Below are 72,089 nucleotides of genomic sequence, written 5' to 3'. Positions count from 1 at the left end.
ACAACACACAGGTCACCAGGCAACTCAATTTTCCTTTTGAAGTGATAAGCAGCGATACAGTATTACTGATTCAAGCAGCTCCATGAAACAGTTTTTTAGAAACAAAAGCAATTTTCACAAATGTTTCAAGCTTCTCCAGCTATAAGCTAAGCATGAAGATCATCCCATCACCCATTTTGTGCTGTCTCTTGACCTTCAAGCTATTCATACATTGTCTCGCTCTGACTCATAACACGGTGTACTGTGCCATATCCTGCTATAAATTTAATCTCTGTATTTACGTTTGAATGGGAGACACTTAGCTGTCCACCAACGCAGTGATATACATGCTCTTGTTTTGAGATCGCCTTGAAGTCATTAAATGGAAAAAGTTGGTCACAAAGTACAACCATTTTCATATAGTTGTCATAGTTGACACGGCCTGATCTGCTGCAGACATGCCCAAGTGAATGCCATCACGTTTCTCATAACTGCAGGTAAGCATGCTTTCTGCATACTATCCACTGCCATGTTCTCTCTATACTGGCAAAGTTACCGAATCTTTTAAACAACTCTGAATTAATTTGAACCTGCCCATTTTTATGCAAATACCATATACAACTTCTGCCAACGATATTCAAAGAATGTTTGTTATGCTTTCCTAATGGAATTAGTTACATGTTTTAAAATATATCAATTCAGCATACAATACAAAGGAGATACACATTCAGCATCAATTTATCTGTCTTTTGCTGTTCTAGCAACCCCAAGGAAGATCAGCCTTTTCAGAAGTTGTTATCTATTTGGTAGTAGAAACTGTCAGATCTTTTTCTTCACAATTTTGGCAGCAAAAGCTTTGGTAGATCTTGGGCCACCCAAAACAGATTCACAGAATAACTGAGGCTGAAAGAGACTTCTGGAGACAACTAGTCCAGACTGTTCAAAGCAGAAAAAACTCTGAAGCTAAATAAGGTTGCTCAGGGTCTTGCCCAAATTATTTGGAGACCACAGACGCAAGACATCATCCCACGAGGGAAAGGATGAAAACAAAGGTGAAACTACACTACAGGACAAAAAGACAGATACTTCATTTTTTTACACATTCATTCCTAAAGGCTCATTCCTATTTACATCCCTGTCTAGCATATATTCATTGAAGAACTTCCACCTAATCCATCCCCTCACATGAGGCAGGATTGGTATGCAAATATCACCATAGACAGATGTTCATCTCACTGATACTTAAAAACCTCAGATTTCATAACCTCCCAAGGTAGCTCTTCTTCTAGTGCTGAGCTCTATGTGAATGTGAACTCATCACCTTCTTACCTTGTTAGATACTGAGACTATCTGGTTAGTATCTTCACTGCAGCTACCTGGCATATATTAATATATTTTAAATCATATTGTTTTCTTGTCCATCCAGTCCCTTTCATCTTTCTACATAGGTTGTATTTTCTAGAACTCTGATCTCTTTCCCATTTGTCTATCACTCTCAAAACATAGTGCCAAAACTGGATACTTTTGTATTTGTATATTTGATTTTTCCCTTTTCTAACCACTTGTCTTTACTGAATTTCATCTTATTGGATTTTATATAATTTCTTCAATTTACCAAGATCATTACGAATTCTAATTTTGTCCTTCAAAAGGCTGACAATCCTTTCTGGCTTGGTATTATCTGCAAATCTTATAAGCATGCTTGTCCTCCCATTGTCAAAATAACAAATGAAAATATTGAATAGTACTGGACCCAGGACAGATTTCTGATGACCACACTTGAGTGTTCTCTCAGCTGGACAAAGAACTATTGATAGATTACTCAGTCTAGTTTTTCCACTGGTTGTGCCAATCTTATGTGGATTTTGCTGCCTGAGTTTGTATACAAGAGTGCCATGCAGCACTGTGCTAAGCCTTACTTAAAATCAAGACACATCACTGCTGCCATGTCTACTTGTCCATTAGGCTGACAAAAGAAACACAGCTGGTTCAAACTTTGATACTAATTAAGAGATAACAGATATCAATTTGAATATCATGTTTAGAAGTTGATCAGAAATAGTTGTTCACACAGGTACACCTGGGTTCAGCTGCTAAACGTGGGACTTTACCAAGGCCTTTGACACCATGCAATGCTACAGGCTGGGGGAGGAGTGGCTGGAGAGCTGCCTGGCAGAAAAGGACCTGGGGGCATTGGTTGACAGCCGCCTGAACATGAGCCAGCAGTGTGCTCAGGTGGCCAAGAGGGCCAATGGCCTCCTGGCTTGTATCAGGAATAGTGTGGCCAGCAGGACCAGGGAGGTGATAGTGCCCCTGTACTCGGCACTGGTGAGGCCGCACTTGTGTTCAGTTTTGGGCCCCTCACTCCAAGAAGGACATCGAGGTGCTGGAGCATGTCCAAAGAAGGGCAACGGAGCTGGTGAAGGGTCTAGAGAACAAGACTTATGAGGAGTGGCTGAGGGAACTGGGGTTGTTTAGTCTGGAGAAAAGGAGGCTCAAGGGAGACCTTATTGCTCTCTGCAACTGCCTGAAAGGAGGTTGTAGTGAGGTGGGGGTCGGTCTCTTCTCCCAAGTAACAAGCAATAGGACTAGAGGAAACGGCCTCAAGTTGCACCAGGGGACGTTTAGGTTGGATATTAGGAAAAATTACTTCACTGAAAGGATTGTCAGGCACTGGACCAGGCTGCCCAGGGAAGTGGTGGAGTCCCCATCCCTGGAGGTATTTAAAAGATGGGTAGATGTGGTGCTTAGGGACAGGGTTTAGTGGTGGACTTGGCAGTGCTAGGTTAATGGTTGGACTTGATGATCTTAAAGGTCTTTTCCAATCTAAACGATTCTATGATTCTGTGATTTCTGCCAGAATTTCAGCTTGTGGCTAGCAGGAAGGAGTCCTGCATCAGACTCCTTTGCCTCCCTACTATGCTGGATACTCATCAGTTGTTGGGGAACCTCTGTGCTGCATCCCACATGCTCCAATTTGCTGGTAGTGGGCAAAGTCTAGACTCCCATTGCTTCCCACTTCAAAACATGGGAATTTGGAGTTAGGTGCCCATGAAGCTTGTTTAGCTGGCAAAATTATGAAGGGATTTTGTTATGTGTGCAGGTTTGTTTTTCTTAAAGGAATTCTATTGTGTTTCTCGTGTCTTCTGACTTCCCCTCTCTGACCTGTTGTACAAGTCTTTTATTATTCCCACACATACAAAAGCATGGGTTTGGTCCTTACTGCTATGACTGCTCTCTCCTCTTCTTTATATCTTGTTGCTCTTCCAGCAATGAGCTTATCCCTCAACCTCTTAGTCAAGTATCTCCTGCTTGTGCTGGCTCTGTCCCTTGCTCTGTTCTGCACAGCACCTTCCTGCTCCAAACCCCACCAAAACTCCTGTCCCCAGCACATCAGCTCACTCCCACTGCCTTCCAGTTCACTCTTTTTCCAGTGATCATCAGAAACACATGACATATCACAACAAGCACTGTCTATAGCTTTGGGACTTTAAGGATGACCTTCAGTGCAGAATACCTGATGCATCCTGAGATAGGGACTGAAAGATGCTGTGATTCAAATTCTTAAGTTCTCAGATATGTCCCATCTCCCTTTAAAGTTGCCACAGTGACTCCCACACGTTAACTGCAAGTGTGAACTCTCACATCTTAAGTTTAATTCTTTAGGGATATAGAACAGTGAAAGCAAACAGATACAAAGTTTTCTAATTCAGTTGTCATTTGCTTAAGGGACGAAGGAAGATAATGCAGAAAGTGAAAATAAAGTGATGTCACAGCAGTTCACCTTCCCGGAGTTTCTGTGTTCAGATAAGCAGAAGAGCCTTTACTTACCAGGCTCCCGCTAAGGAGTCCTCAGCCACTTCCACAGCGAAAGCTGAGGGAAAGGTAGAACAACTTCTGCCCCAGGTAACCACAGACCCAACCAGGCAACCTTGTGGCCCTTCCCCTGATACGCTAATTTGCCACAGGTGGAGCCAGACTATTATCTAGGATGGCCCAGTTTCAGTGGGAGAGTACCAAAATTCACCACCTCTGTTGTACATTGCCACTACTGTCTTGGATGTACAGACCAACAGAGAAAGAAAAAAGAATGAAAGAGAAGGCAAAGAAATCCAGTATTTAAATTGAGTCAGGTAGTCAACATGCACACAACAAAAAGAACCCAACACCAAGCAGAAGTAGACAGACAGCAGAAGTAAACAGATATAGGTGGATTCCCAAGCTGGTGCAAGCTGATACAGATGCTCTAATGTCAGTGAATATCTGCCATGCAAGTGTAATTTCAACAAAGATTCACAGCACTCCACAAAGAGGAGCGGCTGAAACCAAAGATATTTAGGAGGCTAACAAGCAAGAGTTTCCACAAATGCACACTCCCACCTAAAAAAAAAAAAAAAAAAGGAAAATTCCTTCCACTGTAGACCCTGCACTTCAGCATGGAATAACCTTAAATCTCACTTTAAATCTCACTTTTACATATACATTTCTATTCACCCACTTCACAGTCGTATGAGGCACCAAATACAGCTAAATAAAATTTCAGTGATTTCTAAATACAAGTCATATGCTCAACCTTTCTGACCTCTCTCAGATTCTGCCTGGGTTTTGCTTCAAAATTGTATGCGGATAGTATTTGCATGTAAATTGTGGTACAACATCCTAAAATAGGACAGCATTGAAAACTGGGTCTAGGGCTCTCCAGAGATGGCTTAAATTTAAGTGAACATTCAGATGCACTTTACAGATGGCCTGAAAAAATATCAAATGTCTTAAACATATCAAATAATATTTGCAGTTACACACTCTCAGTATCTGCTTTATTTGCACTATTTCCTATTGCAATTCTGCAAACACGGCTGTAACCTGACATTTTTGTACATAAAACTGACAAGTTTAAACTGGTAGGTAATTTGATTTGTAACAAAATACAAAGCCAGCGAAACTGGTTCTAGGTTCAAATTTCTCTGTAAATATTGCATGTGTCTGGTTACAGCTTAAATCGTGGTGCACAGGCAGTCACATGGCATCACCTGTTCATTGTCACCTGCACAAGTTCCCTGGGTGGAGCTGATGGGTGCGCTACATGCCTCGCTTTTGTATCTCATACTTGGTTCCTATGGAAACTGCTATAAAGCCATAAATTCTACATCAAAACTTAATTGTTTCCTCTGAAACTAACGGTCAGGTGCATCTCAAAACAGGAGAGAAAATGCAGAAAAATACAAGAAGACAGATTTACATTCAGGCCATTATGTATTTGAATATCTTTTTAACCTTAAATGTGGTAAACAACAGCAATAGCATAGTTTTGAAAGAAATCAAAGATCTAAAATAATAAATGGCTTAAGCTAGCTAGATCTTAACTGACAATCATTGCCCTAGGATATACTTTAGAAAAGTGATTTGCTGACCCTGTAAAATGACTAATCCTTGGAAGAACAAATTGTGGAGATCATGTATTCACACTCTTGTCTAAATGATTAAGTACTAAAGAACAGACAGGAACCAATTAAGACCATAATTGGTGTTGATGCACTAAGTAACGTTAAACTTTAAAATCATAGTCCTAATACTCACATTGGGACCAAAACCAAACACTAATCCAAAACCACCAGTACAGTGTTCTAAAATTATGCTTTTTAAATACAGGCATTAGTCAGGGGTGGGAAAGCCTCTCAGAAGAAAAATGTTAGGACATTAAAATGCACAGCAAAAGCATCCAAGACTGAAAGAAAGCAGCACATAGTGATGCCAGTGAATAGAGCTACCCTATTTCTCCCAAAAAGTGAGGTCACACTCCTGCCCTGATCCATCCAAACCTGTTCAGGAACCACCTTGCTCTCCAAGCATTGCACTGCCCCATGGGAGAACTCCTCCCATCCTGACTCTTCCCAAACTTCTTTCCTAAAATTCACTTTCACCCACCTCTTGCTCCCCTGCCTTTCCAAGCCCCCTTCCTAGAAAGCCCCCACCTCTTTAGCTGTCCCGCCCAGAGATCCCTCCTTCCTTTCACCTATTTGAACCTTCCAACGCATCCAAGCAAATGCTTCTCAAAACTGTCTCACATCTCGGTACTTTTCTACCCCTGTCCCTCATCAGCCTGTCCTCTTTTCACTCTGCATAAACAAGACTGCTACTCTCACTTCGGACCTAACCTTCTCCTCCTGGCAAAATCCTACCTGCCGCTGGCAGTCGATGTTGCTTTCCTCTGGCCACAGCAGCCAGTCAAGCTCTCCTTGTCCCCAGCTCTCCTGCAGGCTCCTACCTGGAAAAGGTTTCACTTTCCCATAGGGGTTGCACTCCTTGAAAACCCCCACACACACCTGACTGCCTCAAAAGGCAGGAAAACCAAAATTAATGGATAGACATAGGAAATTCTAAAAACAAGCCTTGAAAAGCTTTGCTGTATACATAAATAACAAAGCATCTATTAAATAAGGGGAAGGAGGGAAAGAAAGAATCCTCCAGCCTGGCTGGAGATGGGATGAGGACAGACCTTTTCCCCACGGGTAGACATGTGCAGCTTTTAAATCTTCTGCTGATTGCAGACCCAGCGAGACATTTTCACTCTCCATAAACTCCTGTGAAAATGTTTTCACTCAGCCTAATGAAGCTTGCCATGCTTCCTCTTCACCCTCGGTCTTCAGCTGCTGTCTTGTATAGGAACTAATGAGGTAACTGGCCACATTTCCTAGGCATGTTTGCATAGGAAAGCTTAAGCACCTAAAGCAATCGCATACAAATGCTCTACCAGAGCAGAGCATGTTTGAATGGCTCAGAGGCACCTGAGAGGAGTGTATTTACATAGGCTGGGATTGTATATCTTTGTCTCTGAGGGACCCAAATACTAGCTTGTATTTGTATTGAGATATGTGGGGAGGAGAACTGTGCGTTCTCTCTACTTTGTTTTGCTGCTCCCATTTGCCTTCCCAAGCCCTCCTCTCTAAACTTCCACAGGACAGAGTATAATAAAGGGCATGTTACTGTCAGAGAACTTCTCCCAAGCACACATCTAAAACACAGCACACTTAACAGCTTGTGGCAAGTCAGCTACACATTTGGTGAAATAAGGAGTCTTCATTTCTACAAGCCTTGCCTCTTTCTGGTGGGCAGGGACCAGGCAGGAAGGTGGGTGAAGCTTTGTGAAACTGCTGGGAAGGAGCCAGGCAAGAGCAGTAGAATTTTTGTGTTATTGCTCTAAATCTCCTTTTGCAGCTCCCGAGAGGCTCCTTGGGAGATTACTTCATGGACGTGACCGTGTTTGTTTGAAAACTCTCCCAGTACGAGATAATTGTTTCCACAGCCTGATAAAGGCAATGTAAATTAATCAGGCATATCACTACTTAATCCTTAATAGATGCTGGTACAGAGGAAAGAGAAGAAAAAAAAAAAACAAACTCTTAAATCACTGTACTCATGACACAAGATTACAGAAGTGCCCCATACTGCAGCTAATTAGATATTGCACTGGATCAGTGCTAATGAATTTAATTTATTCCTTCTTCCAAATGAAGATATGAAGAAAAAAAAAGTGTGTGGGGGGAAGATGTATTTCCAGCTACTGTTTATTCCTGTAGTGTATTCCTCCAACACCTGGATAACATTATTTATTATTCTTACTTATGATACTTTTCAGCAACCTCTTTAAGCTCTTCTAAATTCTTGAGGAAATGAGGAGGTTGTGTGTTCAACTTGAGGACACTGCAATTGAGCCAATATCTATTTCAAGCCCCAAATCCAATCTACTCGCACAGAAGAACAGGACCTCCATGGATCTGAAGTGACAGGCACATGGTCCTATACGAAACTCATCTACAAAAGTACTAACATGACTTGGACTCGTTACACTGGCAATTCTAACTGGAATTCCGATAGGAAACCTTTTGAACATGACCAGGAGGCTGATAAGATATTTAATCAATCAGGCCATTCAGGTGCTGTGCAGATACTCTTGAATGATCCATATAAATGGGGTACATTCAATAACAGAAGACAGAAGTGAATACTAAAACCACACCCCATATTATACCTACATATTACACCATTCGTTCAGATTGATGACACCATGCCAAAAGTAGATAGCTAATATTGAGTCACAGGCAGACTAAAAGCTTCCCTCACAATTAAATGAGAAAAGGAGTTTCTTTTAACTAAGCTAGACTTGGCACTGATCAATGTGAGCTTATAGTTTACACATGCCCTTTTTGTTCAATAATTGGGAGATGAGAAAAGCTGCTGCCAGGACAGACTGTTACATCCTATCAAATGACCTGTGCTTGGGATTCACCTTTTCCAATTGGTCTCCACCATGATCTCATGTTTGTTGCTGACCATCTGAATTCCTAATGAGGACTAGGAGCATTCCATCTTCTGGCATAAAAAGTTGGAGCTATAGCCCTGAAGAGACATGCCTACCAGAGCCATGTCTGAGACACAGTCAAACCTGGGGCAAAAGTGAAATGGAATAAAAGGGTAAAGTTAAAATTCTTTAAGATTCTTGACTTAGGTTACTTGGACACTACTGAGAACCCTTCCAAAATTATGTTCCCTTTCTCTCCTTCCTTTATTCCCCAGTGCTGACCTGTCCTGCGAGTGATGACCCTTTCCAAGGCATGGGTATATCATATTAATCTCTTTCCTTCCTCCATTCTTCTTCAGGGAAGTCTCAGTTCAAACACAACAAAGATAACTGATGTGTCAGAGCCTCATGAGGATAAGTGCCAGGAAACCCTGTTTTCCCCAGTGAAAAAGCAGGGCTTTTGTAAGCATCTGCACATGCCTTCAGATCAGGCTGCATAGGAAAACATAAACATAGGTTTACATTTGGGCAACCTTCATTTTCACTCCCCTCTACCACCATCAATTTGGAACAAGGGGGTTTTGTTTTGTTTTCTTTTCTTTTCCCTCCTTTTAGCGCAAATGGGTTAGTGAACTTCACAGCTTGAAACCTTGACAGAACCATCTGTTCTTCATTAAAAGCCATTAATGACAATGATAATGGCACTAATTAGGCTGCGTGCAAACATACACACGCTTCAACAGCTCCAGAGCTACAGGCAATCAATGGTCCAAATTGAACCAGCTGCTGTACGGAATCGATGAGCACTAACACCACCCCCCCTCCTCTGCCTCATCCCAAAGTACAGGGACACGCAATCAGCATCCAGCTGGACACGTAGAGCAGGTGCTTCTGGTACACACATGGGTCAGGGTCTTTTGCCTTTGTTTCCATTGTATCTTGCCACCATTTCCTCTTCATTGTGTGTTAAGAACCACAGCCTGTGAGCACGTGTACTCCACATCACCATCTGCCATTTTTAGTTCTCTTATGGGTAGAAGGGAGTGTGCAAGCAGGGCTTGAAGAAGCACATCACTGTGTTACACCTGAAAACTATTCCCAGCAAATGGCACTGACTTGCTACTTCCTCCAAACCTGACTTCTGGAATTCACTTTGTTATTCCCTGCCTTGGTTTCCTCGTCTCTAAAAGTAGACACAGTACTACTGCAAAGGTATCTGTCGGAGCTTCTTCAGAAAGGTTAGAGCTATGAAATCCTTGATGTGAACAACATCTGGAACTTGGAGCTATACTAATAAGAGTTTCCTTTTAATATAACAGCTAGATCACAATAATCAAATGATCAAGACCCCCAAGAAGACCGATCCATAAAAACACCATCCATTGCAGCAAGGCCTGCTGGATCAACTGGGGGACTTGCATGTGGAAAACTGGAAATCTAGACCTGCCTCTGATCTCAGTTTCCTCTGTAACCATAGGCAGGTCTCTTCCCTGCTCTTACTTTGAAAATAAACACCTGTAAAAGAGGGGTGATGAAACTGACCTCCTTTGTAAAATGTTTGAGATATATTTGAGCCCAGTATTTTATGAGAAGAGTCCAATAACAGTGCTCCAGGGAAGTATATCCAAGCACATTCTCCTGACAGACGTATAGTTTCGTTCCTGTATGTATACTTAAGGTATAATATTCAGGTATGCATAGTAGTAAATGAGGAACACACTAGTTGCAACATAACCATCCACTCAGCACATCCTGCATTCAGTGTCAGCGCAGTTGCTGAGACCCTTCAGACAACAGTTACTGCGGATGCAGAACTGGCAGAGAGAATAAGCCAGAGCAGCGCTACTATGCAACTGGTGGGAAACCTGCTATTTCAAACTGGGCTAAGCCGAGCAGTCACACCAGGTTTTAAAAGTAATTCAAAATGTGGAACAACCAAGTGCTTGATGAGGCTTTGAGCCAGAACTGAGAGAAGAGAGACCCGTTCACTCTCCTGTAGTGTCTTTCTCAGAGGTGACCATTTCAGACCAACCACACTAACTCTTTGCTAATACCAAAAGCTTGAGTGAGGTGCTAACCCTTATGGTCCACTGAGGCAAACCAGCTTCTGGCCACTTCCTCACCTTCCTGTCCTGGTTTGGCAAGGGAACAGCACATTGTTACCCTGTTCATAATGAACTAACAGCTCCAAAGTGAGGAATGGAAAGCAATGGCCAGGAGATTTTAACTCCAGTGAATCTTTAGCATAAAGGACAGGAACTTCTTGGAAAAATAAAGATTCTCAGAACAAATCCAATAATGTCCCAGCTATGAAGACAAGAACCACCTAGTCCCCTGGTTAGAAAGGTCCTCTGCTTCTTGTATTATCATTCTCCTTACACTCCAGGGATTATCATCTCACCTGAACCATCTTTCTCTGATACAGGCTGTTTCTTCAGCTTTTGCTGCTTAGTCTGTAGTCTCACAGCCTCCAGACAGGAACTCTTAAATAAACTAATCCATTCCTACCATTCTTTCTAGATCACCAACTCTCTTTTCAATTTCAAAGGATGAATAACTGGATCAGATGTGGTTTCTTGATATTATAGTATCTGATAAGCAACATTAGAAAGCCATAAAACATCACCTAGCTGATTTGCAGAAATATCTAGTAATGAGACACCTCTCCTGTATAACAGGCTGGTGTACAAAAAACACTAACTGTGGGACACGTGCGCTAGTGCAGCTATAAAAAAAAGTACCTAGGCAATTTCAAAAGCAATACACAGCTACATTCTTTCTGCTTTACAGAAAGTAAACTTTTGTTTTATTTTTACAGTGAACTTTCTGTTTCAAACACAAAGCACAGCATAAACCACATGAGAATTCACCATGTACAGACTAGCTGTGCTAGAGGACAGTACTGTATGATTTTTTCACACAGCTAAGTACAACATATATCAGCTAGAACCATGCCTGCTTAAATGTGAAGTGAATTAGAAAGCTCAAATAAAACTGATAGCTTGGTTTGAAAATTTTTGTGTTCTGACTTCGTGTTCTGACCTCCAGGCAATCCAAAATAAAAATAATTAAAAAAAACCCCAATCATTCTTTTAGAAGGCAAGAGCCAGGCAGTGTCACAGCACCTATGTTTTAACAGCCTGGGTTTCCCAAAATGTATCAGTGTCATTTATTCCAGTGGTAATTTTGTATGGCCTGTGCTTTTTTGAATGACACATCCATAAGCCTCCTGAACCCGTTTTCACCGTACACCATCGCCCCCGCCCCCTCTCAGCCCTGCCCCAACCCACAGCAATATTTCTTTATAGTCAGATGTTAATAAAATGGTGTCCCTCTCTAGAAGCAACTCATTACCCGAGCAAGTTGAAGGAGGTTATCAGAAAGGCGGTATTACTGCACAGTGACCTGTGAAGGTTACTACTCCAAGACAGGAGACTGTGAGGAGGGAGTACATGAGGAGATGCCTGTGGCAGAGCAGAGTCCTGTCACTATGCAGCCAACACCTGCTTTTAAACCGTTTCGTTCCTCAATTCCCTTTCTTCCCCAGAGGGTTGGAATGAAACTACCTGCCAGTCTGTAAGGGGTGCCTCCCAGCACGCGGCAGCAGGGTGTAAAAGGGCTAATTCCCCACTGGCAGCAAAAGGCGAGGTGCGTTGGCAGAGAGACTGGCAGCACCTTGCTGACAACATCCATTACGGGAGAGGCAGGGAACGCCTGTGTGCCGGGTCGGACGGGCTAAGCAAAGAGAGCTCTGCAACCAGACCACAAACCATCCCGATGCTTTGCGGTGAAAGGAAGTAACCCCGGTTCTGTCCCTGCGGGGCTGGCGTCCCAGTCGTGAAAGGGCCAGGGTGGCTTAGGAGGAAGTCCACGTGAGTTGGTACTGCTGAAGGCTGGTGAAGAGTGCATGGTTATTCTGGGCCAGTTGAGTTGTCATAAGGCAGGCTACGCACATATCGTAGCAATGAATTCTTCCCCAGGCCCTGCACTCCGGCATTGAGAGCACACACAGGAACAGATGGGAAACGGAACTTACTGCTCTCACGGCACAACCGAGATATGGGACAGAGAAGTGCTGAGGAGCAGAACCCTTGATCTCACCACTGTCAGTTATTCGTGAATTTGGGGCTTTCAAACAACAAATCTAGTCAAAACACATTGGTAAATTCAGACAAGCTGACTAATTATGATGTTATAAAGAAAATGCATTTTTTTTCCCAATAAATTAATTATTCACAAAAAGATTCCACACAGTTGAACTTAGGTCTCCGTTTATCAAATACCTCCTCTCTCCTGTTCCTTTTCTCTTTTGTTTTGCCTAGACCACAAGCTCTTCAGAACAAAAGCTGCCTCTTCCCAGCCTTTTCTGTAGTACTACATGCATTCACCACAATTAACCTGGAGGGCTCCTGATTCTGACAAGAGTCCCCAGGCACCTCTCTAATTGAAGTAACTTTGTTAAGCCACAGAAATTAAAAGGAAACAAAACAGCTCCCATTCCTGTTACAGAGGTTTGAACAGGCTGAAAGCATAGATCAGAAAGATCAGGTGTTAAAATTCCTGTGGCAGAATGGACTCAGTGATTGCCTCTTACAATTTATATGGTATATGTTTTCAAAACAACCCATATTCAAACTTCATGTTTAACAGGAGAAGTATGGATAGGAAGCACTGCGTAAGCATAGGGCACCTTTCAAGTGTATAGGAAAGGGACAGCCCTGTGACACTGGCCAGGGTTCCTCTAAGCTCAGGTGGCATTTGGGATCAGCTCACCCAGGGGATGCCTCCACTGAGTACAGCTTGCAGATGTTGAGCTCACTTTTACCTGTACCCTGAGACAACCCAAAAATCTGGTAAATGCATTAGCACAGCACTGATCTTGAATTAATTACCCCGGTTCTGGCTTTTAATTCAGGTTTTGGATGGCAATACAGGAAATCTGAATTTTTGATTGCTCATAGCAAGTTAGTAGTGGCACAACTGCATAATGCAAAATACTGAAGTGGTATGATATCACTCTGCTGGTTCACATTTTATACTGCTGAGACCCAGCAGGGTAGGAGGCATAGACTACTCAGTGGGGAACCACAGATTCAGGCTTATAGCTGGCTAACAGAGACATAATTCATTCAGCTTCAAGCACGGGCAACATGTACTCATTTTAGTCCGAACGCTGTACAGATATTCCCCAAAGTAGCAAAATGCCCATCCTGCTTGCACTGGAAATCTTTCCTCCTCCTGGCGGGACAGTGTAACCATCCTTACAGAGTTTAATGAAACTAAGAAGGGAAGGCTCCTGATGGGAGAAAGGATTGCAAAGTCTAATCTGCTGTAATGGATTAATGCTGTCCTGAAAAACATGCTGGGCTGAGCTTTCAGCCCCTTTCCTCTTAAATATCTAGGACAGTGTTGAAAAATGCATGTGCCACCATTGCTGAGAAATGGACAACTTCTTTCCATTCCTCTTCCATTCGCCGGGTAAACAGGCCAATCGCAGAGTCAGCAGCCATGGCAATTTCTGAGTCAATATTTATCAAGCCCTTCTCCAACTGCTATTTCATGCCTCATTGGTCAGAGAGCGTCCTCTACAAGTGAGCCAGAAAATCCTGACCTTGCAAATGACAGAGGAGCTGCTCGAGGATTGCAAAGTAGAGCAGCTCCTCTACCTTAAAAAAAAACAAAACAAAACACACCACACAACACAAACACACGATTCATGTGAGTGTCCTCATAGCATTACACATTCTTCTTCCACCCCTTTCCTTTCTCCCATCCCTTCTTTCAGTGACTACCCTTGAAGATAAAGCTTCATTTAAGAGCCCTAAACAAGCAGCTTGTTCATTAGTAAAAATCAAGCTACATGAAAAGGACATTAAAGCCATGGATACCCGCAAGGGAAGCTGTTTTGGGGCTTTTTTTTTTTTGTCAGTACTTTTAATGACATAGAAGATTGATTTCTTCCTGCCCCTCCTTCTCCCCTAGGCATAGTAAGGGAGTTACTATTATTCCATCAAACAAAAACAACTGCAACAGTTAGAGGGAACAGACTGACAGAAAGAAAGGTATTTGAGGGCACAAAGATGCTATCCTCCACCCTGGCACTCCACAGAGGAGACTACAGAGGGCACAGAAACCTGAGAGAGGCCAAGTGCTGTAAGATCACCTCCGGAAAACAGATTGTCAAAAATCAACCAACAGCTCAGGGACATTTGAAAGGAAAGAAAGCATTGCCCTTCTTAGTGAGGGAAAATAGCTTGTTATAGAAACAAATGTGTCTATGATTCTTTGAAGAGATGAACTGGTGTTACTTACCGGCACACCCTCTGATTGCCTCCAGGACCCATTCAGGCACATTAGTATTAACTGTGCACTTTAGTCCAGAAAGGATTCAGTGCCACACAATCCGATACCACAGCATGTCCCTCTGCTGCAGCTTGACATGCCTGAGGTTTTCTGGGAAAACACATGCCTACCTGAACACCCCATCAAAATATACACTGAAGGCTGAAGGTGAGGAATTGTTTCTGCCAGAAAGAGACTGACAACAAACACAGTCAAAATGCAAATGTGAAGGATCAGAGAGGAGTCATTGCTCATTTTTTTTTTCTCAAGCAGAAGAAGAGAACGCCTCCAAGCACACAAGGAAATCGTGTCTTTGAGTTTCTTCTGAGTCTGAAGCTAAGCAGTGAATTTCTGGATCTTTGACCACTGTAGCGTAGGTGTTCAAAACAAAACAACAAATAATAGAGATGATTTTCTGTGCACATTTTCCTCCCATTAATCCCCATTACTCTTCTGGGAACACTTCTCCCAAAACAGTTTCTCTCTTTACTAGTTCTCCCTTTCTTTTGCTTACAAGCTCATATAAAGCTGCTCTTTTTATTTTATTTTATTTTTTGTAGGGTCTAGCAATAACCTACTTTGTTCTTTTCAGCTTCCCTAAATGGGTCCTCCCCGTTCTTCAGTCTCTCCAACTCTTTTCCAAGCTCTGCTCAAAAGATCACATCACCACATTTCAAATATTACACTGCACTCTGCCTTCAAAATGCTCTCTACTCATTCAGCAGGTACTCTTGTTCAGGGGAGCTTTGCCATGGGACGTCACTTGGATGTCAGCTCCAAATTACATAAAGTGATACAGCTTATCACCACCTTGATCCCTGGGAAGAGGCTGCTGTCTGTGCACACCCAAACCCAACAACTCCAATTGGCGCTTTGTTCCTACGGAGCCCAAGCCTTCCTCTCTCAGCCTCTTTTGTACAGGTTTATTTCTCCAGTTAATCCATGTTTCATATAATTTCCCCTGTTTGAATTCTGCTCTGTTGACTTCTGTCCAGATTTCAAGACTTTTAGTTGCCTTTGTATTTATCTGGTACTCACAACACTTTCCACATTAGCAGCATCAGTGAACTAATAGGCTGTTTGTTATTTCCCAGAACATTAGTCAAGGCCCTGAACAGAACAAGCCCTTCAGCAATACCTATCTCTGCCCAGGACACTGCTCCTCAGCTTCATTGCTACCATTTACCATTTCCTTACATATGCAGCCCTCCTGCTCACTCACAGACCACGTGATAGCACCTTCGTGCATACCAATGCAAATGCATTTTTCATCGCTTTCGCTGCGTACAAAATGCTTTAACAGAATCCCAAGTGTCTGGGGTTCTTTCTTTCTGCATTTCTGCCAGCCAACCAGTTAGCATCATGTTTTTCCTGAGAGAGATATATATGCCACAGATATAGCAGTTACTGCAGTGGAAAAAATAATAATAAAAAATTCTTATTCCATAAACAGTGGGATGGAAGAAGCTCAGTTTCCTATGCATTATCTCCTGCTACATTCTCATCCACATCTCCTAAACCTGACTTGGTAGTTTCAGGCTCCTGTGCCTTTCCCTGTTTTACAGGGTGGCACACCAGAAGGGCAGGATGCTCCGTGGCCAGTCTGGACCCACAGAGCTACTGAATGGCCTGCCAGTAGGCGTGTGTTAACTGGCCAGCTGGCTCCTACCAGACTGAGCAGACATGGGCAGAAATAGCTGAGTTCTTCTCTCAGTAGAGGCACTAACAGATGCCTACTTCTCTTCTCCTCAGCCTCCAGTTCCCATGATACACACAGGGACTTCATACGCTCGCTTTCTGTTCTGTTACATTGGTTTCAAATTGCCCCGTGGGTTCAAATGTTATTAGAGAAGGACTGAAGGGTAGCAGGATTCCCCAGACCTCATTTCTGAAAGAACCAGCTTAAAAACATATTTGTGTTGGTCCGCACATGCGCGCACTTGCAGCAACAGTCATTTGGGAGTCAGTCATGGTGGCAGATGCACCTCATCAGGATCCTAAAGGCTCAGCAAGAGCAGTCCCTGCAGTCAAGCTACATGCAAGGTCAGGGACTAAAGTTTGAAGTTGCATTGGATAAACAATATATTTTAAAAGGTGAATGTTTGTTGAGATGAGGTGGTATCAAAAGACCTTATTCGAGCTTCCCAGCCTAACAGTCACTGACAAGTCCAAAAGCTGTGAAGGCTGAACCTCCACAAAAGCAGTGAGGGGGACTTGGGAACAGGAGAGGAAAAGAGGGAAAGACTTGCACAGGGATTACTCTCCCTCTGTCATGTACTTCCAGTGCGACCTTGGGCAACTACCTTAGTAGCCTGTGCTGTATTTTCCCACCTATCAAACAGGAGAGAGAAACAGACCATTTCAAGCAAGCATCACGCTGGTTAGTGCATTAGTGTTTATAGACTGCTTTGAGATATACTGACGGGAGGGGAAGAAAAAAAAAAAAAAACAAAAAAAAACAAACTGGGGGGGGGGGGAGGTTGAAGATCAATTTTTGAGATGTCAACTTTAAAGGTGTTCCTCAGGGTTCAATTCTAGAGCCAGTTCTGTTCAATATATTTATCAACATCTGGATGCAGGAGTTGAATGCACCATTAGCAAGCTTGCTGATGATACCAAACTGGGAGGTGCTGCTGACTCTCTTGAGGGAAAAAAGGCCTTGCAGACGGATCTAGATAGATCGGAGCATTAGGCTATGATTAATGGGACGAAATTTAACAAGTCCAAATGCCACATTCTGCACCTAGGACGGAGTAACGCCAGGCACAAGTATAAATTGGGAGAGGAGTGGCTCGAGAGCAGCCCTGCAGAAAGGGATCTGGGGGTGCTGGTCAACAGCAGGCTCAGTGTGAGTCAGCAGTGCACCCTGGCAGCCAAGAGGGCAAACCACATCCTGGGGTGCATCAAACACAGCATAACCAGCCGGTCAAAAGAGGCGATTATCCTGCTGTATTCAGCTTTGGTGCGGCCTCACCTTGTGTACTGTGTGCAGTTCTGGGCCCCACAACTTAAGAAGGATGTGAAGGTCCTTCAATGCATCCAGAAGAGGGCAAAAAAGCTGGTGACAGGGCCAGAAGGAATGCCCTATGAGGAGCGGCTCAGGACTTTGGGCTTGTCTAGTTTGGAGAAAAGGAGGCTGAAGGGCGACCTCATTGCTCTCTACAGCCTCCTGAGGAGGGGAAGTGGAGAGGGAGGTGCTGATCTCTTCTCCCTGGGATCCAGTGATAGGACACGTGGGAATGGCTCAAGGCTGCACCAGGGGAGGTTTAGACTGGACATTAGGAAACATTCCTTTACCAAAAGGGTGGCCAAACACTGGAACCAGGCTTCCTAGAGAGGTGGTCGATGTCCCAAGCCTGTCAGTGTTTAAGAGGCATTTGGACAATGCCCTTAATACCATGCTTTAACTTTTGGTCAGCCCTGAATTGGTCAGGCAGTTGGACTAGATGATTGTTGTAGGTCCCTTCCAACTGAAATAGTCTAATCTATTCTAAACAGCAGAGTTCACAGGCAACAAAAGCATGAAGCAAGCCTTTCAAGTTTGCTGTGCCAGCTCAGAGCTCTGGGACAAGAAGTTTCCTCTGGACAAGTAGACCTTGCTGACTTACCTTCCGCAGATGATTCAGGAACTCTGACTGATGTACAATACCAGCAGTGATATTTTCATTTTTTGTACTTGGCTTTCCTTCTCCACCCACCTCTTCAGAAAGGACTGATTTGCTCCTACATTTCACTGCATCCCTTTTCACTGCTGTTACCAACAAGGTCCCTCAAACTAACAAGGCTGTTGCATTTGACCTTCAGAGTCCATGATTCAAACAGTATGGTGTGACCAACTCACAGTCTGCCATTCATGGGCACATCAGTGACGAGGTTACCCAGACTGCCAGCCAACCATATGACTACAGCATCCTAAGTAGCTTCCAAATCAAATCAAGGGTAATAATACATTGGTGACTTGAGAAAGAAAAGCCTTTTGTCTCTGAATAAATTTATTTCTCTTTGAGATTAAGACATTCTGATTTCAATTTCACCTCCTCTACTGCTGCTGAAATGAAGCTGCTAAAAGCACAGATGATGTACAGCAATGTCCTCTTTGGGCTAAACAAAACTTCATATTAAACAGATGGAAGGACTTGTCACAGCTCATTCCTTGGGCACCCTGAAATAAGAGAGCATTTTCCTTTTTCCATTTTCTCCCATCTCAGATAACATCTGGCTTGGTCAGGGAGATCTTACTACAGAGACACATTTCCTTGTTGCAGGCCAAACAGGCCCTTGACAGGAACCACATGAATACACACTTTTGTGCTATCAAACAACACTACAGCAAGTGTGCTTTTGTGGACAATGTGGAAATTATATGGCCACAAGTGAATGTGCATGCAAGAGGGTGGAAATCAGATGGCCACGCCATATAAACAATGAAGTTGTGAGCCAGGTCCATACTCTATACCTCTGCTATAAAGAAAACTACTTGCTAAGTCATATATAATATGCTAAGAATAGCTGGGAGGGAGAGCTCCTCTAATTTCCTAGCACATGCCTTTTCAGAGTGGAGCTAGGGTACCAGGAAGGTTTTGCTTATAAGATTCCTAGAGACTTTTTAATGTGTGTACACAGGCACAGACAAAGCACAGTTACCTGTGAAATGCTTATAGCAGGACTGGCATGGTATACACACCTGCTGCATTTATGCAGTTTGACCTGGCTGCAGTTTTACAGTAAGAGGCAACGAGGTGCCTTTCAGAGAGGTGGTCATGTAGACAGAAAGATGAGCTCACCCAGAAACAGCATTGGGAACTGGATACCCTCCCGAACAACCCAGGAATTAATTGATTTTCAGGCCTAGATCAGTAAGGAGTTCTGAGCATAGCACCAAATGACAGACATACAAACTGGAAAATATTCTTCGCAGTCTCACTTTGGCCTGCTGTAAAAAGGGAAAAACAAATCAAAAAGATATATCAGAACAAAAACTTGTTAGAAACCTCCTCAGGCAAAGAATATGGCAAGGACTAAAAGCTTTGATGGCATTTAGACTCCTGGCTACACAAATCTTTTCTAAAATAAAGCAGTCTCTAGAATAGATAGTCAGATCAGACAATGACAGATCAGTAGTTATAAGTTCATGATCTTTCAGATGAGACATAAAACCGGGTCCTGACCTTGTGTGATCATTAAAGATCTCATAACGCTTTTTGCAAAAAGAGGGTTGTTAATCCCACTGGTCTGGAAACAATCCAATTTAGGTAACTACCTAAATCAATCTTACAGATTCATCTAAATACAGTACTGTCCTCTGTTCTCCAGGCTAAAATAGCATGTGGCATTTCTGTGTGCTGTAATACATGACTAAAAGAGTCCTCCCTATCTCAGCATTAGGTGAAGCAATCTTTGTATATGCACTCACTGCCACTCCTACAAGGGCGTTATGAACCTTAACATTTGCTAAGGAACTTGGAGATGCATAGTACAATGGATAAGAAATTTATTAGATTGTTCAACACAATTCAATTTTCATGAAACACTTTCCACACTAGAGTAGTTAGAAATCAGAGCTTCCCAAATTTTGAGTGCTAACAGATAAACTACAAACACAGGAGAGTAAGAAGCTTATGCCTTTGCCACCGAATAAGCCTGTCGGATGATATTCAGAGAGAAACAGGGACAAGACCAAGACAGCTCAGTATTGCCTGAATTATGGCTGCTGAACACATCAATGGACAGCAGGTGAAACTATAGGTGGTCCAAACCAGTAAATTTTCAAAACATAAGGACAGGGCTCTTTGACAGACATTAAAGGAAAACACACAGGTTCATCCTAAGCACAGCTGCCAGCTTCCACCCAGAGTGACTCATAAGCATGTCTCATTTTCAAAACTTCTTTACAAATAGCATCACCAGGGGTCCCAAAATCCCTTGGGGTTCATTCAATATGGAAATCCATAGGAGTGGATGAGAGAGCAGACAAAACCAAACAACGGAAGCATCACTGCTATTCAGTAAGGGGTTAGTCTCCCAACTTAGTCAATAATTATCTTAGAGGAATAAAGCAGCAATAAAGTCCTGAAGGCACACACATATTAAGCTACAGAAGACATGAAATATGGATGTAGTAAAATAGTGTGGAATTTTTACTCTAATAAAAAAAAGTAAGAGGACAATCACATCTGTCACCAGAAAGATTAAGCTTTGAGAGACATAGTGTCTTAACATGAGCATGCCTGCACACACATAAAAGAATGCCTGGGTCAAGGTGTGCCTCTGGATACTAACAGTGAAGGCTGATTTTGAATTGAGCTCTCCATTCACAGCTATCTGTCAAAGCAAGTGTGTTGTTATTTTGCAGCTGGATGAAAAGGAGAGCTTGTTATCAAAGTACTCAATTATGGTTACTTACAGCACTTACCTCTTGTGATCCTTTGGCATTACTAAACAGAGGCTGTGATTCCATTCCCATTAAAATCTAAGAATAGATTCCCTGGGGAAAAGATCGAGGCTAATCTGCTGATGATTTCAGAGATGTTCTCACCTGCATCTGCCCAAAGCAGAACATCCAAGTTTTCTTCAGTAGGAAAGCCAACTAGGTTACCATTTTCCTGGTCTTCGCTATCTATTTACCTCAACAGTCTCACTACCCAACCAAAAGTCAAACACAAAAAAAGGATCCAAGAACAAGCAGTTTCTCATGGTGAAGCTTGCTTCTTTGATGAGCCTGCAGAATAAGAGTATGTAACTTTTTTTTTTTTAAACACATGCAACTTCTGGTAAAACATTGTGCACTGAAGTCAACAGAGCACAACCACAGTAAGACTCTTTCATGCTCGCTCTTTCCTGTTCCTCTCACACTGGGAACAAAGCTGGCAAGCCAAAAAGGCACCAGCGAAGTTTAGCTTACAGTATGCAGTAAGGAGACTGTGGGAGCATTTTCCAGTTACTGATTTAGTACAATTTGTTGGAACAATATGCAGTTACCAAAAAAGAAGCCTGAATGAACTAAACCACGAACTACATTTATCACACTCTAAGAACCTTTTTCCTTTGACCATTAATTCTTCATAAGTAGTCTGTTGAGCATGAACCAGAAAGTAAGAACTCACCTGCAGGTACAATTTTGACACAGTCACATTTAAGTTCACTGTAGCGTGAGAACAAAGTGGAAACATCAGAAAATTGGGAACACCTTTCACGTTAGAACAGCTGTTAGCCCAATAATTAGGGTCTCCCACTTCACAAGAGATTACCCTAACCTCAGGCTATTGGTCTTTCTGGGATGCATCATATTTTCTCTCTAGTTTAGATGAGAAACTGCATTCTGGAAAATGTTCCTGGCAAGGGTTTACTATGACTATAAAATTGCATTTTCTGTTTAAATAAAGGCCAAGCATTCCATGCTAGCTATAGTCTTATTGCTTCTTTCTTCCATCTGCAGCTGGCTATAGGAATGACCAAAATAAATAGCTACAGAAAGCAGTAAGTAAAGATTGCTTGTCCAAAGGGAAAGTTACGCTGCAAAATAGAGAATAGTTTCTTAACCTTAAGAGTATCTTGGTAGCAGAAGAGACTCTGACAAGGAGATAAACAATTTATTGTCCCTAAGACAATATTGGCAATTACATACCCATTTTAGAGGAGGTCTGCAAAATGCACATGGGCACAGATGCTAACTTTTCTAACAGTGCAATGCTGGGCCTTCGTGGCACCAGTGCACAGAGAGAATGAAACTGTTTGACTCATGATGCACATTCACAGTCAGTGCTGAATACAAATACCCAAGTTCTGCATCCTATTTTTAACTTGCAAATTGTACTGTTACAAAAAAGATAAGCCCCATCACCACCACCAAAATTTGAGCTTCAGAAATTGCTATAAAACATAAAACTTGCTGATAAGAGCTCATTGCAAAGAAGCATGGTCAGCAAGCCCACGCTCTCCTCCATAAATATTTTAAGTGTTCACAAAACAGTACCAAAGAGAGGCACACATACACTAAAAAGTATACTTTATATCCTCTTTCCTCCCACTCCTTTTCACAGTGGGCAGACAGGAGGAGAGCAATGGCAGCTCCTGCCCAAATAATTTCATCGATCCAAACCTGATCAATCTTACAGCAGACAGTACCAAGAGGAACAAAAATGAGCCACCATCTGTAGCATCTTCTGGGTGGCAGCACAACTAACATTTTGTGAGTGAGCTGACACTCATGTCAGAGATAAGAGACGCACAATGCTTTAGCAGAAACTTTTGTATCATTCTAAATTTATTTTTGAAAATCTATATTGAAAGAAATATTGATGCCAGAAGTAGCAAGTTGCTTTTTTGTGAAGGATGCTAACAGCATATCTTCACAGTTGCATGGCACGCTTGTGTGTCTGTCGTTGTATCGTCGCAGTGTGACACAAACCAACATCCCTCCGAAACTACAGTTCACTACCGGCAACGCGATACCTGAAGCTAATTCAGAGCTCTTCACGCTTCCTGCCGCTCTGAAGAGATCAAAGAGCCACCCGAAACGCGCACAGCGAGGGAAGCTGCTAACAAAAGCCCGCACACGCTAAGGAGGCCTAGAATATCGTTTTGGAGATGTGCTCATTGATTTTGTGAGACAAAAGCTTACCGTGGTGGAAGTGATAATGGTGAAGAAAAGTCACTTGATACACAAGCATCAGTCTTCCTTTCAGCAGACAGATCCAATAGATTAATTGCAAAAGTGTCGTCAAATATCTGACAGATCAGACCCAAATGGCATGGTATGCTTACACCACCTACGCAGCAGGCTCTCTGAATCTTAAAAGTAAAGTTACAGCCTTCTTTGCCTTAAGGTTTCCAAATGGGCATGTCGCATACGTTATTTATGGACATCTGCTCAGACTTTCAGATGAACACCCCAAGAGACGCGAGCTTCCACCTCAAACTCAGCAGCGGCATCTCAGTTCTCCAGTTTAACTATTGAATTACTGATTGCTTCTACAAACAGCCAAAAGAGTGAGAAAAGCCAACAGAGAAGAACTAGAAGTTACTATGATGGGGAAAAATTGAAAATAGAAAGGCAAAGAGAGACAGGGAAGGAAGGAGAGACTAGTGCAGGACAATGGGGACAGGGAAGAAAACACATGAGGGGAGTAGTGGGGGAGGGGGAAACTGTGGAGAGAGAGGGGGAACCACACACCTCACCTCAATGTGAGAGGCTCAGAAACAACGACACCCAAAAGCCGAGCCACCCTCCGCGCTCACCGGCCCGCTCGATCCTTCCCTTTGTTCCTTCCCAAAGCCTCAGACTGGTCACGATGGTCAGGGAGCGAGGCTGGGCTGTGGCGGCACCTCCAGCACCTGCTTTCCCGCTCCCCGGCCCCTCAGCTACCGCCAGGATTGGGCTTCTCCTGCCTCCCGTCTCCACACCAAGCAGCCAGAGGAGCTCGGGGCCTGCCAGAGCCCCCTCAGTGCACCCCGGCACCCCGCAAACCACCCCAAAGTGAGGCCTCACTGAGGACAGGACGAGCACAAGGCTGAGAACTCAGGCGACTCCCGCCTTCCAGCAATCGCCTCAGCCGGCAAAAGCCTCAACCCAGCAGGAATGCATCAGCTCTGGCCCCAGCACATGAAACACATGGTTTAATGCTGCCAGCCTGCTCCACAGCCTCAACGGTCCCTGCCAGCCACCCGGCGCTCCAGAAAAGCAGATAAAATGGATAAAACACAGCATTTTCCTCCTGGCAATGCTGCTGCTGGCCCCTCCACAAGCTGTCTGAGGGCTAGTGCTGGGCCCAGGTGTCCCTCGTTACCCACCCAGCCCCACAGGTGCCACCCCTCAGGACAGGCTCCCAGCACCCAGATTGTTCCAGAAAACTTCCTTCCAGCCTTCGCAGCCTCAGATCTTAGCAAATACTGTCACACGTGTGGCTGTGCTTTGACATCAGTAGTATTTCTAGGTCACACAAGCCCCCTTGTTGTTGTGACTAGGAAAAGCTGCTGCTTCATAATGAGCATTAACATCAGTGGTCTCGTTTGTCATTCATGTTAGACTGGGGCAGGGGGACACAGAGGGTAGATGTCCCTGGCCTTCCTCCTATACCTTAGACTTTGTTATCATGTCCATATACAGTACTTTCTGGAAACAGCCATCGCCCTGACCGGATGTATGAGCTGGTTGCTCAACAGACAACACAGTACTGCAAAAAAGTTGCCCAGGGGCAGGATAAAGGATATTGCTCTGGTCTCTGGAGCCACAGGTGTCTGCAGGCATCTGCTAGTTATGCCCCAGCAGAAAACAAAGAACTGGACCCAAAGATGGTCCAGGTGTTCCTCTCTCTAAAATGTGCTTTGTTTGTTGGTAACCCACACACAGCTGTTGCTCAGGGTCAGGGTTGGCTGGAGGCTCACCACGACACTGCTGGTGCAGCATCTGGTCCTTTTGCACGATACGACTTCAGTCGGGTTGAACTGGAGCTCTTCACGCTCTTCTTTGGGCTGGAGCTGGCCAGAAATCCACATACAGCATTTTTGCAACAGCTGTTTTGAGAATCAAGACCACAAAAAAGGGAGGGAGGGGAGCATACAGTGGCCATTTCATGCCCGCATACAAACACCACTCATCATGCAAAGCAACAGCAGTTCTGAGAGTATGTCTTCACAGCGCATTCTCCATTCAAAGGGGGGGAAAAGCCAGTTTTTAAGAACTAGGGCAAAGGCCAGTAAATTACCATAAAGTTATTTATACAAGGGATATCAGAGGGCCAGCTTTGTGAATGGAAAGCTTATATGAGCTTCTGTAAGCTGAAAAAAATGTGTTTTGCCCCCAGATTTGGTTATGAGCTGGAGGCAGCACCACTCCCTTGATGAGAGATTTCCAAGGAGAACTTTGCAGAACCAGGAAGGAGCAAAAGCGAGGATTAACATGCCTTTCTGCTCTACTTTCTGCCCGATACCAAAAGAAACACACTTATCTGACCCATAATATATTTATACATGCACATCTTATGGTTTGTTCTATCTGTCCATGACTTCATCAGCAAAAGGTGTTTAGGGTTTGCCTAATATTAAGTGGTCAGACAGAATGCATTAGTCTAGAAATTGATTATTAAATTCCACTGTCAAACTGAAGTAGTCAATAAATACAGTGGAATGCAAGCGCTTCAATCATATAATGCTTCGTGTGTACTTTACTGTTAAAAAGTTCCCATACAGTGGGGTTTCAGTCCTATTTTGATTTCTTCCTTGCCTAACTCCTTACTTTCTTCTGCCAGGCTTTGTCCTACCCCAGTGTGTAGTACAGCCAGCTGCTGAGTTGTCTGCATCTTCTTTGGGAACTGCCCCTGCTCAGCAAAGTGGGCCAAGTCACCAGACAGGGATCCTAACCCAGAGAATTCAAACCACTCACGCAGTCGAAGGATCACAAATCAACTCCATTTCTTCTAGGTAGAAAAGGACATGCTTCCAAGCTGATGGTGACTCTCTCTCCCCTTTCAAAATGCAAAGAAAGATTCAGTAGAATGCAGAAAACTGCTACCATTAAAGTTATGGGATGCAAAACTGTGACAGCCCCACCATCTTACCTGCCAACTCAACAGCAATACTAGAAGGATTATCTTCAACTCATCTCCAATCAACCACTTGTTTTTAAAACCACATTGTCGCTGCCATCCAGCACAGCCCCTGCTGAATTTGTCCCAGTACAGATTCCCACTGTTCCTACGTGGGATAACACCAGTAACTTGGATAAAACCAAGTGTTTTCTAGCCACAAAAGACCAGAAGATAGGTTTTTTCTTTCCAAGAATTAAAAGACAGCATCTCTGGGGATTTTTTTATTTGGTTGTTGGTGGCTTTTTGTCTTCTGCTCAGTTATCAGACTTTTGCTGTTCTGAGTTAGAACTACTCTAACCCCAGAAACCTATTTGTGGGTCTTATTTCAGCAGAATTATTTTCTTCTCAAAGAAACCTTAAGCTTTTGATAAGGAGTTAAGAAGTCACATCAATTTTTGGGAGAGTTTTCATTTTCTTCATCTCCTGACTTACTCTGATCAGGATTAAACTGGATTAACAGAACTGGCACACTTTGGTCCTGCTTCAGACTGCATTCAGTTTAAGCTTTAAGCTTCCATTCACTCTACCAGGATTTTTCCAAAGTGCTCCTGCTGGCAAAGCACTAAATGATTCTTAGCAACCAATCACATCTATTTAATTCTCTACACTTTCTCCAAAAGTATATGCAAAAATAAAAAATGCACAAAATTCAAACTAGGTTTAATGGTTGGCTGTTTTTTGGTTTAAGTCCCAATCACACTGAAGCCCAGAAAGTTTGCATTTAAACTAGATAAAGCAATGCCCTCTAGTGTTCTGCAGAGAAATCTGGTACAAGGCTGCTTAAAGCCTTAAAAAATTCAAGTTTAGGATTGCTGTACCATCTCAAGTGACAGCCAAAGTTTTGAAAGCTTACAGCTCACATGCAGCGTCCTTAGAACGTTCTGCACACAAGGGTGGCCTGCAGGACAATTCTGGGTCCTCTCCTTTCCTTCCCTCCATTGCTGATGCTTGCATCAGAATTTCATGTCAAAAGATGTAGGTATTTTCTGGGCATACACTGATGGCTTGAGGAACATCTGGGAACAAGAGGGGTTTTTCAGAATCAGGCAAAAGCCTGAATCTTAACTTCCCAGATTTCACAAAATAAATGAAATCCACCTGCTCACTCATCACCTACAAACACCATCCGTGGACAGTTTTCTCCCATCTTCCCACCTGTGGCACATGACAAGTCACATAATACCCACCCTGCACCTTCCCCAAGTACACACAGCAGTTGGTACCCTGTGTTAATGACCCACCACACAAGCAGGATGATGCCTTTGGCTTGAAGAGCTCTCTTACAGAGTTCCAAAGCTTAGTGGATTTCCTCACAGCAGTAGCATTTCCAAGATATTGATAAATTGCAAACAGAACTATCCAAACTCAAGAAAGATTTAAATAAAGGAGAGCATTCTCATAGTTCAAAAAAAACCTGCAGAGCTATCAAAATATTTATTTACACCCTGTACACATTACAAAATCCAACTTTGCATCCCACAAAGGACTGGAAGAGTTTTTATAACTGGAGGTCTGAAAAGCAAAAGGCAAAGTCCTTGATGAAGGCTGCTCTTAAACAGGCAGCTAGGAGTCCTTAAATTTTACCATCCATTGCTCTTGAAAGACAACTGCTGGGCTCTCACCATCTAGACAGAATAGAAGCTTGAATGCCTTTGACTAAACTTTTAATCACATCAAGTACTTTTAAAATAATTAACAAGAGAAAAAAACATGTTGATCACTGTGCTTTTGTTACTTTATGTGCCATTGATCTGCAGCAGAGAGAAACCACAGATCAAAAGCTGCAATGGGGGGGGTGAGGGGGTGGGTGGAGAGAGAGATTAAAATGAAACATCAGTTCCACCCATGTCCTGTCTGAAATAAGGGGGAAAACGATGAAACAGTATATTTTCTGGCAACCTAAGGGGGACTGGTACACTTGGAAAACTGCCAATGCAAAGACAGCACCACAGCCATAAAATTGCTAGCTGGAATTTGTTTCTTGTCTGGAACAATTTCAACAATTACAAGCTGGCCTATTAACAGTGTTTCACACTCTTATTAGGACATTCACTGGAGCAAGGTTAATACAGGCATGGCTTCTTTGGAGGGAAGCTAGCTTGGCCCGTTTAATAGGTAAAGAGAGAAGCTTCGTTCTTCAGGCTAGGCATCACCCTGCACCTTGCAGAGGAATTTATTCATAAAAACAAAACAAAAGAAGCAACTTTAACAAGGTTTGCTCATAAAAGTAAGTTCTTCAAACAAAAAGCCTGCCAGAGTGACTGTAGTTCTGCAAAAATTATTGGATATAAATGAAACATCCATGGGGAGTGGTTACTGCCAAGCATCCTGCCCTGCAAAGAAATTATTTCTGATCTTGTTATACATGTAACCAAATTAAGGGAGAAAAGAAAGCAGTTTATAGTGACTATCCAAAAGACAGCCAAGGGAGGATATCCAGTGTTTGTACCACTGCACTAGGAAATATTATTTCTTAGAGGTCTGACACAATACGTCTGTGTGACTGACTGTGAGCACAGAACACTGCCCTGGAGAAACTGCATGTATATATATTTTTAAAAAAAAAAAAAAAAGCTCTCAGAATCAGCTTCTTCCCTGCTGTCTTGTCATTTTATTTGCAGGGGATAGTGTGGGGAAATGACCATTCAAAACTCAGCGTACAAAAAAAGCAAGGGAAAGATCTGGGGAAGACAGACATCATCGTGAGAACCCACAATCTCCAGCCTGACTGAATGAAATAGCTTTTCCACTTCCTTCAGTTTATTCAGCAGTCCAGTGCCTCTCAGACACATTCTCACCTTCTCCGGGGAGAAGCAGAACCACCTGAAAGAGAATGGAGGAAAACGCTCCAGCATTCATCATGGAGGGGCCACAGACACATATTGCCATGTCTTGAGAAGATGTGTATTGTTCTGCAGGGCTGGGAGCATTCCACTAGTGCTTCACTTTGCGAAGATGCCAAGAGTGTCCAGGTAAGACACTGAAACTGTCTGAAGCGCACATAGTTTCATCACTGAAGCGTAAACTGAGCTCTTCCATTCTTCCCCTTAGCCCTCTTTTTGCACAAGTGTTTTGCTATGAGACTAGTGCTGCTGCATTCTCCTTATTTTCTTTCTGTGTCACCATCTGCAGGTACTTCAGTCGCATGGGAGGGAGCTGCTCATAAAGGTCAAATCCCAAAGGGCTCTCTGCATTCAGCAGTCTGTAGTAGAGCAGGTGCTTTTTCAAGGTCTGAAGAAAGAAACAGCAGCCATTAAGCACGTCTGAACAGAATCTAATCTTTTCCATCCTGTCTCCAACACAACACAGCAACCTGCCAGATAGTACAATTCCATCATGCCCGACATATTTAATTGCATCATCTTCAACAGAAGAGCTATAAAAGGTGAGTTTCTTCCAAGAAAATTCATTTTTGATTTGCATGAGATTTCCTCTTCTGAACACAACTCCACTGCCCCCTCAACAACCCCTCACAATGAGTTCTTGCCAGAAGCCCAAATGGGGTTTTGAATGGGATCTAAGAATTTACCCTGGATGCTAAACATACAGGGTCAAATGACCCAGCTCTGTCACACAAATGACAGACTCTGGCAAGCTCCCTGAGAAAGAAAGAAACCTTACATCTGTTTTGTTCTTCTCGGGGGAAGCATCCAACTAAGATTTAAGGGAGATCACTGCTGGCCACCTATTCATAGTTGTGCTAGAATCATCTCTCTAGGACCTCTCACTACCCAAATATAATGCAGCTTGGGCAAGAGGCATGGAAATACAGTACAGGAGATTCATCTAGGTTCCAATGGGCTCAGGGCTTCGAGTTCATTACTACAAGAACTGGATGACAGTATTTATAGCCATCGCAGGTCAAAATCCTGCTGCTAATCTCTCGTTCTCAAATTAGCAAGGTAGTTAAACACAAATTTAAAAAGCCAAAGGTAAATCTGTAAGAGTACCATGTCCGAAAAACTTAAGTCGCAGTGGCACAGACTGAACCTTACAGATCCTACCTCATCCACCAACAGCCACGTCTTCCTCAGCATGCTTTTCCGAGCAGCATCAGTCTCCTGGGAACAAAACACATACTTGGCTTAATATGGCGCAGTGCTACATTTGCCCACGGTGTACAGCACTCCAGGAGGATGCTTTGCTCATTCTGATGATGCTCCAAAGAGCAGTTTGTTTCATCAGACAGAACTTGAGATGGCTATTGCTTGGATCCTGCCTCTCTCCTCCTTGCCCTGACCTGAAACTCTGCTGACTTCTCAACTTTCAGGTACAATTGTAGATCAGAGAAGTGTTAGCACAAGTAACCATTGCTAGAGGCCCCAAAGCCATGGGAAGGTTCCTGCCCCAGGCAGAGGCTAAATCTATTACAAGCTCTAAATCTATTACAAGCCGGATCAGCTCCCTCATCCTCTCTGCTTCATTCTTCCCCCTGTACCATAGCCCATGTAGCTGCTGACTTCGAAGGTTTATGTAGGATTGGCTATCACTAATGCAAGTGCTTTATGGTGTAATGAACAAGAGCTGCTGTCCGCGTCTCATGTGGATTCTCAAACAGCTGACCAGTCCTCAAAATGTTTGCTTACAATCTTTGTTTTCAAGCCCAGAGTCCGTGATTCACCACAAGCCACGCTGGACCCTTGGGAAGAGCAGATGCAAAACCCAAAGCTTCCAGCCCTGAGGCTCTGCTATCCATTACCTACCTGCATCGTGCTGTCTTGGGAGAAAATAAAGCTGTTCACATGAGCCACAGCCACCACGTAAAGAACAGGGCACCAGGTGTGACGCAGTGCACCAGTGACCAGTGTTCGGAAGTAGAGTCGCAGGAGGTTCAGGTTATCCTCAGGAGGGGAAACATATCGCTCAAGAGGCACAGGAAACTGCAACAAACCCACCCAGAGGCAACATTACAATGTTTGTCAGGGTTTAAGTAGGGAAGGGAAGTTCATGACTTTAGGGGGCCCTTCCCCAGCCATTTGTAGGTGCGCTCCCACATAACACAATGTACCTCGCTGGCACAACGCCCATTTGGAGCGGGGCTGTTACTGCCCACACTGACTAATATGACGTGTCTTTGACAAAGCACCCTCAGACCTCTTCAGCTTTATGGAGAGATGTTTCACTGGTTAAATCACTGCAGTTGCTTTTTGGCACAGGCAAGAAGAGTATTTTCAAAGTGAGGAGATGGAGTACTTTAAACAGCACTGCATCCTGCTAATATACCAGAGAGGCTTACACTGACCTATACATTTAGCCAGAAAAGGAAAGCAGATACATGTGCCAGAGTTAATGTTGTTGTTAAGTGAAATTTCCAACATTTTCTGACTTCACTGTCTAGCTTCAAAAAATACATTAGAACAGCTTTTAATAACAACTTGGTTTTGTTTGCTTTTCCCCTCTCTGGAAGTCCAATTTTTATTCTTCTCAATTTTGAGGTAAGTTCTCTAGGGCTAAAATTACATATTTCACTTTGCACGATTAAAGACAATCCTTGATTTTACTCAATTCAAAAAGCAGTCTGCCTGTTAGGATATTCCAACTGCCTGCTAGGGTATTTTTAATTCAATTTAAGACAAAAAGGAAAAAAACCCAAACAAACAACACCTCCTCAAGTGATCTTGCTCACATTTTTCAACACACAGTTTGTTTTCAAGCAACACAGCAAAGAAAACATTGTTCAAAGTATTCAGCATTTTAAAAATTTCTAAGCACATGAATAATAATCTGCTTTGAAACGTTCTCCATTGTAACAAATGCCACAATTCTGATGGTACTGAGGGATTTGGTGTTCAGGGATGACTACAAGATAAAGCATGTGACGTAGAATCAAGGCTTTCATCTGGAATACGGTGTTCAGCTCTGTTCCTACATATATTTGTGGAACTGGAAAAGAGACAGGGAAGGGCTACTGGGAACATCAAGAGAACAGAGAGCTTATCATAAGAACCTGCCAGAATATCTTTGCTTCAGAAACAAAGGCTCATCTGGCCATAATGATATGGAAAAACTGGCTGCAGGGCTACTACAACCAGAGCAAAGGCGTTGCAAACACACAATGGAAAGCACTGATCTCATGTACACTGCTGGTTCACAGTGGTTTGGAAAAAAAATTTTGAAAGGTTATCTTTCTATTAGCAAACTTCAGGCTAGATCAGGTATTGCCTGTCAACTGACATAGAACTTAAAGTCAGCTAAATTCCATCTCTTGTGCTCTGCTTATTCAAAAGAAAGTCCTGCACTTGACAGATCAAATTTTTCACTGAGTTACCCAGCAAAGCACAACTCCAGTATAACTAAATGTGGAAACACGGTTGAGAAGGAAAATGACTGTTTGTCCATGCATTGGGCAAGAAAAAAGGTTCTCACCAAGGTGAGAAAAGACTTATTTAAGGGAAAGGCAATTGCTGGCAGAAGAACATGGGGTGCAGACTAGCCCTTCATACATACAGGCCATAAATTAGAAGAAGGCTCTCAATCATTAGACCAAGCAGGATGTGGGGCACTTTCCACTGAAGACTGAACAATTTCACAGCTCCTGCCCTCCACATATACACACTATCTACTCTCAAAACAAAGTTCAACAGGTTTATGAAAATGATTATGTGACAAGGGCCTGCACCTACAGGGGCTGGACTCTGTTCTTCAGGCTTATAATCAATCAAGGTGTTTAAAAAAAGAGACATAACAACAACCAAAAAAATGTATACACTGCTGTCACAGCCCTAAATCAAAAGAACACTCCTCTCCATTCCTATTCTATTTTACATTCCATGCATTGGACTTTCTTCAGGGAGAATGAAAAGCTTCTAAGCAAAGCAAGTACAATTATTCTACTGGACAAGGAAGGATGAGGAAGAAGGGGAAGTGCTGGGAGGATGCCCAAATCGAGGCTGGAGAAACACAGGAAAGAGCCCAGTAACCCAGAAATATGCAGTGATAGGCAACTACCATAAGCCAGGATTACCTGCTGGAGCGGCACTCCCAGTGCCCGCAGGATACTTGTGTGCTCCCCAAAAACAGAGAGACGCAGATGAATGCTGAAACGCTTCTGTAGAGGTAGAAGAACAAAGACTCCAAAGAGTGGATCTCCAAAGGATACACCTTCAAACTGCTCCAGGAGACTTATATAGAGATCGTGGAAGGAAGCCAAACCAGGGAGAGGAGCATCCAAGTTCAGGGAGTCCAATGCCTTGGGTTGGCAATACACAGAGAGGAGGGCAGCTGTGTAGCGGTGGATCGGTGCTTCTAGAAAGAGGTCACCGCCTGTGAGGAAGACACACATAAGCCGTGCAAGTTTGGCAGCAGTAGGGATGCTCTGAAGGGTTTTAGCACGCCAGGTTTCCAGCAACAAGACCCACTGCAGGTTCCAGGTCACAGTGTTGACGAGATCAAGTGGGAGAGAGTTCAGTACGGCCCCACGTGTCTCTGCATTAGTCACTTTGTTGTAGAGGCTGATAAGTGGAAAGAAGGGCCAGTCTGAAGGCAGGATGGGCCCTTTGACCTCAGGAAGCAGCATTGACTGGATGAGGTAGTTCCGTCCTTGGTAGGATGCTTGGGAACGCATAAGGGTAGGCTGCAAGTGGACAAAATGAGAAAGGTAGCAGGAGCGGATGAAAGGCAGATTCTGGTACGCTTCTCTCAGCAGGGCACCACGAGTAGCCTTTGAAAAAAATGCTGCTGCAGAGCCAGGCTGTGCCAGTTTGGCACTGGTACCCAGGTGCAGTATATCGGAGAAGTCAGCTGCTTCTGGCCCTCCAGCTTTCCCTTCACTGTAAGATAGAGACAAACATCAGTTTAAGAAACAAACAAACAAAACACCACAGAAATTCATCTCTACTGTCTTCCTGGATCAGGGAGAGTAGTATATGCACAACACTCACAACACTTTCTACAGCATTCAGCCATGATAATACTGAGTGCCTGTAAAGCATCGGCTATCTTGGTATTTACAGGGAATTCACAGAACTCCATTTGGAGCTAGCAACACTAAGGCCTTGCCATGAAAAACCTCCACACAATGCCAGCAGTCTGGTGTGGAGGCTGCAACCCCTTGTCCAGAGAGGAAGTCTACTTAGCAACACAGCTGTCAGGGTGCTGAGATGAAATACCACATATCACATAAGGCCTATGTGAATCAGTAAGTCAATTCTCGAAATGGTAGCTTTGCAGCTGGCAGTGGCAAGGCCAGGGGAACCATACAGACTGGTAGTTAAAAAATGCGGGGGGGGAGGAGTGTTTGTCAAATCCATGTGCCACGACCTCAGACCAGAGACTGACCGTTGTCTCAGATTACTTGCCAAATTCAGGTATTTGTAAAACAAACAAACAAACAAAAAACCCACACAAAACCACAACACACAAACAAACAAACCAACCCACCCACAAACTTTCCTTCTTTCAGGAAAACTACATTATCTCCTTGCAGCACCTTAGTCTAACCTCCTACAGGGATGCACCATGGCAAATTTCAAAGGGATTGTGATGAACAAGATCCTACCATTTTCTTGGCCAGACACGGGAAGCTTCACATTTGAGATGCTCATGATTTCTTCCAGTGCAAGGTGGAAGACATCACAGTTGTCAAATCAGCAAGAATTTGCGTAAGAACTTGCATAATAAGGGTTTGAGGAAGATTTAATAAGCTTTTCAGGCTATGACAAGTTCCCATGTTTAGTGAGAATCAGTTCTATCAGGAATCACAGGATTTTTGCCACAGAAGAGATCAAAAGAAACCAGTCTCATTTCTCAACATTGGTACATCAGAGAGAAATCTGCAACCACACTGCTGGTCTGGTTAGAAGGTTCTGTGACTGGAGAATATGCCAATGAGTAACTAAAATTTGAATACAGGCCCTATTAAAGGCCAAAAATTATGACAAAATTGCAGTGCAAACATGTGCTTTTTCCATTTTCCCAAGTTTTCCCATGTACCAGACCACAGAAAGGAAAAAATGCAAAGCTTACGGAAGAAACTCTGGATTAAAGGCAAGATCCAGTAGGACCTCATAAGCCAGATGCTCACTCCCTGGCAACAGATGGCTTAGCAATGCCATGGCAACACAGTGATGGAGTGAGGCATGCTGGGCATAATCCGGACAAGTGCCTGCCTGTACAGGAAACAAAACAACAGATAAAAGCACTATATCATTTGTCAACAAGGCAATCAACAAGGGCAGAAGGGTCAACCAAGACATAGATCTTGCTGGAAAGCGAGAGATTGAGGCAGACTGCAAGAACTGTCAAGCATTCATACTGAGATCTTTCTGCTTCCCCTGATTGTCTTAGATAGTCAGACATCTATTTTAGCAGCACGCTTGAAAACTTTGTTCTCACTCTAGCCCAAAGACAGGCAAAATTATAATTTTGCCATCCAAAGTATTTTGGATCTAAATCCCCACATCAGTAACTGTAAAGATATTATTTGCTAATGGGGCATTAAATGACAGCTGAAAAGTCACCAGACCTAAGTCAAATATGAGAAAGAACATGGACGCAAACACCAGTTGCCAGTCTGACCCGTTGAGTCGCAGTCAATTCCTCAAGCGAAAGAAATTAAAGGACTAATAACGATACCATTCTCCGAGCCAACGCTAACACAAAGTACTGCAGATGATATTCATGTCGCAGGATCCACGCAGATGAAGGAGTTACAGAGGGAGGTCTGGTCTGCCAGCTGTGATGCAGATAATCCTTCAAGCCTCTGAAGCCCAGCACAGAGCTGTACTATAAAGGAATCAGAAGTGGAGACAAATACTACTAAGACAGTTCGTGCTTGGAGGAAAGCCCTCTCCGAGGCCTACCCCCTACCTTCTCCCATGAGAATTCCTGTTGGCTACTCCAAAAGGGATATTTTAAAATAGCCTGGTAAATACCTGCTTTTCTGCCTCAGGTCTCACACGCACACATCATGACAATCCCCACCGCAGGTAACCAATGCCTACATTTTCCACAGTGCTTTGTAAGGCAGAAGTCTGGCCAGTGGCTTAAGAAGTTTTTCTCTCACCTGGCCAGATATCACTACTAGTAACCAGTCAGCTAATTCAACGTAAGAGGACAGAGGAAGGTTTTGAGAAAGCTTATGGTAGGTATGCCATCTCTCCAGGGCTCTGCCATTTCCTCTTCAGTCTGCACTCTTCCATGACCCTCTCATTCAAAAAATTCAGGGCAACCAGAAGTGGAAGAAACCTCTTCAGCCACTGTAGCACTCCTTCTCTTGTTTAATTTTATTCCATTTTTGTTATATACGCTTCAACCATCCCTTTCCTCCTCTGACACTCAGTTATCTATTTTGCTTAGCCAAACAACAGTTATTTAACCCTTCTCAATGTTCTTTATAAATCCATCCTTTAAGCGTCATCATTCATCACCTGCTCTATAATTCCAGCTTCCCAGTGTCAAATGGATATTGGAATTCAAAGAAGATATTTTTCAGATCCTCGTCCCACCTGTTCTGAAAACGGGGGTATTTCTCTCTATAGTACTTTGATATTTTTAAAATAAAAACACACAACAATTCTTTTTTAATAGTCCTACTACACACCACTCTTAAGCCTGGGAAGATATAAATACTAACCTCCCTCACAAGCATATCATCATTCACCTACAACTTACAGTGAAAAAGTCTATTCTCACCTTGCTGGCCAGGCCTTTGTGAATGTGAGTGATGCTATTGATGAGAAATAGGAGGGCAGTGAGGAAGGGGAAAGGTGACTTGGACCCAACGAGGCTCAAAGGAGGTTTGCCTCCAGTGCAACTTAGAGATGCAATGCTGAAGACAGATTCTGGTGCTGGGGAACAGGACAGAGGGTTGCACAAAGCAGAACATGGCCTGTGTGAACAGATAAAGAGAGACGGGTCAGGTCAAAAGCACACATACTGTTGAAGAATTATCTTGTAGGAATGTTACTACCTGAACTGTGCCACACAGGGCAGTAAAACAGAAGCCCCCAAGACTGCAAGAAAAAATCTAGTATCACCGTTGGTCAGGTAAGCACTATCACCATACAAGCTAATGCTAGTGAGCTGTCATGAATTCTAATCTTCAGCTAAATTGTTCATGACGTGCAGAAATACTGATGAAGTGACACATCTCTGATGTCAAACATTTGAAAGCATTGGGCCTTTGATTAAAAAAACCCACACATTTCTCCATGTACATATGTAAATCAGGCTAATAAAGCTGCCCACCCACTCAAGACATTTCAGTAATAAACTGGAAGGCAAAGCCAAAAAGCCAGCTTATATCTAAAATTGACACTGAAAAAATGTTGCCCCTTATGTACTCATGAAATGCGTATTTTTAAAGTCTATTCAGAAAGAACCTAGCTTTAATGTATGTGAGCATGACCATGCATACTGCTCTTGGTGTGTGGAGGCTCACTCTCCGTGGGCCAAACTAGAACTTTACATACCAGCAGTGCTTACGGGGCCCACATTAGACATACCGTGTCTGTACAGGCAAGACCACTACAAGGAAGAGTGACCACAAGCATGTTGCTCAAGGGTAATGGGGCAACAGGGCAAATCCTGTCGAAGATCCATATCGTTACTCTATGACAGAGAACTAATTATTTAAATGCATTACTCTTCTTTCTTTCCATTGGCATTACCATGTAGGAGATGTGTGAACACATCTGGGGCTCACAGAGTACCCTGAACTCCTGACCCTAATCTGCACAGAATGTGTAGACAAGATTGTCAAAATATTAAGGCAGAGATTAGCTGACCCTTCATTTTTACCAGCCGGTGTTAAGAACAGCCTAGGAGAAGTCATGCTGATGGGCTTTTACAGCCTGACCAAACCCATTGTTTTCAGACCTCAAGGACAGGCAGGAAAGGGTCTAATGAGTGCCCTTGTATTGGAAGCTTTGGTGCTGAGAGCTTCAGACCTCAGTTCAGAGTCATGAAAGAACATGGGCCAAACTGTTTGGTGACCATTCAAATACCACTTAAACCCAAAGATTTCAAGTGCCCCTTATATCAGATGTTCTAAGAAGCAGCTAGATGTCTCCCTGACTACAAGTTAGGCCTTTTAGGTTCCCCCTCTCTAGAGGATTGATCACAGGATAGCAGGGAGGCTCCCTCTACAGCAGAAAGACAAAATATCTGCAGTGCTTTATAGTTCCCAGAGCCAGAGACAAAGCTTACGTTATCCAAATGTCTGAAAGAACAGTTTGGTATCTGGCCTTTCACTTCCTTGCAGGGGCTTTCAAAGCCTTAGTGAAGCTCTGCAGAAGCTTAAAGACAACAGCCTATTATTTTATATAAGCAGCATCACACAGAGCACACGAATGGTACATGCACACACACATTTATCTCCCTGATATAAGAGGGACTCAAATTGATGATGTTTTTTTTTTTAAACCAGTGAAACCAAATAAGAATTAAAACCAAGAGTGACTAAAATCAATCTGAAATTGATACGAAAAAACACAGCTACATGGAAGGGCAGAAGTACAGACCCTGCAGCAGCACCAGTAGGAAAGGAGGAACTGGAGAACCTCTGTGGCCATCGTGCTTTTCGCTGTGAGGGGAGAGAGGACAAAGCAGGGTGTAGACAGAGCCCTGCTGCACTCTAATTCACACATATGGGGCACATATGTACACGGGAAAGAAACGGGAGGGGGAAAACTTCCACACAGTACAGTATAGAAATGAGGCTCCCTTAGCTTCTGGCAACAGCATCTTAGCAGTGAAATGATTTTACCTGAGTAAGTCCCACATGCTGTGTATGGCTGGCTGGTTGAGAAGGGGCTGCAGCACCTCAGATGTCAAACGTTCCAGTTCCTCTAAGCAGTCAATTGGATTGACTGATGGCTGCAGAAGACATGGAGAAAGACAGGAAAAGATGGTGAATGAAGGCATTCCAGTGAGGGCAAAAAGACAGGCTGATTTAATTGCTTTCTCTGTGTTTATTATCTTTTTGCCAGACCACATCATCTACATAGTGGCACTGCTCTAGGTGTTCTTGTGCTCAGGTATTAAAATGCATCACAGAGATTTCTTAATTGGCTGGAAGTAAGGTATGGGATCCTTGGGATCGAGAGTCCCTAAATGAAAACTTGGCCTATGTGGCTAAACCCTCCTCCCCATACCATCTATGTGCTGATCTCTCCATTTAACTTGAAGATGACACAAAGGTGATCAGAACTACCTTGAGAAAGCAGAGTGGCACCACGAGGATCTCCAAAAAAATTATTAAAAAAAAAAATCAACTGTATAAAGTGCAATTGAGCTATCCATCAAAGCATGACTGTGGGTGAACACTGCACAGAGGAGGATCTGTGGCTTTTAGAGAACCATCTGAATTCTTCCGACCCTAGTAAGCAATATTCTGGGTTGAAGGAACAAATGGCAATGATGGCAAATTTTAGTGTTCTCTCCTTTCGTTAGAATGCTGCTTTAGGATACAGAAATACTCATTTCTAGAACATAAAATCTAATTTTTCCCCAGGTGAAATCCCCCTCCAGAAATCAGTAAAATCTACATGAAGTTGTTAATCTTAGTTCTTAGTCATCTAACAAAAATATTCGAAGAAGGTCCCAGTATACACTAGTTACTATACAAGTTGATTGGGTTTTTTTGGCACTAGTTCATTCAAATGTGCTATATGCAATTTTTTTTTCTTTTTTTAATAAGGTACCACAGGTAGATGATTGAACATCTTTTTAAGTGGAAATAAAAAAAAAATCTTATGTCATAGTTCAAGGATTTAAGAAATTATTTTGTCAGCCACTCGTCTGGCATATCTATAAAGGTTGAAAAGGAGTATTGACCTCTTGCTTATCCTGGTTCTCTAATGCTCAGGTCCTAGTGACAGCATGTGAAGGGTACTACCAACCTTTGGGGCACTGAAGACATTTTTGAAAGATACTGGCAGTTTCCACCCCAGCCACAACTAACAAACTCGGCTGCTTTGGGCAAGTTTCAGAGGAGTTGCAGAAGTGTGAGTAACTACAGCCATTAAATTACCCCCACACCTTGAAGGCGGCTCTCCCAGGTCAGAACTCAGGCATGTCAGTTGGGCAGTAAAGAGGAAACTTGCATTTATCTTTAGAGCATGAATCTTTAAGGCAGCTAAAGTATAAGACATTCTTCAACAGCATCACACTGATGTGTCACCTTCAGAAAACTCACTTTAAAAGATCGTCACATAATACAACTGTAACTGGGTTACAGAATTTGACCTTGAATGTCAGTGGGGCAGCAAATAAATTTATCTTTATTGTTTCCTATACAAAGTTCATATGGCATGACCCTCAACGCTCAGTCTTCCAACCAGATTACTGCAGTGTAGCTGTCCACATGTAAACTCTCAGACCACAGCAAATGCAAAAATGCGCAACTTGATTTAGGCCACAAGGAGAAAGGACGGCCAAACTAAATTAGGTCATATTTGCTTCATGCTTTGGATATCTGCAGTAAATCAGAACAGTCACAGCACTACCACATACCTTGATTGAGACTCCGAGCCCAAAGGAAGAAAGGACAAGAAAGGAAGACAGTGATATTTGACACTGCTAATGTGAAGGATCAGCAGACTTATCTGACCCTAAATACCATGCAGGCTAGATATGAGCTGTGGTAAACAAAATCTAGTCCTCAGATGCTTCAACATCTGTCTTTTTCAGCATTGCCTGTAAGTTCAGGTTTTCAGAGGTAATACACAAGCTGCTGCTGGTGAGAAGAAAAGACACCCTGTATTTTCAGGCCTTACCTGTTGGCTGCAAGCACTGTAATAAACTCCCAGGTAGATCACATAAGTTGTGGTCAGAGGCTGGAGAGTTTGCCAAGTTTCTGTCTGGGATATCTCCTGGAGGAATTTTTTCAGACTGGTCTCAACAAAGGGCTGTAAGCCTGACACTTGATTCCATGCTACTGGAGGAGGTGGAATCTGTTCACTATCTTCTGAGCTATTACTGAAACACAACAGAAGAATGACATAGGATAGGGAATATATCTCAGAAACAATTGTCTCTCTAAATCATCATTTTTAATAGCAAGATTTCCAATTGCATATAGTCTGGAAGGCAATACCCGACAACAGCCACTAGGGGAAAAAAAGTCTTTGCACATTCCCGCAGACCAAACCAAATCAATTTAGGCAGAAAGAACGAATGCAGAATCTGGTCATGAAACCTGAAGTTTCTTCACCTGCACTACTCTGTCCTTGAGCTATGCTCTATTTTACCAGACACACTACCTCAGTATCCAGCTTTATTTAGAGTTTCTTGCTTTTCACCAGAAAAAGTACCTGTGTCTTCAGCAAATCTTACCGCTTTGATGTCCATCAAAACCAACAACCTCTTAATCCTGACCCATCTTGGTCTCTGCAGAGAGGTTCTTTCCTCCAAACCTCAGGGAGGTTACTTTTCCCCACAGGGAAGGTCAAAGGAATTTCCTAGCTCCTTTCAGCAGGGCATTTGGCTAACACTGTCCTTCTGCCCCAAAACTGAATGCAGATTTTTACTCCCGCCTCTTCCCAGGCTAGCAGGTATACAGCTGTCAGACTAGATACCCCTTCTGACCTTGCGTCAGAGGGAATACACCCCACCATGGAAGGGATCACATGCGGGACAGTAAACCATCCAAAATGAAGGAAAAAAAGAAGGTGACAGCCAGGTCTCCAAACCAAAGACAGGGAAGACAGGATGCCAGCTACTCAGAACTGGCAACAGAGAGGGCCTACCTGCTCAGCTTGGCCTGCAGCTCTGCCGTGTAGCCTGCTGTTTGCGTCACATGTATCAGCAGAGTAACTACTGCCGTAGCGCGCTGGACAGACAACTCAATCATAGGGCTCTTCCCATGGCAAGTGCTGAGCAACTCAGGCAGGGACTGCAGTATCCTCACCAGCACAGGGTAGAGATCCCTATAGTATGAATCACAGAACAGATGAAGTTGGAAGGGGTCTCTGGAGATCATCTATAGTTCAACGCCCTGCTCAAGCCAGGTCAGGTTTGAGCAAGTTTGCCCAGGAACATGTCCAGTTGGATTTTTGATATCTTCAAGGATGGAGAGTCCACAATCTTCCTGTAAAACCTACTCCAGTGTTTGATCGCCTTCACAGTACAAATTTTTTCCTTACACTTAAGTGAAATTCCCTGTATTTCCATTTATGCCCATTGCTTCTTGTACTTTCACTTCATACCACTGGAATAACCTGGCTCTATCTTCTTTACACCCCCCCATCACATATTTATAAAGATCGCTAAAATGAGATTATGAGAACCATCACCACCACCAAAATAACAAAAATAAACAGACATGGAAAAAAGATTACAAAGGAAGAATACGGTCACTCCAAATTCATCTGGATGGGACCTACCTAGTACTTTGCCTCCAAGCATTCCAATAATCTCTTGGAAAAACTACTTTTATTTTATTCTTGTTTCCCTAGCTCTCAAATTCTCAGCCAAAGTATCCACAGTTATAATAATGAAAGTTTAAGGAATCTTCTGCTGTTTCTGTTTGCTCAACATTATTTACAGTGCTAAAAAATTATATACAGTTTTTACTCTTTATTAACCAACACACCTGATTGGGCTGGAGAACACAAAATGCTGTTGTGGAGAGAGAATCTCCCTTCTGAAACTTAATACTGGCCTCCCTTTTACTCCTCTTCAGAGCAACTCCATAGCCATCTCTGTGCTTCCACGTCAGTGCAATTACAGGAAGAAGATTCAATGCTTGAGGTAAGTCAGACTTAGCCCAGTGCAGACCTTGACAGTCAAGCACAAGAACTTGTACTGAACTAAAAGTCGACACAGCATGCGGAGTTTGTCTGCATCAGTCTGCCTCACTTAGCATGCATGCTGGTGACTGCAGCCCACAGACTGCCTTTAGGTCATCAGATTCAATCCTAGGTGTGCTGCAAATTATGTGTCTTGATGTCACACAAGCACAGATTATTCCTGCCTTCAAGGGGAAAAAGATGCAGCCCTAAAAAGTTAGGGTGATCTCCCATAGTACAAACAACAAAATAGCAGTGCTTAAACACAGGAGATAAAGAACAACCAGAAAAAAGACAATACTCAATACAAATACCTTTAGAAACTGTGAGTGCAGGAGGCCAGAGAAAGGGAGATAAGACTCTCTGAAGGGAGTACAGACTGAGCATGGAAATCCCTGTACTTGCCCCTCTGGAACAGGATGTCCATTTTCTCTGCTGTGCCCTCCACCCCCATTTCTCCAGCTTTGGACTGTACCTGTAGAGATCACAGGCCTGGCCATAGCCAGCCGCCACAGCCCACAACCGGAAGGCTTCGGTGCTTAGCCTGATGGCTTCTTCCCTTGGCAGGAGCAGATCCAGCGGGTCTTCAGCTATAAATCGACTTAACCGATTTTTCATTTCAAATTTGTTAAGCTGTAAAACAAACAAACAAAAGAACGAACAACAAAAAAGACAAAGGGATAAGAGACAACAGTTGCATGCATCACTATCTCATTACTTTGACACACTGAAAGAGCTGCAGATTTCAATTCAGCTCATTCTAAACTCCTCTTGCACTCTTCAAATCTGCCTTTATCTTGTGTAATCTTAAGGAGCATACTACAAAGGATCAATAAATGGTCAATGGCTATTAAGAGAGAAGTATTCCTGGAAGGGATGTCTCGGTGTTACCTAATCCATTCCTAACACAAATCAACTACACCTAAATCATTCCTGACGGAGGTTTGTCTAGCCCACACACACTCTTATTTTGGATGCTCTCTGCAGCATTTAACTGATTTTTAAAAAATATATAATTATCCTTCTTTCAGTAGTCATAAATAGAACTCTATTAGTCAAGATTACATGTAAAGATATATCTCATGAAAAACACTGTATACAAAAGTACTGAATTGATGCCAACATTCTTCTTGGGACGTCACACTAAGTGGCTTTCAGAGGTCCTACAACCTGAATCTTTCTATGATTCTGTGTTTATTTTATAAAAAGGGTACCTCCTACCTATTACTTTTATAAGATTATAAAATTTCGATGCCTTGGAAATGTTCTAAGGTTATTTTAGTATTGAATTAAGCATGACATGACTCATTTGCAGTTCTCTAGAAATAATTTTTATCCTCCCCAACAACTGGGTATTTTTGCTTAACCATAAAAAAAGAGCTTCTCTTTCCTTCTCCCACACATAAAAAAGCTTGTGTGTGCTCTGTCTAAACAAATGAGATAACAATGTCTTTTTCACAACGCAAGGACATATTATAGATAATTTAAAATTCAAATGCTTTAGAGACATCTTGTAGGGAAATCAATGCACACCAGCAAGAAAGCAAAGGAGCTGATGAATCAAACTATGAATTCTGACACCCCTCCTACAGAACAGGGGGCAAAGTCAAATTTACTTCCAGAGGAGGAAGATGGAAGAATTTTGTTGTTAGCTAAAATAAATTCCTACATTGATGATTTTGATTTAGTTTTTTATTATCTTCCATTCCCACGTTTAAGTGCCTGTAACAAGCCATATGAATGCAACAGAACCAAAGCCTGAGTGGCAGGAACCTTGTAAGCAATTTTTGCCTGCTTTGAAACACCTGGAGTACACAAAGCTTGAAATACAGCAAAATTCAGAGATTTTCTATTATGTTCCTAGCACCACTTAACAGCCTTTAAATATCCCACTATCCATTATCAGTACATTATTCTATGTATTTTATAGCACAGACTGGTGGTGTTCTGCTGATATTAGCAATTTCCTGGATGGGAATTTATTAGATGCTATTAACAATACTGAACCAAAAACCCTAAGAGGTGCTCATGCCACTGTAATGGGTGCTGCTCTTGGTAGATGTTATGCATGTACAGAACCAGTGTGATGACCTATATGAGTGAATGCAATTATCTCTGAAGTGGAAAACCTGTCCAGAAGTAGATAAGAGGGGTTGGAAATACTGATAAATACCTCAGAGTTATTAAGACAAATGAACAGCACGAAAATTCAATCGGAGTTGTAAAACATAAGGATAGCGATTAAATCTCAGGTTTATACAGTCCTAAGCCGCCTATCACTGCAACACAGGAGAGTACAGAGCATCACACACCAATGTGTGCTCTAAACATCTGCTGTTGGTCAGTATCACTGAGCTGTGCTATGTGACTTTGCATAACTGTGCTACATAAAATAAAAAAAAAAAGCAGAGAAAAGCTTGAGACAGCTCTTCTACTGGTATGCAGCAGAAGGCATCACTATTATGACGCCATCAACAAGTCCTTCAAAACACAGATATGCACCTTTTTCACAATGATTATTTCAGCTTCGGCTTAGTCACTTCCAATTAATCCCTCTATCTTTACTTAGAAAGTAAGGCACAGAGAACAAAGGCCTTTGCAATTAGAAAAGCTCTTTTGAGAATCACTCACCAGCCTGGCTGTTGCATTTCGGCCTCCAGATGCCAACACTCTGATGAACTTCATAGCAGTGGCACAAGCGACTCCATGGAGGCTGGTGAGTAAACACCCTGGTTCAGCCACGCGGGGATCCCACTGAGTAGGGAGAAATTCCCTGACAATGGTCTCAATCAACCGAGGACAGTCAAGCAGCTGCAGAGAAATAGCAGGCAGCATAAATAACTAAAGGTATGCAATTATGCAGACATGCAGAAGAAATGCAAAACACACAAGTTTGTCTAATCTCCTTGCCATAACTTTACCTGCTTCTTTCTTCCCTTTTTCAAACCTTTCTCTATTATTCCCGAGCTCCTGTACAATGGGAGATTTACCTGGCTGCATGCTTCAGAGGAGTGCCTTGCTATGTGGGTGAGGATGTGCAGTATATCCACAACTACTGTTGGAACAGGTCGTACCACCTCCAGGATGTACCTCAGCCGGTGCTGGATCCGTGTCTTCAAAAGGCCCTGAAAGGAGGGGAAAAAAAAAACCAAACCGAACAAACATCCATTATGCTCTTAACAATGGCTCCCTGAACTGCAGTTGCTGGAAGACAAAAGCAGATTCAATTACATCTTCTGCAGAGAGAGGGTTTTAAAATTACCAGTGGGGAAACAAAGAGGTAAGTTTCTGCAGATTTGCCAGCATGCTAGCAAATGCCCAAGAGTTAGCTCAAGAGAGCAGGAACAACTGAACTTCTGTTCTGAATCAAATCACTGGTGGGGTTTGGATACTTGTGTTTTCCAGAGTATGAAACTGTAAGTAACAGGGAATAGGAAAACAACCTTCCCTATAAAGGACTACTAAAACCTAATGTGGCTGAAAAGGGTTCTCATGCTCCTTGAATCATTTTGGCTAGACACCACCTCCACCTAATGCAGCACTCTGTCTGATAGTACCTGTTATGTCAAAGAAAGCTGACAGAAGCAGAGAACAGACACCAATTCCTATTCTGCAGTAGGAAAAGAGGTGCAGAGAGATGATGTGATTTTTATTTCATGGTTCACAGAGCAGAAGATCATGATCAGTGATGGTGCCAGGAAACAAATCTTCCATTTAAGTGACAGCGTTATGCATTCCTAGTTCTGGGAAAAGGCAACTCCACAACACCTGAGTTCGTAAGTACCGATACTTTTAAAAAGTTCTAGCTAAGCAAGATTGTAGTTCTAGGCCTGACTGAGCGCAACGGCTAGTTTAAATACTCCTTTTCCAACTGGGTGCAGTAACTGGGTTGTAACAGCCAACAAGCAGGTGTGAAACAGAATTTCACAACAACTGGAACAGTGGAGAATTTTATCCCAAATATCTTCTGAGTTCAGGCCACTTGGAACAACTTAAAATCCAATATGCTGAACCACGCAACTGTTTCCAGAATCACAAACTGATCTCTTCTATCTACAACTCTTTTATTAAGTTTTTTAAACAGTATCACCTAGTAGAATACATCTGAAATCGTGAAGCCTCTAAACAAGACCAGATGCCCAAGTACAGTAATTCATTTGCCCAGTAAAGCTTTTAACTAAGTGCCACTCGAACGCAGGCTCAAGCACATGGACTAAGCGATGTGATTACAGTTTTTAATGATTGCAGCAGGGAAGAGAGTTGCATCGGCTCCACCAAGGTTGGGTTTGAGATAACAAAGATTGCTATTTTTAGATCTCCTACCAGGAATGTGGGATTAGGCTTAAATATGTGAGGAATTCCTTCCAAATGCTGTAACTCTATCTGAGAAATGCAAATATGAAGAATGAAATTCGGGAAATGCTAAGCAGTCATCTTATGTCAAATACAAAATAAGTGTCACTGTACAAATCTAACTAGTTCTGAACTACCTAGCTGTAAATCTCATGTTTAACTTCACAAAAGTGCATACAGACTCTCTAATAGTGGCTGGAACCTTTTCACTTTTAGCTCAAGTAAGTGAGCTTGAAAATCATGTCCATATGCAGTCTTTCAGCAAGTCTTACAAGGTCATCAGTGTTCTTGTTGCCAGTTTCCCTAGAGGAAGTTAGAGATGCTTAATGATACTGAAATCACACAGGTCAAGCCTCAACATTTTTAGAGATCAATAAAATTACCCTCCTGGTAATATATGACAGAAACATAACATCCAACAGCCAGAGAAGAGTTCTAATTCTTGTTCAGAATGTTCTTAATAGCATACACAGGAGGACACCAGCACAATGTTTCAACAGCACACATAGCCACTGTGCAGGGCCTATTTTCCTAAAAAGATTTCAGGTCTAGCTCTGTGCTTACCTTTACAACATCATATCGGGCCACATCTGGATCTGGCTTGTTTTCATCCTTTAATTTTTTATCTTGAGACTTCTCTGTCCCATTTAATTCTTCCTCTTCCTCCTCTTCTTCCTCCTCTTTGTTGGGGACAAAGGGGAATGCAGCCATCCCTTGGTACCACGAGAAAGTCCAATCAAGATATTTCTATAAGAAGAGTAAAAGCACATAAAATAAAATTCTCACAAAGAAATCGTGGAAGACAAAAAATTTTCAAGGATGCTTTTGATTACAGAATGCTTTATTGATTCCCACCTAAACCCAGGAAAACAGGAACACAATAAAGGGTATTCTAAACACGTGCAAGTAGAATGCAATGCTTTTTTATGGAAGTGATTTTAACCTATGACCCACACACACTTGTGAAACCATGAAAAGCAATTACTGTGAGGAGAATTAAATTCAACCTGAATTAAACTCAGAAATGCAGCTTACCCGGAAAACATTTAAGATAAAACTAAATAAATAAACCACCAAGGCTCTAAAAGTTAAACTGGAATTCAGCATTTATTGGCTCTATTCCCACTTCTGGATCTGTGTGGAACTTAGGTCACAAATAACACAGAATGGTCCTGTAAAAAATTGTTATGTTCAAATAAAGACTGCCTAGTGTATTTTTTCATGTTTGTTTGGCTTTTGTTTGAACGCCTCTCAGCTTCAGCAAATAAAAAAAAAACTGTTTTGTTCACAGCTAATGACAGCGTCAGATACTTTCAAGTTCTAGGGCAATACTGTAATAAATGAGCTTTCAACTCTTCAGAGAGGGGATTGCTCCCATAGCAGATCCACTTCCCCCAAAATGTTTTAGAATATAAAAGACAGTCAAATTGAATGCTTGCACTACTTAACTGCTTTAAATTTCCATTTCCTAAACTGGCAATCAGAAATGACTACCACATTAGTCAGAAAAGAAGTGGTAGACTTCAACTAAACCCTGAGCGGTTTTGAAAAAATTCAAATGGAAGTGCCAAGGAAGCATAAGTTATCATCAGACAATAAAAAGAAAATTAAAAAGCAATATTAAACAAAGTTGGGAAGTGAGTGAATGACATGGTCAAAAGAGGCCTGACTTTAGCGGATGAAGCTGAGTCCATCTGGAATAGAGAGTTTGGGACTATAGCCTTCCTTCCACCAAGAGAAGGAAAAGCACAAGACAGAGTATCTTGGTCTTCGAAGGAAACAAAGAGAAAGGTGCTTCCTTCCCATAGCCATCGATGAATGAACAAAACCTTCAGACAGCATAATTTTTATGTGTGTTGATCTTCTGTGTTTATAGTGGGGATAAATCCTGTTTGCCTTCCAAATCCTGGAGCAAAAGGCCAGACTTCCATCCCTGTCCCTCCTTCAGAGACCTTCTGAAACTCAGCAGCATGAGACTCTAGGAAGGACACTCTGAATGAGAAAAATATACTGACACAGCACTCAACAGTGCTACTTTTGGCATCGAGAGTCAGCAGTCCCCGCTTATACAAGACATCACACCACAAGCTTTGATCTGAGAATCGGAGCACTTACCATGTCTTCTCATTCTGATTCCTGTAAACAGCTCAGCATGAAATCAAACCTAGGCACTTAATGACCGTCTCACCTCATCATCAAGTGACACCAGCAGAGCCCGGAGAGCACCAACAGATGCTGCCATGACATTATCCACTGCATCATCCAGCGAGAAGCGCAGCAAGAAGAGAAACCCAGCATCAAGCAGCAGACGCAAAATGCTGCCCTTCAAGGAGGAAGCAAACTCTCCAGCCCTGGCCTGAAATGTATGCCACAGAAAGCCAGTGTTAAAGCGGTGTCATCCCAACCGGGTTCATCTCAACATTCTGCATGTCTGCCTCTTCCCGTTTCTACTGTAAAGCAGCTAAACTGTGTGCACGGTTTTTTCCTTTATTTCCTCCTCCTTTCATTCTACAGAGGCACACAACTCCAGTTCCTTAATGGAGGAAACCTTTCTTTCTGAAGTCTGGACGCATCTTCTGACTTCGCCTTGTCCTGCTCCATTGTTCTCTCAAAACCACACTGTTTGTTCTTCTCTGCCTCCACTGCTGTTGGAGGGAAGTTTAGCACTTCCCCTAAGAGTTAGGTGAAAATCTGCACAGAAGTAAATATTCGTTTTGCTTTATGCTATTGGCACATTGCTCTACAAGTAGGCTGGTTCATTTTCACCTCCTACAGAAAAAGTACATCATGAAGCTGGCTCAGACAACAGGAGTGAAAGGGTCATTGCCAAGGATAGGTTCGTCATGAAAGTAACACCAAAAAATAACTTGTGTTCAAAGCAACAACAGAACTGAAGTTGCAGCACTGCTGCTGAACAACACTTGGAAGCATCTCCCACCAGAGGAACCTGAAACTCGGCTTGTTATGTCCTAACACTTAACTTTTCTAACAGTAAGGAGATCCTCAGTGAAAAAGAATGCCCTGATGGTGATTTTGCTCACCTTCATTCAAAAGTAGAAAGCAAACAACTAGTACCAGCGAATCTAGGCCCTGATCCACCAGAAACTTGAATTATGGGGAGGAATTCCATGGAAAGTGACTTACCTTTTGAACAATACGACCCAAGACCTGTAGAGCCAGTGTCCTCTGTTGAATAACTTGGCTGCGAGACAAATGAAAGAGCTCTTGGAGAGAATAACCAGCCCTCTAAATGGGAGGGGGGAAAAAAAAACAAACTCAACAAAAAACTCAGCTATAGGTAAAAATAGGCCCCTTAAAATAAGATTAACTGTAAAATACTGCATAATGGGAAATAAACTGCAATGCAATGTTGTTTGCTGCTTGGTGGCAATTGCAAAAGAGATTCTAATCATTGATGCGACAGAAGAAAACTGACTTCTTAAGAAAAGGATGTAAATGCACCTTTTTCCAACACCAGAGATCCTTAATGCCATTAAAGAGAAAAAAGCATTAATGGAGTTTTCTGAAAGCAAAGCAGTTAATGCATGCAGACCTAACTTCTCTTCAGGAGCTTGTTTCAAAAGAAAATCACCTGTCCGCACTTTCCTAAGGTTTTTGGCACTAAAAAGCCTTGACAGAAAAGGAATCTGCCAAATCAGACACAGAAAACGGAAATTGGTGTGCCCTTTCTACTACATTACACCTACCTCTGCCTCTTCTCCATGGTGATGCAGGCCTAGATGTGTCGGTAAATCAGCATCTGCAGGAATTAATTCTCCTTTTAAACTGAATCGAGCTTGCATTCCCTACAGTAAAAGGGTGGAGGGAGAAAAAGATTATTTCTATTGCCTTTTACTCCTTTCGCCACTTAAAATACCACTTCTTACATCAACTGCTGGAAGGTGACAGTTCAAAAACTCCCCAGGTCAGGCCTCAAATTCCTAAAAAGATTTACTCCCCTCTTTCCTTTTTTCTTAGATTTCAGACCTGTTCCATCCCAGATTACAGTTGCTAGACTCTCACTTCCTAGCTCTCTTGAGCACTACAGACTGAATTGACCACATACCATCCCACCCTGGGGAAGAAACTGGGGAATCTCTCAGCCTGATGAAATCTTACAGATTGAGTAACCAGAGGACTAGTTTGTGAAGCCTTCAAAACTGTTACTGCTGAGAAGCATGATCCAGACATTAACATGAAAAATATCAGTTTCTGCTTTCAAACCTTTTTGGTTTTCTTCTGCCGGGGTGAGGGCAAATCTTTCATCCATTCCAGCTTCTCAAACTCCACATTGTCCATGTGAATCCATTCCTTCTTGGGCTTCACAGGCAGATCATCCTCTTTGGGGGGAGGAAAAATGGCAGTCTTACCTTCCAAGGCAGGGATGAAGAAAATACTATTCCCTCTTTGCCAACCTACTTGGCTTAAAGGCTGCATCAAATATAGGAATCACGTAAAACAAGAAGAAAACAATTTTCAAACTGACTGTTGGCTGATGCATAAACATCAAAGGTTTAAAGCTGTTTTCATCTTTCATGAGAGCTAGAAGAGGAAGTAAACAGCACTGTAATGAAATTCACAGACAAGGCTAATTTGGGAGAAGTTGAACAGAAGTCAGGACACAAATAAGGCAAAGTGATCAGAACCAGGGCAGAAAAATAATACCAGCCTTACTTTTGAGAAAGAAAACTAATATCATCCAAGGAGAGGGGTGTTAGGGGAGATGTGAAATGATTCAAAAGTATTAATGCAGAGAGGTCAAAGCAAATTATTGGAAGCCAGTATGATTTCAGCCTAGATACACTGGAGAGAGCACAAACACTACTATTCGTGCTTTCATCGCATTTACAATGCTGCTCTTCATTCTGTGTCCCCCTCCAAAGGCTTCAGGAGATCAGCTCAGTAAGAAAAGATCAAAACAGCTGAAAATTTACACAGCATGCCTGAGAAACAGCTCAGTGGGGAAACTGGACAGTTGAACAAGAATTTCAAAGGTGCAAGTACTAAGGGAAGAAATTACTGATTTAACTTCATGAAGAGCTTTGACTAGACGAATTTGAGAAATAAGACATTTATGCCTGACATCGCAAGAGTTGCCCTAGGAAAGAGACAGATCAGCATGTGGAATAATCTCACAAGTAAAGGGACAGGAGAGATGTAACTGGAAACAATCTGAACACTAGGAAAGGTAATGCTTTGCTACTAGGGTACTATCCCATGCCGGCATGAGAAGAGATGAGCTAAGAAGTCTTTGCTATCTGAAGAGAAATCACTCATAAAGGACAGGAATGAGCAGTCTGAGGGCATGAAAAGCAGCAGCATCACTCCTGCTGGAGCAGCCCAAAACTCATTTGCATTGCAGCTATTAATCCTAGTGCTCCGGTCTTCTCTTGCAAGGAACAATGAATCCCACTGAGATGCTATTCTTTCATCAGATCTTTTCCTGCTGATAACTGGCCTGAAATCTAACTTCTTACTCTCTTCCAATTAGCAGATAAACTTTCAGGAAGGGCACTCATCCTTTCTAGGATGAAGCTTCATCCTTATGATCAATGTGGTATTGAGTCAGGCAAGGAACCAAGCACAGAGTCATCTTCCCCAGCCAGAAAGCTGTTCTGCAGAATTTCAGCCAAAGGCTCAGCACACATTTTAATTGAAGAGAAGGAAAAAGCATCTGAAATGTAAGAAAGTGGAATGTTTGTGGGTGGTAGGTGCAAAACTAGAGGAAAAAAAATCAGCAGAAAAATGAAACTTATTGACATTTCTAATTCAACAAATTGTTTTCTCCATTAATCACTAAATTGATAGGGTTGAGTTAATAATTCTATGAATAGGATTATGCATATTACCACCAGCTCTTAGTATTATGATCCTGTCAACAAGAAAAGACGGATATATATTCCAATGCATCAGCAGATTGTTCAGTTACTGAAAAATCCCTTTACAGAAACATAAGTTGACAGTGAATGCAACATTTGCACTGAACTTTTTCAGACTTGGGTTATATTAAAGGCTACCACCCAACCTCTTCCCTTTCTGCTTTGCTTCCCCTTTTGTCTCAGTGCCACAATTTACTTTTCCACTTGATAAGATTACAAGCTGCTGGATAAAGGCTTCACCATCTTGTTTATTAGAAGCAGTAGCCTTTTATCTCATTAGAGAGGCAGGTTTGACTTTTAAACAATCCCGTTGCTTTGTGTCATCATCCTCTCCCTAGGGAAATTCAGAATGACCATTTCTGCTGAGTTACTCATAATGAGTTTACTTCTGAGCATGAACAGATGCAAAATCCCAACACTAAGTGCTAATGTCAAATTAATATTTTACATCTCCTGTTGGCCAAGATGGGCTGCAGGCATAAACTCAAGTGCTGGAAAGGCTTCCCTTGGTTTTATAACTGTGTTCCAGTTCATCCTTTCTTTGTTATTTCAAATATCCTGGGAAAACTCCTCTTCTCCTTTCCTGTGCAGTCTTCCATGGGAAGCAAAAGATGTTGTCAGCACACAACACCCCGAGCTACTCCCAAGAGCACTACTACAATCTTGTTCAGCCTTTACAGGCTGAACAACCCACTTCTATTGCTCCCAGGCAGGTAAAAGAATGTCACTTAACCTGGTGCTACTTGTGCACTCAATTGTTCTGAAACTAAAAAGAACTAAAAATAGTCCTTTTGATTAAGAAGGATTCGTGGAAAAGTAAAACTCAGGGAGAAACAGCAAAAGGACTGTTCAGTGAAGTGTTTTCCTCAATAACAGGCTCATCAGCTTTCCTTCTCCTGCACGTGTACACACACACACACTCACAGACTCATCCCTCTCATCAAGAAAACAGTAAACAGTTGTTATCTCTTGCAAACACCAAGCTGAAATCCAGGAGTGGTTCAGAGACCTCTTTAATCAGTCTGCACGTTGCACTGGGACACAAAGAATGCATCAGAAGAGAGGATCAAGAGATGGAGACAGCCAAAAATTGATGTGAAACTGGGGGAGAAGCATGCTAATGAGGGAAAGAGACATGCTATGAACAAAGTGTGGGGAAGATGAGAACGGGAGCCTAAAATCACAACAGAGAAAAAGAAATGGCTAAAGAAAAAGCTGCAGTGAGGAAAGCAACAATAAGAGCAGAATTTTAAGGGGAAAACACTTCTTTTCTCTGCCATGAGAATATATGGGTTGCTCTAGCTGTTGGGGATAAAGCAGCTTTCTCCTCATACAGGCATATACTGAGTATTAAATTGTTCTGTCATAAGAGGCAACAGCTCTGTACAATTCTTCCAAAAAAGCAGAACACTCTACTTAATACTACTCTACTACTCTAGTACTCTAAGGTACTCTACTACCTTAATACTTCCCTCCGTCCACAGCACAAAGAAAAGAACTGTATCTTGTGGAAATCACCACATGGGCTCTGAGATACCAGCCACAGAGCGGGGCCATCAGGAGCAGTGTCATGATAAGACATACATGTGCTATATGAGCAATTTCCCTGAAGTGAGATTGACTGTTATCTCCATGCTATCCTGTGAGCAAATCACTAACTCTTACCTACCCAACACCCTCTTGTCCCCAACCAGCCCCAGTTAAAAGAAATTATTCAAGCAGCAGCTGAATCTCTCTACCACACTCTTCTGTTTCCTGTTCACAAGACTGAACAGAAGAGCAATGATGCCTAGTTTAATACATATTTTCCCTTCAGAGACCTCAGAACAAATTTCAAACACAAAGCAAGACCTCCCACTGAATAGCCCACCTCCGTTACATAGCGTATCACCCTTCTAATCTATGGAGCCCAGCTAAAAATAACAGAGATGATCTTTCTTGAACTCAAAATATATGCATTTTTCAAATATCATGATAAAATTCTGAGTTGGATGACTAACAAAGTGCCACATCAATCCAACCTGGATTGATGCAAACACCATACAAACCTTACATTTACATTCAGAACATTAACAACACACACTTTGTTTCTTACCTGTGATTTCTACCTTCATATTTTCTTCCTTCCTTACAGATTCTTCCAGACCCGACTCCTGCAAGGAAAGAGATGATCCTACACCATGCTGAGCCACAGGCAGAGATTCCACAAACTCCTCCAGTCTGTTCTGTTCCATTTTTAATTCCTTTTTCTGGCCTTCATTACCACCACGTCGTGACTTTAAGAAAGCAACCAAACTGGAATCTGCAAGTATTGACAAAGAGACAGACAGAGAAGTGACAGAAAGTCTCAAAATACTTGATATGCCTATAGCTCCTGCTATTTACATTTTAGTCTCTTCATTCCCACTCCACATGCCCTCTTCTTCTGTACCATCACTTCTTTTCGAACTGAGGCTCTTAACTGCTTTATGACTTCTTGAGAACATAAGCTGGGTACAACTGACCGGTGAGGCGACACCAGAGAAAGAGCTGATAAATGTCTTTCTATGTAAAGCAACCATGAAAATTCTAGTTATTCTCCCAGCTTACAAATAAAGAGGTAATTGTTTCTTTCCCCCTCACTGCCACTGAAAAGGCACATTCAAACAAGACTATTCATTGTGGAGAGAATTCTGGTCTGTGATTTATGGGAGGAACCCAGGTCTGACAGTTTGCCTACCCTGCCTGCAGTCGGCTCAGTGGCATCAATCTGAATGCTACGAGAATACACCGAACAGACATCACAAAAAGAATTACCTGCTCTTTATTGAATTGCACTAGAGCTGCAGTGCATGGTCTAGATATTGTGTTAGGAGAAGATCTTGTTTGTTCTGAACTGACTCCCCATCCTGAGAGTCAATTAAGGTCTGACAACATCCAGAAAACAGACGTGCCCATTCTCTTCATGCTTTGGAGGACAAGAGGAACATTTGGGAGGTAGGGGTGTTTTGAAGGACAGATAATATTCCTATGGCTCTAAAATAGGAAAATGCCAGAAGATCATAATTTTACTTTCAGATCTGCTACAGATATCCCGCACCATTTTTGATGGTGCACACTTTCTCTCTGAATACTCTTCATCTAGAAGATGGTGTTGGGATGCTTATGCCAGAGGTGAACAGTAAGAGCCTGTGCATTGTGCCTCTAAAAGGTACAGAGATACTCCAATAGGCAGTGTCAGAGATGTATAAAGTAACAGAATATGACACCTACATTGGTTATTTATTCTTTGGAGGACAAAGGACAAGCAATTCAGAAATGCTCTGTACCTGAGAGAAGTCATCCCAAAAAGGAAACAACTCCCATTTCCCTGAAACAGTTCAAAGAGGATGCAGGTATCTATCCCACACTTGTGACTGCTGCACACTCTCCTCATGATGCAGTTTAAACCTCCCCTGGTGAAGAAGAGACATTCAGCCCAGTCTCATTAAAGCACGCATATTTTTTCCTGAATGCAAGCAGAGCTCTCGCTTTCTCACACTTCACTGTACACGGCAAGGAAAAGACTGTGTTCATTATTTCATCATTTCACACAGACAGTGACAAACAAGTCACTGATTATGTCAATCTGTGCACAGTATGTCAGAAAGTAAGCCTACTTCTGCCCAGAGTCTCCATGGCCAAAACCAGAACAGCATCAACAGTAAGACCCTGAAGACACTGCCCAGCATGGAATTGCCTACCCATCCTCACACTCCACACCATGGTGTCTAATCTGCTTCATAACTAAGATGTTAATTCAGAGACTGGGCAGCATTAAACACCCACAAATTATTCACACTCCTGAATATGGAGAAAGTCTCTTTAATCCACATCTCTGTGCCTGTCCAGTTCCCAAGTTCATCTGTAAGCCAGCAATTTAGTTTAGGGTTGCTTTATTGTGCATAATTCCCTAACCACAGATATTTTGGGAATGCCAAAATTACTCCCAGTTTCCTTAAGGCCTCCGAGACTGAAAGATCTACAGTTTTAACCCATAGGGCATATAAACAAATACATTGTTTTAGAAAATAATTTATTGTTCAAAAATACTTAAAATACATCCTATCCTTTTTAAACTACCTAAGTATTCACTTCACTAATATCCCAAAGGACGGAGTGATGGGGACAAGGAGCAAAGATCACAAATCAATCACAAGAAGAAAGTGCATAAACAAGATATTTTTCATACACATGCTATTGTTATAAGCAGTGAAGTTAAAAAAAAAAATTTTTTTTCACCTCAGCTGGTTTGGAGAGCTCAGCTCTCTGAATGAAGGATATACCCAGACATTCTGTCTGCACATTATTTTGCACAGTTCCTTTGCCACCTTTCCAGTTATGCCCATGCTGCTTGCAATGAAGTCAAGATCATTATATGATCTTTACGCTAAATCCACAAGAGACTTATGCATCTAAAATGCCACTCACACCTAAATCTAATGCTAGAGAATCTGAAATTATGAGAATTTCAAAAACCCTTGCCTGCCACCTACATCTGTACGTCTGCTCTTCTCAAGCAACAAAATCACTGAAACCAATGCCAACAAGTTCTACAGTGCCCTAGATCACAAAAAGTCTTATCAAACACACCACACTCAGTGTTCTCCCCCATCTTGTCATCAGCTGTCAGTGACAGGCATTCCCAGGGCACCACTGTGGACAGGGCTCCGAACCAGAGACCAGACCCCTGCCAGGATGCCTGCACCCAACAGTCAGATAATTAAAAACACTTTTTCAAGAAGTTCAAGACTAGTTGTAAGTTTTTCTGCTCTACCAAGTACAGATTTGAATTGAAATCTCCCACATGCCCACACGTTTCCCCTATCCAGGTACTGACAGTTCTGGCCCAAGTCTTAGGTATTTTGGAAAGGAAGACCACGGGCTCACTCTTACCTCAGCATTGCTATGGTCATCCTAAGAATAGCTTTGCTTTTTTATCTGCTTCAGAGAATTACATTTTAGGACCTCAATACCCATATATGTAACCAGCTATTCGGTGTGCAAAGTAACAGAGTGCATGAACCATCTTATCCCACAGCAAAGGGGAGACAAGACAGACTTAAGTTAAGCCTCCTCTCACTGAGGAATAAGCACTCTTTAATTCCTTCACACTTAGTTCTTACTCATAAGCTACTCACATGACATGGAAGCTAGATTATCCACATATGCAATGAGCAGGAATCCCAAACTCCTATCTCTGATCTGTGAATTTGTTAAGACTTCAGGACACCTACACATTCTGTAAACTACCACATCTCTAGAATGCACCCTGGGAAGTACATACCCAGCTGAGCCAGAAGCTTTTCCCGCTCCTGCAGGATCTCTTCCTCAGACATGGACTGCAGCTTCTCCAAGTTCTCTTTGTGAATAGCTTGAGCTTCCTGCTCACTCTTTTGGCTTCCAAGACCCTCTCCCGTTATGAGACAAGGCCGCTGAGAGGTCAAAAAGTCACCAGCTTTATCTATAAGATCCAGCAGAGAAAGCAGTTAGTCATTTTAGTGTCTACAGCATTATGAATGCATCCCATTTTGTCATTATCAGGCTTGCATTTTTTTTTTTTTTTTACCTTTGTGGCCAAGTTCAACTTACTTCAACTTACCAGATATCTGCTGGAAATACAACACAGCAGAGAGAAAGCAGTCCAGGAGGTTCCTGGAGTGTGTGGAAGATAACTTCCTGATGCAGCTGGTAAGCGAGCCAGCTGGGGGGTACCCCGCTGGACCTGCTGTTTACGAACAGAGAGAGCCTGGTGGGAGATGTGGTGGTCGGAGGCTGTCTTGGGCTCAGCGACCGTGAAATGATAGAGTTTTCAATTCTTGGAGAAATAAGGAAGGGGGTCAGCAAAACCGCTACCCTGAACTTTAGAAGGGCAGACTTTGGATTGTTTAGGAGTCTGGTTAACAGAGTCCCTTGGGAGGCAGTCCTGAAGGGCAAAGGAGTCCAGGAAGGCTGGATGTTATTCAAGAAGGAAGTCTCAAAGGCGCAGGAGCAGGCTGTCCCCATGTGCCGCAAGTCGAGCAGGCAGGGGAGAAGACCGGCCTGGCTGAACAGACACCTTTGGCTGGAACTCAGGAAAAAAAGGAGAGCCTACCACCTTTGGAAGAAGGGGCAGGTGACTCAGGAGGACTACAAGGATGTTGTGAGGTTATGCAGGGAGAAGATTAGAAAGGCGAAGGCCCAGCTAGAACTTAAATTGGCCACCACTGTTAAAGATAACAAAAAATGTTTTTACAAATATATCAGCGACAAAAGGAGGGCCAGGGAGAATCTCCCTCCTTTGTTGGATGCGGAGGGAAACATTGCCATGAAGGATGAGGAGAAGGCTGAGGTACTTAATGCCTTCTTTGCCTCAGTCTTTAATAGTCAGACTGGTCATCCTTGGGATTTTCAGGCCCCTGAACTGGGAGATGGAGATAGGATGCAGAATGAAGCCCCAGTTGTCGAAGAGGTGGCAGTCACCGACCTGCTCCTCCACCTGAATGCTCACAAGTCCATGGGGCCAGATGGGATCCACCTGAGGATACTGAGGGAGCTGGTAGAGGAGCTTGCCAAGCCACTCTCCATCGTTTATCAGCAGTCCTGGTCAACCGGGGAGGTCCCAGATGACTGGAAGTTAGCAAATATGATGCCCCTCTACAAGAAGGGTCGGAAGGAGATCTGGAGAAATACAGACCTGTCAGCCTGACCTCAGTGCCGGGAAAGGTACAGGAGCAGATTATCTTGAGTGCCATTACACGGCATATGCGGGACAACCCGGGGATCAGGCTCAGCCAGCATGGGTTTATGAAAGGGAGGTCCTGTTTCACTAACCTGGTCTCCTTCTATGACAAGGTGACCCGCTTAGTGGATGAGGGGAAGGCTGTGGATGTTGTCTACTTGGACTTTAGTAAGGCCTTTGACACAGTCTCCCACAGCATTCTCCTAGAGAAGCTGGCTGCTCACGGCTTGGATAAGTGCTGGGTTAAAAACTGGCTGGACGGCCGAGCCCAGAGAGTGGTGGTGAATCGAGTTGAATCCAATTGGCAGCCAGTCACAACTGGTGTTCCCCAGGGCTCAGTGTTAGGGCTGGTCCTGTTCAATATCTTTATTGATGATCTGGATGAGGGGATTGAGCGCACCCTCAGTAAGTTTGCAGATGACACCAACTTGGGTGGAAGTGTCGATCTGCTGGAGGGCAGGAAGGCCCTACAGAGGGACCTGGACAGGCTGGATCGTTGGGCCAGGGCCAACTGTATGAGATCCAACAAGGCTCAGTGCCGGGTCCTACACTTGCGTCATGCAACACTACAGGCTTGGGGAGGAGTGGCTGGAGAGCTGCCTGGCAGAAAAGGACCTGGGGGTGTTGGTTGACAGCCGCCTGAACATGAGCCAGCAGTGTGCTCAGGTGGCCAAGAAGGCCAATGGCCACCTGGCTTGTATCAGGAATAGTGTGGCCAGCAGGACCAGGGAGGTGATAGTGCCCCTGTACTCGGCACTGGTGAGGCCGCACCTCGAGTGCTGTGTTCAGTTTTGGGCCCCTCACTCCAAGAAGGACATCGAGGTGCTGGAGCGTGTCCAGAGGAGGGCAGCGAAGTTGGGGAAGGGTCTAGAGCACAAGTCTTATGAGGAGTGGCTGAGGGAGCTGGGGCTGTTTAGCCTGGAGAAGAGGAGGCTGAGGGGAGACCTTATTGCTCTCTACAACTACCTGAAAGGAGGTTGTAGTGAGGTGGGGGTCGGTCTCTTCTCCCTAGTAACAAGCGACAGGACGAGAGGAAACGGCCTCAAGCTGCGCCAGGGGATGTTTAGGTTGGATATTAAGAAAAATTTCTTCACCGAAAGGGTAGTCAGGCACTGGACCAGGCTGCCCAGGGAAGTGGTTGAGTCCCCATCCCTGGAGGTATTTAGAAGACGTGTAGACGTGGTGCTTGAGGACATGGTTTAGTGGTGGACTTGGCAGTGATAGGTTAATGATTGGACTTGATGATCTTAAGGGTCTTTTCCAACCTTAACGATTCTATGATTCTAAGTTAATATAGGAGTAGAGAAGTTTAGTTTAGCTTCAAACAAAACTAAAATATTTGGGCTTTCAGCCCATGACACAACAAAACGTCATTTCCACCTTATTTCTTTAGGAGTTTGGGGAGGGATGGGGGAAAGGAATTTTGTTTCTTTAATGCAAAACAACAGCAAGAAAAGGTAATTAATTTAATTCAATTTAATATAAATTGAGTCAGACCATTCTTCTAAGTTAGTGACTATTAGATTCCTTCTCTGCCCAAGAACACCTGAACCCACATTTGTATGTCAGCTGAACCATGACCTAGTAAATATCCGTTGAGTGAGACAGAGAATTAAAATTATTAGGTAAACCAGTTTCCAGAGTGATACAGGATCCATTCTGAACACCAGCATGTTTGCTTCTAACAATGTCTTGTATTCACCTTTAAGGGTTAAACATATTAGAAGTTCCAGCAGGGGGACATTTTTCCTACCCTGAAGAAAAACAAGTCTCCTTTATCACCTGATCTAAATCCTTTTTAAAGGTTCATTTCATTTAACTCTAGCAGCAGGGTAACATGCTCCTTTGGTCAGTGAGACCCTCCAGCTGTCCTGTAGCCCACTATACAAGGACTGACTTAGTGGCTTTATTCCTTATGCTTTGTTCGTATGCCCCATATAGTGACTTGGAACATCCCTGTGACCCTAAACCAGCCAACCCTGTAAGTATCAAATCCCTGTTCAAACAGCAGTAATGACGCTTATCATAACACCGGTAAGGTTCGATGTCATTTCCACAGGAGTTGTCTTGCATATTGAGCAGAAACAGATGAGAAGACAGAGTGACCTGGTAAAAGATTCAGTAAGCTTCCCACCATCAGCAGCTAAGCTGAAGGTTACCAGGCACAAACAAGTTGTTACTACAAGAAATGGAGCTCCCCCTCTTATCCTCTTGCTTCTAGTGATCCAGCCGCAACAATCTTGCTGAGGAGGCCAAGCCATTTTCTGATCCCTCTGTTGTGCAACTACATTTTAGAAGCGTTCTACTTCAAGAAGATCACAGCTATAGGGCTGCTGTATTTCCCTTTGAGATTTCTCAGGCAGAAGTACACACACACAGTCATAACAGGATACACAGTAAGCACAGTATATTGACCTGGATGGTGGATCGGTGCACACACAGCACATCTCAGGGTTCTCTTACCAATTCTCTGACAGGGGTCAGGGCAGACAGAAACCTTAGCCAAATGGCAATAACCCTCAAACGACATCTGGCCTCTATTTCAATGTGAAAAAGAGGGTGTCAGGGAAAAACCCAGACACATGGTGGTCCTAAGCAAATAGGACTGCCCAAGACAAAAACATAAAAAAAAAAAAAAAAAAAAAGAAAAAAAGAAAGAACCTGGAGATGCTGGTACCAGTTGAATTGGTTTCATCTTTCCTTGTCACATTGCTGTCAGACAAGTAACTGCTGGAGGTGGCACTGACTCATCAGCACTGCCTCACAGCATTCCTTATGGAGCAAAGACACAGTCTCATGGCAGTGGATCTGGTGACAGAAGACTGAGCTTTCAGCTTCTAGGTAGGAGTAAGAACCCACATCACAGTGGTCTCAAACACTTTCATCAGAAACAAGAGCCCTCTTCCTAAAATTGTGGAAATCAACGATGAAACAAGAAAAACTTTACATATAACAAACAGAGAGGAAAAGGAGGACAAGAACCTTGAAAAAGAAATCTGTTTGGCCCCGTGTGAAGCAAAAAGGAAATCAGTGAGAAAGCTAACCCAATTTTGAGAATGTTAATTTAGGTCTCAGACCATTTCAAATCCTTGTCACACCACAGACATTCCAAGTGTCCTTGAGATTCCTAGAGTGAGGACAACAGTGCTAGCCTAATTTAAAAATAAGGTGCGCTGATGTTATGGTTACTAAGGCTACGTAAATACGGTAGGCTGGATAAGCAGAACCTTCTCCACTTACCATCCCTGATGCGGGGGAGAGGTGCCTCTCCTGCTGATCCCTCAGGATCCAGGGCATCCGGAGCAGCCGATCTTATTTGCACGCACTCAGCAGCAGAGGGAGCTGTTGCTACCTTTTCAGCAGCTCTTCTCGCTGCCATCTTTTGTGCAAAGATGCTTTTTCTTCCAGATCCCACCTTCACCTGCAAACAGGGAAGCCATGTGTCACCACTTTCCTCTCCAGACTCCCCCGCACACCTGCCACTAACAAATGTATAGATCTGATCCTAAAGACACCCTCAGATTAGACTTTGGGACGTGACACAGAGAAGCTGCTGGCAGCCACCTGCCCTTTTCTGTGTGTGCGCGCTATTCTTTTTTTAACACACAGTTTAATGCTAGGAGAGACAAAAACATGAATGTTTTTGCTACCTAGAGAAGGAAGATGATTAATTATAAGTTAATTCAAGCCAGGAAAGTACACCTAAAATATCACTAAACACAACAGTTCCAGCTTTCCTGCTGTTTGGAAACTCTGCATAGCTGCATATTTTGCATTACTGAGGATAAATGGGGCTGTACTGCACTGTGCTCACCACATGCTTGGAACAAGCTTCTTATAAGGTGATTAGAGAGCAGCAGGGTGAAGAGATTTACACAGTAAGAAGCGGGCAAGTGGTGCTAAAATAATCCTGACTAAATTACTGTGCTGCTTGCCTAGGTGATGGAATGGCATGGCTCTGAACAGCCTTGCACAGGAAATCCAAAGCACGCTAAGCAAAAAAAAAAGAAAAAAAAAGGAAAAAAAAAAAGAAAAAAAAAGAAAGAAAAAAAGAAAAAAAAAAAAACAAACAACCCTCTTGCATGTCCCCAGTCCAGAGAAGAAGCTTAAAAGGCAGTCCGAACATTTGGTAGCTGCTCTGTGCACTCCTGCATCAGGTAAACAGAACTGGCAGTTTAAAAAGTATTACTCTCTCCTTTCAAAAAAGCTGTCCTTCAAAATAAGCTACCTCTTCAAAGCAACCACAGCTATCAATCACATACCAATTCCCAGCATTTGACTCCCACTCAGCTAGCAGCTCTTGCTACTACAGCAACGACTGATGATAGCAGCCATGGCTTCCAGTTTTACAGCCTCAGAAAAAAAAAATTATGTCAAAATCCAAAAAAGCTGCAAAAGATAATCTGTGAATTTGAGTATTCAAATATCACGCCAGGAGAAATCAGGTGCAACTTCGTGCATACGGACTTAATCAAACCTGGTACACAAATTAATGGAGATTGCTCCTCAGAGAAAAACAAGCAGAACAGGATCAATTCTATTACAACAGCGCAGATTTGATCCACCTCACTAAAGAAGGGGATCGCCTTTTTTCCTAAACCAAAAGGACTACAATGTTATTTAAGTGCAGGGTATGGACTGCCTGCTTGATGGCAGCTTGGTAGGAGAACTCTCTCCTACACTAAGGTGGTAATGCCAGAGATATGTTGAGCCAGCTCCTAATCTCCAGCATGCCAAGTCACTTATTCTGAACCCTACCACCCACCAAGCATTAATGTGGGGAAGTTTTAATAGTTAATGAAGGTAGCATAAAAGAGCTGCTCCCAATCTTACCTCACTTTTTATCTCAGAGCGGTGAAATGTCCTTGGAAATGGGTCTCCCGTGGGCACTGGCATGGTCACTGCTACTGCACTTGTGTCTCTTTCCTGCAGCAAAAAATTCAAACCCTGTAGAAACCATTCCAACAGCTAGGCATGTTTATACCATTTAGCTAAGAGTGGACTCAAAATCTCTCAGCTCTGCAGCTCACAAGCTTTCTGCTACATTGCTGTCAGGCTCAGAGTACCTTGTGCTTATTTAGAGCCAAAGTGGGGCTATTTTCCAAAAGGCAGGGCTGCTAAACTCCACACGCCACTGAAAGAATCAGATAAAGGAAAACCTGGGCCAGTGCAGAGCAATGAGAACACCTCCTTTAAGAGAGTCCAGAAACTCACCCAAATCCACACTAGAGCACATGCCTGCATTCGAGGAGTGTGACCTGGAGGAAGCCTGGACTGGAGAGCAGATTCAAATCCATATTTAACTGACAGCAAAAACATACCCAAAGAGCTTTTTCTTTCAAGGTGCTCCAGGACACTAGTCTACAGTGCTACAACTGCTTCATTACACTGTAGAAATAAAAAGCAGCAACCTTTCATTCCTGCTCACTGCTTAGTTCACAGCACTCAAAAAAACACTAGACCATCGCATAAAAACCAAACATACAATAATTTTGCTGAAGACTGCTGTAATGTGTTGATCATGACTCTCCAGTCTTTCCTCTGGATCTTCATCCTCGAAGTGGACACAGGCACTTTTGATCTTGGACTTTTTTGGAGGACCTGGAGTTAGAGCTGGGAGAATATCAGGAAAATCTGGGGAGGGGAAATAATAAGAAAAAAAAGCAGCCAAGTTACTCAACTATAACTACCGTGCAATAGGTACTAGACCAAAGGCTCCCTAATAGCACCTATTATTGATTTGATGAGAAACAAAGAAGATGAGGAAACACTAAGACAATTAAGAGTCTTCTGTCTCTGACTTGCACTGGGTAGTGGAGAGAAGCATGCTCAAGAATGTTATTATTTATGTATTGGCACCAAGGGCTTTTTAAAGAGCTGCATATGCAGGAAAGGTTACTGAGACCTGACTGCAAGTATTAAGGGAAGAAGCAAGGCTGTACAGAAACAAATAGTATCCTTGAAGGTTGTGTTCAGGCACAGAAAAGCACATTTCCACTGCCAGGTCTAACAGTGAGTGATTTGTATGATCATGAGCAAGACAAGGCCACCTTTTCACTATCTATAAACTGGGATCATATTTCCTTACCTGGAACCAAACACTGCAAGGTTTAAACTGCTGCTTTTAAGAAAGCACCTTGAGCTTCTGAGACTATTAAGCACATGATACTAATGTTACTGTTACTACTGATGGAGGAAAACAAAACCACAAGAAGGGGGCTTATCAATCCAGATCTGCTGGCTGAAAGCTGGAGTTGTTAGCAGAGCTAAATCTCAAAGACACTGAGAACAGGGTCTGGATAGGTGGCAACATAAGCACTGAGTGTCCAATGGGTACAAATCACAGAAAACTTCTCTTGCATTGAGGCTGGCAGGCTGGCAAGGTACCACAGACAGCTGATAAATGTAGACAAAGGCAATGTGTTGGAAAGGTGGTTCTACTGGATGCTAATAACACTGGACAAGTGCATTTTCCAACAAGGCTATGAACAAACAACAGTGTAAGGAGGACAGACATGCAGGGCAAAAGCAACAGTGCGTTGAGAGGGAGGTGAAAGAGCAAGCACTGAGGAACACGGAAAGAGACAGAGAAACACAGTAATTCAAAGAATTCCGCAAGGGAAATTACCGTCCAACATGACTACATCCTTGTGGTCCTGCAGTGGGGGTCTCTCAGCATCTGTACTCCCTTCTTCCCCTTTCCTCTTGTCTGCTTTCTTCACAATCTTCACTGCAGGTGAAGCTCTGGCTGCCAGGAACTGGTTTTGAAAGTGCAGCAGGTCTGCCTCGGACTCCCCAGGCTTTGGTCTTGACAACATCCTGCCTTCTTGCTCTCGCAGCCCGGCCCTGTGTGCTGTTTACATGGAACCTACTGAAGACATGGAAAACCGGTTACAGAACTGGATTTCCTGCGGAGAGGATGGGGACAGCAAGGGAAAACTATTCATTTTTGTCCCACTCTGCTGTTCCTGTACATACTGCAGCCACCCTACTTCAGGATCACCCGAGGACACAATTAGTTGTACCGGAGTCCCAGACAAACTGTTTAACTTGTTCTTCCTTGCCGAACAACATGCTACAGGACAAGCCAACACCTGGTCTACCAGCCAGCTGGGAGCAGAATGGCATCCATCCAGCAAAGAAACAGCCAACAAGTGTATCACTGCCAGAATGCCAACAACACAGCCTTGAATTTGCAAAGCCACAGAAGCGCCTGGTCCAAGACAACAGATTTGACTTACTCTGATATCAACACCAACCAAGAACATCAGAGGCACAGCATCATGCAAACCTCTCCCCTCCAGCATACAGTCTTCTCAGGATCCTAGCATTAGCATCCCTGTCAAGATGCAAGAGCCTGTCTATGTAGATTTGGACAATGCACTCACTTTCACTGACTCTATTTGCTCTCCTTACTCAAATCTCCCAAGTGAAAAAAGTTTTTCTTCCTTATGTAGTCCTCCTGCTTTAGTTCTCTCTCACTCTTTCACTGCCTTTGTATTGGAAGAAGCCATGTTATTTCCAAGCATTTTCATTCACTGCCCAGGCCCATTTTGGGTTGAAATCCAAGGGTGGTATTTATAAAGACTTTTACCCGTGCGCACACGAGAACTCACTAGGAAGGCAACTGTTCCACCTCCCATCTACTGGGCATGAAAACATTCGTGAGTATTACTCCTCACCTCTTATTCCCAGAGCCTAGGACTGTCAATCCATTTCTCACAGGCAGCAAGTAAAGTGTTTGCAAATACATTTCACACTAATTGAATCACTGATCAGCACTAATGCTACAGACTTGACATCCTCCCACACTTGGTATGTTGAAATATTTTGTACATATTTGATCTCTTCCACTTTTAAAAGCCCATCAGGACTCAATGATGATTTATTGTGAAGCTGGAAAGGAAAGTGGATATGGATTTTTAAAACTACAATTATCTGCCATATGGATTGGCTATACACATGAGAAAATGCAAAGCTTGGAAGTGTAACTCTGTCTTAATCTCAGACCAAAACAAAGTTCAATCATTGTGCAGGCACAGCCACTGCCCTGAAGCCAATGTTTTGTCTCATGCTATTATCATACTTTATTGTAAAATATGTGGGGAGATACTTTGTGGGAAGGATGCTAACAGACACAAGAATTACTTCATGCAGTATTTATGACCTACATTTGGAATATTTATACCATCTTCAGGGATCTCATTCTTGACCAAGGTTGGTTAGATGTGATGCTGCTGGTTCCAAGAGCATGAAGAGGTCCAGGGAGTTTTACCTTTGGTTGTTGTTGTTGTTTTTTTTTTTTTTTTTTTTTTTAAATCAAGGCCTTAGTATAAAACCACCAACCACATAAGACTCACTGAAATTCTTTTTCCTGCCCCTCATTTTGTGCAAAAGCTGGACTAAAACCATTCAGGCTTAAGAGTTTAGTGTACCAAAACAAAGTGGATTTTCAGAGGTTTTGAGGTTTCCAGGGCCTCCATTCACTTCAGCACTTCATGACTGAGGAACTAGACCTCTTCATCTGATGCCAGCATCACGAGTTAGTTGCTCGATTTCAGACATCTCAAAACAGTGACCTTAATGAAAGCTGTCAGCTCAAGAGCCCCAGAACAACAACTTCCATTTACACCAAGCCTACATATGGTACAAGCAGCAGCAAGGGGAACTTCCCTGAACCCTCTGAACAATAAAACCCTCTCCCAGCACACAGGGAAAATGCCCAACTTCTCTGCCAACACTGCCAAGGACATCTGTGGAACATGGCCACTAGCAAAGGCTACTTCAGGACAGAAAGGGAAGGGAACACCCTGCTACAGTGCCTTGCTACTATTGGAGAAGGACTTAACACAAAAACACCTGGGATGTCATTGTGGTTCTGACTGAGAATGCATAAACACTCCCTTGCAGCCCAGTTCCCTTGCAATTGCACAGCAAAAATTGGAACTTCTGCTGACAGCTCGTTTTTCGTGCACTCCTAGCATAAGCACGCACCTACTTGCTGTTTATTTATGGAGCTTTCTTCCACAACAGGGGGCTGCAATAGTCATAGTTCTGTTGATAGGTCCCTCTTTGATATGCATAAGCAGCACCACACTCATCAGAAGCCAAGTGTTTCATGCCCTATCATCACAGGCTTCAAAGCCCAAATGAGGATGATGCTAGGATTAACAGACACAAAACACCCAGTTATAAGCAAAGTGTGCTGCTAATCTTTCTGCAATAAGCCTCTTCTACATAGGGATGTACATACACTTGTCTGAGTCTCTGCATATTAAAAGCATTAATCAAAAATATAGCGGGCCTTGAAACTGCCTTCATTTGTCTGGGGAATTGTCAGGCACAAGAAGCCAACTACGCAGTCATTGTCTGAAGAGGTTAGATGTTGTTCCAGGAACCATTTCCTCAAAGTCACTCCTTCCCCCATATGGATATAGAGGCCACCCAACGTAAAGAGCTACAAGATGGTAATACAGAAGTTTGGTGCCAAAATAGATAAAAGCTTTAAATGTGTTCTTTCTGTGTTCTAACTGGGTCTAGAAATTTAATGCAACCAAGGCCTTTGACTTGGTCCTTCTGAAGTCCAGTGAGCTAGAAATTGCTTATATACATATGGCACTTGCAGGCAGACAAAATGTAGTGAAAATAGTTTGCTTTCTAATGGTACCTTTTTCCATGCACCCTGGAAGCCATCTAAGCACACTAGCAACACTCACCTGACCATCATAAGGAGTAATTCTTATCCACCACTGCTCAGAGAAAACATGCAAGAAAAATAACACACTACTGATGATCAGCACTAACCCCAGCATCCTATGATCTGATTATCTCCAGTCTTGCAACTGGCTACTTAGAAGCTAACTGCACACAAACTGTTTGCCTAGAGGGACCACCATCTAGCCGACATACGCAACCTGCTGAGGATATTGTCCTAGGAATGCATGTAAGGGATCAGAAATGCTGTCTAAGGACCACAAGCACCCATACGCACCAGAACGTAGTGATTATTATGTCAATACACTATCATCTGCTGTTGTATCCCCTGTCTGCACTAAAAGTCTCGATAAATAGTTTTCGGTCATGCTCTGGACTTTCCATGGATACTGTTCGAAAAGCCCGTCAATGCTGCAGGAAGTTTTACAAATGCAGCTGGGACCAGTAGTCTAAGTCAAACTAAAAGAAGATGCAAAAGCACAGAAGGCAATACAGCCGCAGACTGCTTCAAGTGCCAAGACACACTTTTGGATTAACCAACTTCAGCTCAAGTGTAATCCTGAGAAGGAAGACCAGTTAGGACAGTAAGGGATCCTAATCACCAATTAATGCAGCACCAGTGTATCACAGAGAATGGCATTTACTTTACAGAGAAACTGAGCTCTATTATACTCTTCCAATGCTTTCCAGAAGCAGCATTTAAGCTTCTGAGGCATATATTACCAACTTCTGACACTACTCTCAGCAGATGTAAAACAATATAAGAATCAGGCACAGCATTTGTTTGAGCAAAGTACCACTCCCCTCCTGTCCAAGGTTTTTACAGGTGCAATTCCGGCTACAAAAAAATTTAGTTACTTGATATGATTTACTACCGTTATGATTTTTATTTTATTCTAGCTCATCTGCACTTACAGTGCATTTTTCTTCCACAGCAGCAGAGCCCTACGGCCCAAGGGAGATACTTACATCACAACAGCAGCCATGAACTAGACACAGTTAAAAGAGAAAAGGTAGCAAGTACATGTAACAGCAAAGAACCATCTCTGACTCCTACTGATATCTGAACCCTGTCTTTTTGTCCCCATCCTCAAGTCCACAACTTTGCATTCTTTTGCTAAAGTTATCAGATTTGGGTCAAAGAAGAATACAAGGTCCTGCTGTCACAATCAGTGCCACAAATTAACGTATTTCTTCAAACCTTGTTGGCTGAGGTAAGAAATTAAAAGGAGAAGCAAAGAGTCACATCTCAGCCTCTCTAAGGCAGCTCAGCAGTCAATGGAAAGTTACAATTTCTCCTCACTCAGGATTCTTGGCTACTTTGCAAAATGGTGATGTGCATGCTCTGCACTGTCCCAAAAACGCTTTCTGCACACAATACTGTAATGACTGACAGTCTAAAACATCTAGGCTTGACAAGACAGACAGCAGCTTTTATTTGCTATAGAGAAGGCAGATACCTGTAAAGACCCTCCTCCCAGAAGGAAAACCCTAGTCAAAAGCTGCAAGAACGTCTCCTCATCTCACGCTGGTCAAGTAAGACTCAGTGACTGTTACTGTGCCTGTCAGGCACATACCATGTGCATGCATACAGCACCTTGCCTCCAGAAACGCTGCTGTCCCCAGCTTGCCTGAAGAGTCTCTGCAATAAAGAGGCACCAGCATGGCACAAAATAAAATTAAAAGCAACATGCTGCTATTAACAAACTAAAGAGCTGATGCGTCCCGATGTGTTCACAGCCCTCACGGGCCTTCCCTAACCGAGTCTGAATCAAAGTCTTGAAGACGCAGGCGTAGGCGAGGCCCGGAGGCCTGGCGAGGCCTCTCCCTGACGGGGAGCTGCTCGGGGGAGGGACCCGGCGAAACAGGGCCCCGCAGCCCAGAGCGCCCGGGGGGCACGGCCGCTGCCCCGGATGCCGCACGGCGCCCGTAGCCGCGCTCCTCTTTACGCCGTGGCAAAGGCGAAGCCTCGGGGCCCCGCTGGCTGTCTGCCCCAGGCGAGGCCGGCCTGCCCCCGCCGCCGCCCCGGGGACCCCGCACTCCACGGCGGGGAAGGCCCCGCTGCCCCCACAGCTCGGGCCGCCACTCACCCGCGCTCGGGCCGCGCCGCTCACCGCCAGCACTTCCGCCCCGCCCCGCGGCAGCTACTTCCGCCCGGCCAGGCGCCACTTCCGCTCGCTCTGGCCATCACCTCCGGCGGGGGCGGGGCGGCGCCATTTTCCCTCCCCTCAGGGCTTTCACCCGTGGTTCCCCGGCCGTTCCCCGTGGGGCGGGTGCGTGGAGTGGCGCAGCCGGGGCGGTCCCGTGCCGGCTCCCCCGCTGGCCGGGGAGAAGGTGTGGGGAGGCTGCCGGCTGCTGCTGGCGGCTTGGTGCTCGTGAAAGAAAGTCCCGCCGCTGAACTACCTCCCGGAGTTCGCTCCTGGCTGGTGCAGTCCGAGTGCGAGTTCTCCCAGGCGTTTTCGTTGGATC

General features: G+C 43.3%; 1 protein-coding gene across 10 annotated transcripts; it reads right to left on the bottom strand.

Annotated features, from left to right (window-relative positions):
• Positions 1-25,843: 25,843 nt before the first annotated feature.
• RPAP1 (RNA polymerase II associated protein 1) lies at positions 25,844-71,783 on the bottom strand. Of its 10 annotated transcripts, XR_014228709.1 has the most exons (26): positions 71,711-71,783; positions 66,535-66,777; positions 65,392-65,540; positions 64,740-64,832; positions 63,147-63,327; positions 58,473-58,649; positions 55,263-55,469; positions 51,513-51,628; positions 50,996-51,094; positions 50,433-50,534; positions 49,477-49,644; positions 47,853-48,035; positions 45,926-46,060; positions 45,567-45,746; positions 43,411-43,568; positions 41,895-42,074; positions 40,923-41,124; positions 38,912-39,021; positions 36,838-37,033; positions 35,779-35,928; positions 35,170-35,312; positions 33,170-33,974; positions 30,909-31,085; positions 30,210-30,266; positions 29,004-29,436; positions 25,844-26,082 (listed from the first exon to the last, which is right to left on the bottom strand). XR_014228709.1 is itself a non-coding variant. In XM_082316982.1 (25 exons), exons 2-25 carry the CDS (start codon positions 66,722-66,724, stop codon positions 29,281-29,283), a joined length of 4,314 nt encoding a protein of 1,437 aa, XP_082173108.1. In that variant the 5' UTR covers positions 66,725-66,777; positions 71,711-71,783; the 3' UTR covers positions 28,605-29,280. The 10 variants fall into 10 exon arrangements, 9 of the variants coding, with proteins under 9 accessions (XP_082173108.1, XP_082173110.1, XP_082173111.1 ...); XM_082316982.1 differs by lacking the exon at positions 25,844-26,082 and having other exon boundaries at positions 28,605-29,436; XM_082316984.1 differs by lacking the exon at positions 25,844-26,082 and having other exon boundaries at positions 28,605-29,436; positions 66,535-66,774; positions 71,711-71,758.
• Between the last annotated feature and the right edge of the window lie 306 nt (positions 71,784-72,089).

Source organism: Platalea leucorodia (genome assembly GCF_965183815.1).
Source record: "Platalea leucorodia genome assembly, chromosome: 7".
NCBI lineage: Eukaryota > Metazoa > Chordata > Aves > Pelecaniformes > Threskiornithidae > Platalea > Platalea leucorodia.
This window is presented reverse-complemented; position numbering and strand designations above follow the sequence as displayed.

What these genes read in the sequence shown, in the direction of transcription:
- RPAP1 (XM_082316982.1), bottom strand. Translation starts at nt 66,724, where the DNA reads ATGTTGTCAAGACCAAAGCCTGGGGAGTCCGAGGCAGACCTGCTGCAC. An exon ending in CCCAAGACAGCACGATGCAG is followed by an intron (nt 30,267 to 30,908) that starts GTAGGTAATGGA and finishes TTTTGTTCCCAG; the next exon opens with GAGACTGATGCTGCTCGGAA. An exon ending in CGTGGCTGTTGGTGGATGAG is followed by an intron (nt 29,437 to 30,209) that starts GTAGGATCTGTA and finishes TTCTTTCTTCAG; the next exon opens with ACCTTGAAAAAGCACCTGCT.